At 43.2% G+C, this 72,089-nt stretch overlaps 3 protein-coding genes and 1 long non-coding RNA gene across 6 annotated transcripts in view; all 4 read left to right on the forward strand.

Annotated features, from left to right (window-relative positions):
• The first annotated feature begins 341 nt into the window (after positions 1–341).
• LOC116677326 (multiple epidermal growth factor-like domains protein 10) lies at positions 342–44,503 on the forward strand. Its single transcript, XM_032507887.1, is given in 26 exon segments — positions 342–457; positions 666–700; positions 703–766; positions 3,111–3,211; positions 6,083–6,175; positions 19,344–19,590; positions 20,577–20,697; positions 21,918–22,054; positions 24,788–25,000; positions 26,267–26,441; positions 28,301–28,421; positions 29,207–29,370; positions 30,195–30,297; positions 30,770–30,916; positions 31,517–31,651; positions 32,767–32,895; positions 33,086–33,214; positions 33,712–33,840; positions 35,896–36,024; positions 38,522–38,746; positions 40,255–40,370; positions 40,576–40,723; positions 41,751–41,798; positions 42,509–42,715; positions 43,462–43,586; positions 43,588–44,503. Coding segments are annotated over 26 exon segments (3,393 nt in total). The 3' UTR covers positions 43,624–44,503.
• Positions 44,504–48,832: 4,329 nt separating this feature from the next.
• LOC116677320 (very long-chain acyl-CoA synthetase) lies at positions 48,833–59,140 on the forward strand. Its single transcript, XM_032507881.1, has 10 exons — positions 48,833–49,399; positions 51,045–51,248; positions 51,815–51,973; positions 52,290–52,414; positions 54,408–54,602; positions 55,508–55,598; positions 55,805–56,003; positions 57,045–57,142; positions 57,648–57,778; positions 57,863–59,140. Exons 1-10 carry the CDS (start codon positions 48,922–48,924, stop codon positions 58,037–58,039), a joined length of 1,857 nt encoding a protein of 618 aa, XP_032363772.1. The 5' UTR covers positions 48,833–48,921; the 3' UTR covers positions 58,040–59,140.
• A 5,024-nt stretch (positions 59,141–64,164) lies between these two features.
• Positions 64,165–65,730, forward strand: LOC116677324 (uncharacterized). Its single transcript, XR_004328967.1, has 3 exons — positions 64,165–64,291; positions 65,169–65,324; positions 65,436–65,730. It is a non-coding gene; the product is annotated as an uncharacterized LOC116677324 (long non-coding RNA).
• Positions 65,731–68,097: 2,367 nt separating this feature from the next.
• The window catches only part of LOC116677322 (protein PRRC1), a 7,144-nt gene continuing 3,152 nt past the window's right edge, over positions 68,098–72,089 (forward strand). Inside the window, exons 1-6 of one of the 3 annotated variants that reach the window (XR_004328965.1) lie at positions 68,098–68,200; positions 69,595–69,730; positions 70,216–70,608; positions 71,196–71,341; positions 71,468–71,570; positions 71,651–71,811. Coding sequence is in view for 2 of the 3 variants with exons in the window: in XM_032507884.1 (XP_032363775.1) it covers positions 69,634–69,730; positions 70,216–70,608; positions 71,196–71,341; positions 71,468–71,570; positions 71,651–71,811 (900 nt within the window). In the remaining variant the exon portion in view is untranslated. Of the gene's footprint in view, positions 68,201–69,594; positions 69,731–69,926; positions 69,959–70,215; positions 70,609–71,195; positions 71,342–71,467; positions 71,571–71,650; positions 71,812–72,089 lie in introns of those variants that run through there. The other 2 variants (XM_032507884.1, XM_032507885.1) reach the window with 2 other exon arrangements.

Genomic DNA, 72,089 nt, shown 5'->3' on the forward strand with positions numbered 1-72,089 from the left:
ACACAGAGTACAGAGCATGGTGGAGAAAGGGGGGGCTGCTGATAATCCTGCCCTGGCGCACACACACACACACACACACACCACACCACAAACACACACTACATCTCCACTGCTAGGATTTTGTTTTTAAAATTATATCTTTTGCTACTGCAGTGTTTTCAAGCCCCTAACACGGAAACTTCTGGAATCCCTCCAAACCCGTGAGATACGGACGTATGGCCTGGCTGTCCGCATTAGCTGATGCAAAATGCGTCCAACAGCGTGTGTTTAGAACGCAGCAGGAAGCGGCAGCTACACGCCGTTTGAAGATGATGTAGCACTACTTGGCCTTTTTGCATTACATGGTACCTGCTCGGCTCGGCTCGCCTCGGCCCGGCTCGGCTCAACTCGGCCTGGGTCGACTTGACTCGGCTCGGCTCCCCCGCGGTGCCCCGTCCTCTTTTTCCATTGCAGACTAGTACTAGACTAGACGCCTCATGCGTGAGGTGAGCCTTGGCTGGTCGTCAAAGCAGGAAACTGCTGTGATCTAATGCAACACACACGCGTACCCACCTACCGACACACACACACAACACACACACCACATACATAAACACACACACACACACACACACACACACACACACACACACCACACTGATATCTGTCTCTTCCTGTGCTTGCAGTTATTTGGTGACAGTGCAGGAGTCCTACGCTCATCCCTTGATCAGATTTATTACACCAGCTGCACCGACATCCTCAACTGGTTCAAGTGCACCAGACACAGGTAAGACAGTGTGTGTTGTGTGTGTGTTGTGTGTGTGTGTGTTGTGGTGTGTGTGGAGAGAGCGGTCCTTAATTACAGGACCACTCTATTGTTTTTGCATGCTACTGCCTATGTACTGTACAGTATACAGTGTATTTAACTTCATCTGCCAACCATTTTCCAAATCCCCAACCATAGTGCAGGGCTGTAGTACTCGTCGTCCGAGTCTGGACTCTAGACTTTATTCTATTGTGTCGGACTCGTCTTGGACTCATTTGAATCTGGACTAGACTTGTCTCTGACTTGGCCATTGGACTCTGTAAATTCTCTTGGTCTCTACCGAGTCCAGCACTATACACTTTGTTCTAAAGTAACTTCCTCCTTCAAAACCAAATATAAAATAAATAATATAGCCTAATTTCAACCTACAGTGTTGTTACTTTTTGATCATTACAGTAATGATCAAAAAGTAACAAAAGGATCATCTTGAAATGTCTCTCACATCACATAACTATGAAACATAAGTAAGTGGATTCTTTTTTTTTGTCTGTCCTGGTCTGGACTTGGTCTCGACTAGTCCTGGTCTTAGACTTTGTTTTGGACTAGACCAAGGTGGACTTGACTACAGCCCTGCCACACCTCGCTCGGCCCTGCTCCCAGACTCAAACAATCCTCAAAGAGATCTTGTTGTCTTTTATTCTTGTCAAACATATGTTAATGTGGCATGGCAATGCTGTATAAAAAAATCTATATGCGTCAGCAACAACATGACCACACAATCAGAAGAGTCAAAATGAAAGCAGACTGTTTTTTGTAAACTTAGACATTGCGTTCCTTACTTAATGATATTTGATGAAAATATGAAATGTTCCTGCAGCGCTTTCCAATGTTGCTGTTAACTCTGTGGTGTTGTAGTTCTTTCTCCCGCTAATCCAATATAATTTGCTGTATTGCAACTACAACTGAGACCAGCATGCTGCAGCTGATCTACACACCAGTCCTATAAGGCCAGTGTCTCCAGACTTTGACATGTGACTTTGTTTTTTTGAAGTAGGTCTTCAATCCATTCATTAAAAGGTCTTTTAGGTTCTAAATTTGACTTGGAAGAAACCTGAAGAAACCACCCTGTATACAGCAGGGCCACAAGCTTATTCTGTTTGATTTTCAAGGTCTAGACCACTCTATAATTTACAGATAGAGCAGATCTAGACCACTCTATAATTTACAGATAGAGCAGATCTAGACCACTCTATAATTTAAAGATAGAGTAGGTCTAGACCTCTCTATAATTTACAGATAGAGCATGTCTAGACCACTCTATAATTTACAGATAGAGCAGATCTAGACCACTCTATAATTTACAGATAGAGTAGGTCTAGACCACATTCTATAATTTACAGATAGAGCAGGTCTAGACCACTCTATAATTTACAGATAGAGCAGGTCTACCCCACTCTATAATTTACAGATAGAGCAGGTCTAGACCACTCTATAATTTACAGATAGAGCAGATCTAGACCACTCTATAATTTACAGATAGAGCAGGTCTAGACCACTCTATAATCTACAGATAGAGCCGGTCTAGACCACTCTATAATTTACAGATAGAGCAGGTCTAGACCGCTCTATAATGTACAGATAGAGCAGGTCTAGACCACTCTATAATCTACAGATAGAGTATTTTATAATATAATATCTATAATTTACAAGGACCCAACAATTGTAGTAATTCCTCCAAGAGCAAGCAAGAAAAATTGCTATTTAACTTCCTGTCTCCATCCTCCTAACATTTATTAATAGCTAGATATGTTTGTCTTTAATGCATTTACTTCTGTTTTGCATTGAACACAGACTGGTTCTGGCCTCAGGGTCTTCATCAGGACTGAGTTTAATGATCACTTGCTCAATGTATAGACTCTCCACGCCACATTTGATATCACATGATAAAGTGATAAAGTGAGCACGGAGTCATCACCAGGATGACCGAGAGGTGTAGGCGTGTAGGCGTTGGACTTAAGGGCTGCAGCCCTCGTGGTCAGAGTTCAGTTATTGGCTGGCTGTGTCTCCACAAGGTCAAAATAGTCCTTGACAAATCATCCATGATGTCATTTTTTTGTGGACTGCATTTTTTAAGCCTTTTGTTTTTGAACATTGGTGTTGCCATCTTATTTTTGTGTGTCTGTGTGTGTGTGTGTGTATGTGCATGTGTGCGTGTGTGCTGGCCATAGCACTTTAAGTAGTCGTTAAAACTAGAATAGCGCAATAGAAAAGCAGTCCATTTAGACAATAACAACATCTTTCTAGTGGCATTTCCTTCACTGAGTGTCCGATCCTGTATGTGACCTCACTTCCTGTCTGTGTGCAGGGTGAGCTATCGGACAGCCTATCGCAGAGGAGAGAAGACCATGTACCGGAGAAAGTCCCAGTGCTGCCCAGGCTTCTACGAGAATGGAGAGATCTGTTCTGGTGAGTATCACGCGCACACACACACACACACACACACACACACACACACACACACACACACTTGATGGCTTTGAGCCAGCTGGATATATAACTGTAAACCAGTATTATATGTATTATGTTCTGCATAGATGGCTGGGCGCCGTCATTAAGGTTTTTTAAAACCAACATTATGAAAAAATTTCTGTTTGTTATCATGGCAAACACAAGGTGCGCTTGTGTACCAATATATTTGGTGTAGAAGCATTAGGGTCAGGGCTGACCTGGCTCTCTGTTCTTCATGACCGTGACAATGCCATCTGGGTTGATAAGGTAAAAGGGAGCATCAGAACACTGGGGGGGGTAACTTGAGCTTGGTAAAGGACTCTTAGATCAGGAAGATCAGAGAGCCCAGGAATCTGGGTTTTAATAGGTAAAAAGGTAAGGTACAGGGCACAGGGTGAGCTCAGCACTCAAGAAACTGGGAACCAATGGCTGTGGCAAATCAGAAAAACAGAAGCTTTGTCTTCTACATGTGCTTCCCCCCCCCCCCCCTAAACAGGTGTGAAGCCACAGTGGCAAAAACAACAACTGTTGTCCAGCAGCGACAGTGAGAGAACTCATTCTGTTAACAGGCAGGCTGCTGTTCCGATGCTGGGAGTAGCCATAATATCTGTGTGCTGTGGTGGAGACCACAGTTCGATTCATGCAGAAGCCGTGATAATGCACCCCGGGACATCAGAGGGGGAATTTATTCTGGAGTGAAAAGGCTCTCTTCTATAAACTATCACATGTTGCTCCTCAACAAAACACTGCAGGAAAGAGGATTCGTCAGTTCCTCCAGGCAACATGGCATTACTAGATGGGATTAAGATAGGAAAGAAATTCAGATTGCTTATAGGCTCAATTTAGTACATGTTTTTGGATAGAGTCAGTGTGCTTGCTATAATTTAGAAATAGAAAAAAAAATACTTTGAAGCCTCAATGAAAATGTGATGGTTTTGGGAGAGATTTAGCAACACAAAGCTACAAATGTCTGCAGATGACAGAGAGAGCTTCTTCTTCTTCCTATTCCTCGTTAGGGTTAAAAAAACAAGAAATGTCAAACTTGTCAATCAGGAGCAACTTCTTTAGCATTAACAATTATTTATTTGCATGTACACAATAAAAATGATAAACGGCCTGTTGTTTGACCTTATCAAATTCCCTCCGTGAAGTCATAATATTTTAAAGGGGGCTGAGAAACTGTGAATGTGTAGGCAGATGTTGGATAGAATGCAGCATTTAGCAGCTCGAGACAGATATTTCCCTTAGGAGCTGGTGGAGACCAAAACAGAACTTAATGAACAGTGAATATTGAATATTCATCATGTGGATCCAAACACATCTTAAAGCGTTTTTTGCAAGGGTTGATTCTGGGTCCAGTCCTTTATTGCTTATACATAAATGATATTACTTTTGCGATAAAACCAACCGTTGCTGCAGAGCAGCTATTATTATGTTTCAAGGCAATTATTGTTGATATGCATCCAAATGCATTTTATTACAATGAAACACTAACTCAAATCTATAGACTCAAAGTCTTATTGCCCGTGGATAACAGTTATCTGTTTAGTGTTTGATGTTTGTCTTGATGTTATCACTTAGCCAATGGTAGCAGTGAAAATGATGTATGCCCTGGATGAGTCATGTCTCTTATGATTGCTTGTGCAATCTTTTCTATATTAAGTGTAGTATATCACATCCAAGTCTGAATGTAAAATCAGTGCCTTATGGCGTTTTCTGAGTGTAGTGGCTCAGAACAATTCTGCTACAACATGGACCTCATTTGAAATGAGTGTGTCCTTGCATCAGAAGCAGAACTTTGGATGCATGTGGACATGAAAGCTGGTTAAAAAATCTTTGAAAAAAGTCTTTGAGAACAATCGTTTTTTTCCCTGTGAAAAACGTTCACAGCCGAGAGCTGATTATTTAATAACTGATCACCTTGAGCGACATCCTGTAAAAAAAAACTGATCCAATCTTATTTTGGCTTGAGTCAAGGGAAGTCTGCTTGTTTCACAAGAGAGTCTGGTTAGAGTGGCCACTACTAATGTACTAATACAAGTCTTAATTCTACAGCAGGGGGAATGAGAGGGGGAACATCAGAGCAGGGGGAATGAGAGGGGGAACACCAGAGCAGGGGGAATGAGAGGGGGAAACACCAGAGCAGGGGGAATGAGAGGGGGAAACACCAGAGCAGGGGGAATGAGAGGGGGAAACACCAGAGCAGGGGGAATGAGAGGGGGGAAACACCAGAGCAGGGGGAATGAGAGGGGGGAAACACCAGAGCAGGGGGAATGAGAGGGGGAAACGCCAGAGCAGGGGGAATGAGAGGGGGGAACGCCAGAGCAGGGGGAATGAGAGGGGGGAAACACCAGAGCAGGGGAATGAGAGGGGAACGCCAGAGCAGGGGGAATGAGAGGGGGAAACACCAGAGCAGGGGGAATGAGAGGGGGAAACGCCAGAGCAGGGGGTATGAGAGGGGGAAAAACCCCTAACCCAGAGACATCAGGAACTCCTTCAGACCCGTGTTGGTTATGAATCTGCGGGTTATGTTTCAGTCTCAACGGCCAATCGGAGACATTTGGCAACCCCAACACTGATGCTGCCTCCTGTTTCTGTCCAGTAAACCAGGATGTTGATGCGACATGAGGTCTGAGCGTGATAGTTTAAACAGAACTAAAACACTTGTGTGCACGGAGATCACCTTTGGCTCAAAGCTCAAAGCTTAAAAACCAAAACACAGCGATGAAGATGTAGCCTTTTATTTCTTCAGCCCTTTGTGCCTAATTGTAATGCCGATCTGTTTGTGAGGGTCCTGATCCCTGTCTTCCTGTCTCCTCCATGTCTCAGCTCATTGTGCAGAGAGCTGTGTCCACGGCCGCTGCATGGCCCCCAACACCTGCCAGTGTGAGCCGGGCTGGGGGGGCTCCAACTGCTCCAGTGGTAAGTCCTCCAGCTGTTGCTGTCTGTGAGCACTCCTTTCTTTGCGAGTGGGACTCTGGTTTTCCTGTGAAAGCACTCTGAACTCACGAGAAAAACAGACGCTGGTGTCGTCTTACCGCGCTCTGCTTCTCCGGGAGTCTCAGGGTCTGAGGGCTCCGCCTGTTCTCTGGTTGTAACAAATGTTTAATCATTATCCAGAAGTACAAAATGATAATATAATATATGTTATTATATACTATGTGTAATTAACAAGTCTGTGTTGCCAGATTGGTCTGTTTTCCGCCCAGAGATTTGGGCGGTTTTGCGTATGATTGGCTTGAAAATGTAATCTTTATCTGGCAACAGTGCATGTAGTACTAATCCTACATTTCCCATGAACACCATGGTGTGATGTGTCATACAGGCGTTGGCTACTGGAACAGAGAAGATGAACGGAATGCCGTAATGTAAATTAAAAGTTAGTAAGGAAACAACAAACATGTGGCGAGTGGAGAATCTGATTGGCTGGTAGCTTTAAAGACCTACTAGCCATGTTGGCTGCTGATCATAAAGTTCATTTAAAGCCTTGATACTGTACACAAAAAAAATCTAAACACATCTGTAATTTAACTTTGAGTTATGGTTCAACATTTTGGAAAATGTTGTTTTGGTAGAAAATGTTGGTAGATTGCAGAATGCAGTACATTTTTGGAATTCTTCTTCCACCACTGTGTGTCAATAAAATGACATGGCATATATATTATATTCTTCATATGGGGCTGTGTCAGATTCAGAAAGCTCTTGGCAGAAAATCATCTTAGACTTGGCTTAACATTCAGTGCAAAAAAAAAACTAGGACAGTAAACATACAATAACTTATACAAATAATTTACACTGAATACAAATTATAATGTAAATGTGCAGAGTGGCATAGTGTGGGTGTGTGGGTCATTACGTTTTTAGGAGTATTTGTTTAGATGCCCTGGGGTCCAAATATGCTGTTGTTGGTCAGTCCATTTTGGTTTGGAGGTATTTTTTTCTACTTACCTTGCTCTGAAGCTGGATTCTCATGATAGCACAAGATCCCGCGAGAATCACATAGCACACGGAAGTCCATCTACTCAGGCTTTGTGTAGTCTCTACCGTCCTCTGTCTCTGTGCTGGCGTTCTAACCTCTGGTGGATTTCCGGGGACTATGGTTACCTGGTCTTCAGATCTCATCGACAAGGAAATAATCATTAGTTGCTGCCCTACCCCTGAACATTAGTCCCAGTGATAACCACCTGATCACCATTTAACCACAGTTTCTTCTTTTGGATTGTTTGTGCTTCCTTCCCTGTGGTCTGGCTAAGCTCAACAGGCCCTCACTTGAAGCTGATATTATTTTTCAATTGAAATAGTTTGCACAGTAGCTACATTATAGTTCTGCTTTTCACTTAGAGCTCCACGATACACACACACACACACACACACAGTCTCTGTAGCTTCATCCATCAGCTGCCATTTTTCAGTTTGGGCCAGCTGCGAGTAGCTCCCCCATTTCCGTTGCAGCATTGGGTCATGGGTTTACAGTACATGTGTTTTTCAAACATGGGTAGATGAAGGATCTTATCTTAAGGCCTGGCTCATCTCCTCTGAGCTCATGTCACTCTATAGCTCAGTGATGGTTACCAGCTCAGTTGGTCTGTCCAGTGTGTGTGTGTGTAGTGCCATTTTGCACATGTCCTGTCCAAAATATCCCCTGGGGACAAAAAGCAGACCTTTTCATGTGGTACCCAGAAACTTTGCTCTTGCCAAGTAGTTTTTATGGGAGAAAGAAAGTAGTTCCTACATGACCCGTCACCCGGTCTGTGGCTAATCTCGAGTAACCGGGTCATGATTTTTGGAAAGAGACGTTGCTGTTGATGTTTTGGCGCTTTGAGCACCACACACTGAGTGCCATCTAGTTTCATTATATAAAAGAAAAGGCAGACATCTCCAACACTGGCCAACTCACACCAAAACTACCTAGACTCATAAAGACTACAGGTGAGAGGAAAGAGATGTAGTTTTAATATTGGGGGTGAATGGTCAGCTAGGCATGGATAGTACTCAACCTGTGTTGTATAATGTTTTTTTCAGAAAATACTCCCTGATGATGTCATAGTGATGTCATGATGTTTATCTTTACTTTGGCGTCACAATTTCACATTTATAACAGAAAGGGTTGTAGGGTTGTAGGTAGGGTTGTGGGGGCGGGGCTTTAAATATTAATAGCTGATTACAGACGTTGTAGGCTAAAACACACAAGAAGCCTAGGTGTCTTTTACTATAGTCTAGCTAGCTGTCTGGATTTACCCTGCAGAGATCTGAGGACCAGGTAACCATCGTCCTCAGATTGGACAGATAGTCTAGCTAGCTGTCTGGATTTACCCTGCAGAGATCTGAGGACCAGGTAACCATAGTCCTCAGATTGGACAGATAGTCTAGCTAGCTGTCTGGATTTACCCTGCAGAGATCTGAGGACCAGGTAACCATCGTCCTCAGATTGGACAGATAGTCTAGCTAGCTGTCTGGATTTACCCTGCAGAGATCTGAGGACCAGGTAACCATAGTCCTCAGATTGGACAGATAGTCTAGCTAGCTGTCTGGATTTACCCTGCAGAGACCTGAGGACCAGGTAACCATAGTCCTCAGATTGGACGGATAGTCTAGCTAGCTGTCTGGATTTACCCTGCAGAGATCTGAGGACCAGGTAACCATAGTCCTCAGATTGGACAGATAGTCTAGCTAGCTGTCTGGATTTACCCTGCAGAGATCTGAGGACCAGGTAACCATCGTCCTCAGATTGGACAGATAGTCTAGCTAGCTGTCTGGATTTACCCTGCAGAGATCTGAGGACCAGGTAACCATAGTCCTCAGATTGGACAGATAGTCTAGCTAGCTGTCTGGATTTACCCTGCAGAGATCTGAGGACCAGGTAACCATCGTCCTCAGATTGGACAGATAGTCTAGCTAGCTGTCTGGATTTACCCTGCAGAGATCTGAGGACCAGGTAACCATAGTCCTCAGATTGGACAGATAGTCTAGCTAGCTGTCTGGATTTACCCTGCAGAGATCTGAGGACCAGGTAACCATAGTCCTCAGATTGGACAGATAGTCTAGCTAGCTGTCTGGATTTACCCTGCAGAGACCTGAGGACCAGGTAACCATAGTCCTCAGATTGGACGGATAGTCTAGCTAGCTGTCTGGATTTACCCTGCAGAGATCTGAGGACCAGGTAACCATCGTCCTCAGATTGGACAGATAGTCTAGCTAGCTGTCTGGATTTACCCTGCAGAGATCTGAGGACCAGGTAACCATAGTCCTCAGATTGGACAGATAGTCTAGCTAGCTGTCTGGATTTACCCTGCAGAGATCTGAGGACCAGGTAACCATCGTCCTCAGATTGGACAGATAGTCTAGCTAGCTGTCTGGATTTACCCTGCAGAGATCTGAGGACCAGGTAACCATAGTCCTCAGATTGGACAGATAGTCTAGCTAGCTGTCTGGATTTACCCTGCAGAGATCTGAGGACCAGGTAACCATAGTCCTCAGATTGGACAGATAGTCTAGCTAGCTGTCTGGATTTACCCTGCAGAGACCTGAGGACCAGGTAACCATAGTCCTCAGATTGGACGGATAGTCTAGCTAGCTGTCTGGATTTACCCTGCAGAGATCTGAGGACCAGGTAACCATAGTCCTCAGATTGGACAGATAGTCTAGCTAGCTGTCTGGATTTACCCTGCAGAGACCTGAGGACCAGGTAACCATAGTCCTCAGATTGGACAGATAGTCTAGCTAGCTGTCTGGATTTACCCTGCAGAGATCTGAGGACCAGGTAACCATAGTCCTCAGATTGGACAGATAGTCTAGCTAGCTGTCTGGATTTACCCTGCAGAGATCTGAGGACCAGGTAACCATAGTCCTCAGATTGGACAGATAGTCTAGCTAGCTGTCTGGATTTACCCTGCAGAGATCTGAGGACCAGGTAACCATAGTCCTCAGATTGGACAGATAGTCTAGCTAGCTGTCTGGATTTACCCTGCAGAGACCTGAGGACCAGGTAACCATAGTCCTCAGATTGGACAGATAGTCTAGCTAGCTGTCTGGATTTACCCGCAGAGATCTGAGGACCAGGTAACCATAGTCCTCAGATTGGACAGATAGTCTAGCTAGCTGTCTGGATTTACCCTGCAGAGATCTGAGGACCAGGTAACCATAGTCCTCAGATTGGACAGATAGTCTAGCTAGCTGTCTGGATTTACCCTACAGAGACCTGAGGACCAGGTAACCGTAGTCCTCAGATTGGACAGATAGTCTAGCTAGCTGTCTGGATTTACCCTGCAGAGATCTGAGGACCAGGTAACCATAGTCCTCAGATTGGACAGATAGTCTAGCTAGCTGTCTGGATTTACCCTGCAGAGACCTGAGGACCAGGTAACCATAGTCCTCAGATTGGACAGATAGTCTAGCTAGCTGTCTGGATTTACCCTGCAGAGATCTGAGGACCAGGTAACCACAGTCCTCAGATTGGACAGATAGTCTAGCTAGCTGTCTGGATTTACCCTGCAGAGACCTGAGGACCAGGTAACCATAGTCCTCAGATTGGACAGATAGTCTAGCTAGCTGTCTGGATTTACCCTGCAGAGATCTGAGGACCAGGTAACCATAGTCCTCAGAAATCCACCAGTGGTTAGAACGCCAACACAAAGACAGAGGACGGGGACAGACATCCGGTCTAAAAAGAGACAATTTCTGGCGACACTGCAACAATCCCGGAAATGCAACATCGTCGATATAGACCAGGGTAGCATGGGAGCTTGCAGACTGGGTCCACTCAGCGTGTGTGGGAGGGGATTTTGGTGTCTGCCTATGTGTCTCTATGTATACTGATAGGCAGAGGAGCCCACAGGGTGTGCCCCTGCTGTCCTCACTTTCAGCCTGTAATAAAGGAGCGTATTGTTGTGTCTGGGCCCCGGGACTCCCCTGGGCCCCACTAGGCCTGGCCTGATTGTCTGCTCTCTCTCTCTCTCTCTCTCTCTCTCTCTCTCTCTCTCTCTCTCTTTCATTCTCACTCACACACACACACACACACACACACACACACACACACACACACACACACACACTGTAAATTCAAACTTGATGTAAGTATGAATGAGTTGGAGATTTGATGCCTAATCACAAAAATGGGAAGTGTGGTTTGGGAACCATGAGGTCATGAGTGTGTGTGCATTTTGCTTTAGTTTGAATGTTTTTCATGTATTTCTTAAGCACTAAGCAAAGGTTGGAACTTATCATCCTATTGTACAATAATAAAAGTCAGCATAAATAAAATATTTAAATTAGTGGGTTGACGCGGAAAAGAAGGAAGAGTGAAAGGAAGGAAAAACATGGCGGTCAGATTACTGTAGTGAAGTAGACTGGTCTGAATACTCCAGTTAAGACATACAGTAGAGTCTTTATTCATATTCTTTGGTCATCATACCTTGGTTACTCAAGTTTAAAAATGTAGGTTTTCTGAAGCACCACACGTTTCCTGGGTTTAGTGTCTCTTCTTTCTGATCTTAATCCCTTCCTCCCCAGTGGCCGATGGTCTGTGTCTCTGGGACAATAACAGACTAATGCCAGGCTGAAGCACAGACAGACCACCTGGGCTGAGGGCTGTCAATGTGTGATAGACAATCTGCTCATTCTCCCACTCACTGATGTTTTCTTCCTGTTCTCATCAACCCTCCATACATATCGCAATGAAAAGAAAAACACTGTTATCCATATGCATTCCACGTACAGTATGTATTACTGTATGCACCACAGTGACTGCTGATGTACAGTATAAGGCCACGCTTTACCATGGCTTTCAAGTGGGGGAGTGGAGATCATGTCCCGGAAGACGTTAAGGAGAAAACACCAGACTTTCACCTGGAAACAGGTGTTCATGTCCTGGAGAAGTTAAGGGGAAAACACAAGACTTTCTCCAGGAACAGGTGTTCATGTCCTGGAGAAGTTAAGGGGAAAACACAAGACTTTCACCAGGAAACAGGTGTTCATGTCCTGGAGAAGTTAAGGAGAAAACACAAGACTTTCACCAGGAAACAGGTGTTCATGTCCTGGAGAAGTTAAGGAGAAAACACAAGACTTTCACCAGGAAACAGGTGTTCATGTCCTGGAGAAGTTAAGGAAAAAACACCAGACTTTCACCTGGAAACAGGTGTTCATGTCCTGGAGAAGTTAAGGAGAAAACACAAGACTTTCACCTGGAAACAGGTGTTCATGGCCTGGAGAAGTTAAGGAGAAAACACAAGACTTTCACCAGGAAACAGGTGTTCATGTCCTGGAGAAGTTAAGGAGAAAACACAAGACTTTCACCAGGAAACAGGTGTTCATGTCCTGGAGAAGTTAAGGAGAAAACACAAGACTTTCACCAGGAAACAGGTGTTCATGTCCTGGAGAAGTTAAGGAGAAAACACAAGACTTTCACCTGGAAACAGGTGTTCATGTCCTGGAGAAGTTAAGGAGAAAACACAAGACTTTCACCAGGAAACAGGTGTTCATGTCCTGGAGAAGTTAAGGAGAAAACACAAGACTTTCACCTGGAAACAGGTGTTCATGGCCTGGAGAAGTTAAGGAGAAAACACAAGACTTTCACCAGGAAACAGGTGTTCATGTCCTGGAGAAGTTAAGGAAAAAACACAAGACTTTCACCTGGAAACAGGTGTTCATGTCCTGGAGAAGTTAAGGAGAAAACACAAGACTTTCACCTGGAAACAGGTGTTCATGTCCTGGAGAAGTTAAGGAAAAAACACAAGACTTTCACCAGGAAACAGGTGTTCATGTCCTGGAGAAGTTAAGGAGTACTACTTCTGGGAACTGCTGTTTTGATTCAAACCACAATCTGTCTTTCAACATTAACTAGTCGTTCTGTCGGCTAAACTCAACTGTCATGTGAACGGTCGCCACGGGCCCGTAATTTCATAGGATATCACACAAATTGGTGTGCATAACTTTTCACGCTTTCACGAGAATGCGTTGGTGGGAGAGACCTGGGGGTGGAGGTTTCTTAGTCGGTCATGAGAGAACAGGCTCAATGGCACTGAACTTGTAAACATTCAATATTTTGGATGGATAAAATATTTTCTTGCTTTAGGAGAAAAGAATACATCTATACCAATACAGTACCTTAGCAGTGCTCTAATCTACATGGTTTTACTTGAAATGCTGGATCAGAGGGACACTGGTTTCTGGGTGTATCTGTAGATGTGTTCCTTTGAAACAGCAGCAGTTGTAGTTATTGGGTCGGCCACTCTGTTCTATCTTCGTCCCTTCAGTAACACGTCTTTAATTTCCTCAAGAGCCAGCGAAGACTCGCATGCATTGACTGTGTTTTACAGGTCAGCGGGCATCAACAATATGTCTGAGGATCAATTCGGGGGCCAAGAACAGGAAATGGGGGATGGCGTGTGTTCAGGGGGAGCAGGAATAATAGCAGGAGAACAGGAGAACACTACGTGGTAGGAAATGACCTGAGGCGCTGGAGCATGTGATGTAGTACACATGATGACAACACAAGACGACACGAGTACAGCTGTGAGAATATAGCACAACCAACATGTACACGTACTGTACATCTCACAGTGTCTCTGTCTAAGCTCCTCTTTTCTGTTTGTGACCTAATTTCAACGTTTTTTGTGATTTCATTCAACATTGGCACACATCTTCTCCAATATACCATGATTAATTCCTAGACAGTTTTCAGCATTCTGGTCTTCATCAAGCTGGTCTTATATAGATCCCCCGATAGCAGGCCCATTATTAGCAGTAAAAGGTTTTCTGATGTGTCAAAAATTTAAGTATAACCTTTAAAAAATTATTAGTCCGAAATGTCGGATTAGTGAAATGTCCGTGTGAACACTTTGCGAAATATATTGCTAAAATTCAGAAAAATGGTTGGTAAATTAGTTATAATATCCAAGAAGTATCATGCAAAAATTGGTAAAATCTCCAAAATATATGTACGTTAAAAATGCCCCAAAATTATAGGAAAATGTCATAAAAGTAGCTTATTAATATACTGTCGAAAACATTACTCGTGAAGAAGTGGGAAATGTCTGAAAAGGATATCCGTTAACTTTAAGTAATGTGTTTGAAAAATATTTGTAAAATGGCCTAAAATGTTTCCCAAGAAATATATTAATTTTTTCTCCAAACAAATAATGCATTTTTGAGAGACTATTCTAAAATGGGTGTCAATATGGCACGTTTATATACATGTTGTAATTGATTTAATTGAATTGGAATGAAGCTCACACTGATGTGCACCGTGGTGTGTGCAGGGCCGTACCATTCAACAACCATTCACCTGTGTGTGTAAATGGGAAACTGTGCCTTTAAACGAGCCTTCAGGACTTCCTGTATGTGTGATGTCACAACTGTACTGTAGAAAGTGCTGCTACAGTGCAGTTACAGTCATTCCCCGGCTGCAGAGACCTTTAAAGTGCAGAGTCTCTGCACTTTGAGAATTTGAAACCAATCACAGCGGACTGGGCTTTTTCACCAGGGGGGGTTAAAGGCTAACTACCTAAAAACCTGGTTGTTGTCAGGCACTTAGAATTTTTAGTCTTTAAGCGGCAAAACTTGTTTCAGCTTGGCCATGCAAAACCATGGGAAAATATGGTCCAGGTTAAAAAAAAAGACAGTATGAGAATTATAATGGTTTTAGCATGTATATGTAATATTAGAAACCCAAAATACAAGTATGAACCTGAAAATTAAAAATACCTTAGTGACACCCACAAGGACCTTTTGCCGTCGGGAACTAAAAACTAAACCAGGACCAACAGATTATTTGTTGTGTTGGTTCTTTGTTTGACACTGCCTAATGGGGAGATGAGTTTTATTGTATAATGACAATAAAACTGGGGAGGAGGACACACATTCTAACTCAGCATGGAAAACATGGGGGAATGCTACAGATGTCTCTTCTCACTGGGAATCCTCCGTATCAGTGTGAAAGGTGATTTCTCTTCCCATGAGTGCACCATGCCTGGTAGACTGGGTAATCACTAAAGAGATGGAAAAACATCCCCGTCCCTCCCCAGTGTGCACAGTCAGAGCTGAGCCAACTCTCAACAACTGGCAGCTCAAGTTACTGGCCCAAGACTTTTTCTCAACTTGACGGACTCTTTTTTTGTTTTTGTGTTTTACATTTTTATGACTTGTTGTGTCTGCATGGATACAAAAGTAGATGCATGTACATGTGTATCTAGTTTGGTTCCCTGCAGTAGATAAGGACAAATGAACTCTGGAAAACATGATGAGGTCTTACAGCGAGCCTTGTGACCAAACCCTGGCACGGTGCACTCTTTTTTTTTGTTCACTGCCATCTTGAATGGGCCGATGAAAGAGAACAGTCTGTTCTTCAGCAAGCAGATGAGGAGCCCCCGAGCTCCTGGAGTTTGGCCTTTCTTCAAACTAGGTCAGGTTTCACAAAGGTACCAGGATGGCAGATTTGAATGCAGGAGGGTTTTACATGTGCATCTTATTTCCTCTAATCTCCTCCTCCTCTTTGTCCCCCAACCCTCCCCCCGCCGTCCTCGCCCCTGTTTGTCACACAGGGCCAGACCGCCTGAGGAAAAGGAAGTTTTTATCAGGTCAGAGTGAAGCAGGCTAATGCAGGAGGAAGAAAAGGAGCCTGTTAATCACTTGAACAACTTCAGAGTTGTGGAATGGTTGGAGATGGTTGTTACTCTGCATGCTGGGCACATAATCCCCAGGTTGTGTTTATGCACTGGAGGAGAGGCCCTAAGCGCAAAGGAAATATATAGTGTTATTTAAATCAAAATATCTTCTTTATGACACTGTTTTGAAAGAATAATTAAGTGAGCGAACCCTCCTGAAATAGGAAAAAAAAATATATTTACCCTAATGTTTGTATTAGCAAAACTTGTACACTGTATTTATCAACGGAATTTGAAGAGTTTTTATCGGTTTTACTGCTTTTTATATTTGTATTTTTCACTGTAATCTTCTTATTGTTGTTTTTTCGGGGGACGATTTTAAGATCTGTCCAGGGACAACGGATGAAAAATAGCCTTTTGGCTATTTCTGGTGCATTTACAGCAATGTTAATTAATGTACAAAAAATTAAATTAAATCTTTCTGGAGTTTACAACCTAATCTCCTGGACAGCAGATATAACACATATACTATAAAACCAAGAAAAGACAGTACGTATGCCTTGAGGCCAGATGATTACCAACCTGCTGGAAGCAGACCCGGGTCTGGACGTTCAGACTAAATCAAATGTATTTAATATTATAATACGTTTAAAGTCTTGGCAGCGAAAGTTAGATCACGTGAACGTTGTCAACAACCAATGGGTGTGCTCCCTCCAGCAACAAACAGGAAGCAGCAAACGGCTAGAGCCAGTGGTGTTTATGGTTGCTATGGATCCTTGCTAAGCAAAACCTGGGACAGTTTAGAACCGAGACACCCCAACACTGATTAGGTTCCTGGATCAGTGTTACGTGGGCTCCCCCACGGCCACGCCTCTTTAGGAGACTAGCAGCAGGTCCGAGTGTGTTCCAATGAGAGAAGTGAACGTGAACACAGATTATTATTATGCAATCCTTTTGCTCAATAGTCACCAAAGTAAATATTGGACCCATTGGTCACACGCCCCATATCTCCAGGACATTCTGATACTAAAATGGCATTTTTTAGGCAGAAACATCAGGAGAAAATGAACTTTGGTTGAGACCTGTTTCTGTCTCAGGACCAAACTCTTAGGTAGGTTGAAAAAGACTTCAGTGAGTCCCTTGAGCCCCTCTCTGCTGCTGTTGCTCCTGGAGCATCTGCCTTCTGCACCGAGAACCATAATCCAGGAAGAAAGTCCCATCTGTCCATAAACCACGAGGACACGTCACTGCAGTCCCTTAGCTCTACTGCAGCTGCCCTGTGTATATTCTAGTTGAAGCAGTAAAACCACAATCAGCTGCAGAGGTCCGACCCAGCCGGCAGGAGCCCACACTACACATGGGAAGGCCTTTTTATCATGGAGCAGGCCCGCTGTGCTATTAGCTCTGGGAATCTAAAGCCAGATGTTGGTTGGGGATTGAGATGAAGTTATCAAGTTATGTTTGGACTAAGGATGGACAGGTGAGCAAAATACGGGCAACTGGTTCACATCTTGGAGACAAATCAATAAGTAATATTCTCATATTATCTGCTGTGAGTGAGTGTAATGTATTCTTGACATGGGAAACAGGAGCCTAAGAAGAAACTCAACTCCAGCTCCACTGACTCGCTTTTCCCGATGCTTTCAATCCTCTCACTGTCTTCATCAGTGGCTGACGTTTGCTCAGACGTTTGTTGTCCACAGAAATTAAAAATGATCCTTTAAATGGAGTTTTCTCATCTACCATGAGGTCCGCCTGCCCAAGATCGGTGCTGAGATCTTTGGGACATCACTAAAAGAAATGTGATGGATCCAAAACATGAGCCGTCAGACAGGCTTGTAGGAACAAACCCCCTGATTGGTTCAGTGGAAGACCAAACAAAATACAGGGCTTTGGTTTCTAAACCAGGGAAATGTAACATATACCATATATAATATACAACCTTTTACTATTCTCCTCCTGAGTATCTACTGATGCAACCATACTTTCAGTGTGTCTGAAACCTTATTTGGTCATTCCCTATATAGTTCTCTATTTAATAAACACTATATAGGAAACAGTGATTGAGGGAATGAGGGAACAGTTTCCAACACAGCTGATGTTATCATAACCCATACACATGCTGGCCAAAATTATGAGAAAAGACTTTTTTTAATCAGGCTAATGAGCTGCTTAGCAGTCGGCTGACGACAGCGCTACAGTAAAATACACAGTGTAAGTTATAAAGTCCTTATCTAAACCTTCAATTTTTGGCTTTTTTTCCAGTGAAAACTCTCACTTTCCCCTGAACTTAATATAGACTTCCATGACGCAGAGTCCCATAATGAAAGGCCAGGCCGCTACTGTAAACCTTTTGACTCCCTCCTGTTCTGCCCCCAGTCATTGGCGGAGGCAGTATGTGACGTGACATGATGAAAGACATCTAGAACTCAACAGCCCCTCTCAGGGTAACCAGTTTCTGTGGCTACACATGGCGAAGCTTCCAGTGTGAGTGGTGATGGGAAGGCCAGACTCCTGGATATGAGGTGTGGTCTGATTAAGGCTGAGCTCCAACAGCCAGGGGTTAATGAGGTGGGTTCAGGCCACAGCCCGCCTTGCCACACACTGATTGGGAGTAATCAAGTATCGGCCTGCTTGTGCAATCAGCTGGTTTTCATGTCAGTCATGAGGAGCCAGCTTGGCTTTCAGCCTCAAGAGTATGAAGATTAATAGTCTCCCATTGCCAGACCTTCTTTGGAAAGATTTGAACTACCATGCTAAATAATCAGAACGACGCTAGCTTGAATGTGTAGATTTGGAACAAGATTTATGGATTCATAATTATCAATTTATTCTACAAAGACAATCAAACAGCTTCTGGATGGCCAACAATCACCTGGAAGACCTTGTTGAAACTGGGCATTTCTCTGCTTCTAAACAAGAAAGGTCTCTGCACGGTATTGATCTGGAGATATTGAACATAAACTAACAGGCAGAGGGAAACATACAGTTGTTTATCTTTTTAATAGACGGACAGGAAAGGGAAATTTTGAGAGATGGACTAACACATTGTTGGATTTGCCATTTTTATCAATACGGAAATAGCCCCTAAAACCTAGAAAAGCACCTATCACCCCTGTAAAATAAAGCATGTATAACAGCAGCCTCGTCCTTCCATCAGTATTCACAGTTGGATTAATTTGGAAGCATATCCAACAAGATGGTATCCTGGACCCACTTTGAGATCAGGGTTACACTTCCAGCATGGCTCACCAGTAGTCTTGAATGGCCAGACCTTCCTCCACAGCTCTGCTGAGGAAGGTCTGGCTAGTCCACACGGCATTTCTGGATGGGAGAAACACGTTCTCTGCTTCATTGGCATTTCTTTAAACCAATCAAACAAAAAAAAACCTTAATGGTTAATGTGGTCTTCTTGGTCTGGGGGTAGACTGACACAATGACGTGTGGAACAGCATACACTAAATCTTGATTATTTCCCTTCCTTCCCTCAGCTTGTGACAGCAGCCACTGGGGTCCCCACTGCAGTAACAGGTGTCAGTGCCAGAACGGCGCCCTGTGTAACCCCATCACCGGAGCCTGCATCTGCACTCCAGGGTACCGAGGATGGCGCTGCGAGGCCCAGTGTGAGGTGGGCACCTATGGGAACGGATGCCAGCAGAAATGCCAGTGCCAGAATGGAGCCGCCTGTCACCATGTGACCGGAGAATGCAAGTGCTCACCAGGATACACTGGAGCTTTGTAAGTCCGAGGACAGGATGTGTGAGAATCTGTTTCCTGTTTCTAATCCCAATATTGACATTAAAGTAAAAGCTCAGTGCATACTGAGAAGCACATTTTATGTTTAGGTAGCAGTCAGTTTTGAATTCTGTGTTGCTGGATATGTCAATATGAATGACATGTCTTTCCAAAGACAGGATTTTCTAGAGCATGGGTCTTTCATGTTTTTTTAAGCCAAGGACCCCATAACTGAAAGAGAGATGAGGAGAGACCCCCTACAATATCTATTTTATAAAATGAAGTTGCATAATCAACTGGGCCTACACTAATGTGTACGGCAGCCTAAAGCGTTTAAGCATACCTTTTTTTGCATAGAATACTAAGATATTAAAATATCCAAATAATTGTCTGCATGATTTTATACATCATGTTATAATGTTAAACTATGTTTTTCTATGGGTCGACCCAGAACCAAGATTCTAAAGACAGCAGGTCAGACTGCTTAAAGAAGACTCAATGACTATGTTTTCCTGCACATAGTATTCCAGTATTCCCCTTTATTCTGAAATAGACAATATTCCATCCAAGCTGTTGAAATGGATAATGAAAAGTAATATTCCACTAATATTCCGGTATACATGCAGCCGTGCAAAATAGGACTTTGTGGCCTAATTGGAAACATACTAAATTCGGATAAGGCTTTATTCGGAACGGAATACACTGTTAACATGACCTGTATCAAATTCAGAATTTATTCTTATTCAGAATAATAGTGGACGTGCATGTAACCCAGTGCCTCATGGGATCAGGGTGGGTTCCATAGATGCTAATGGATATCTGGTGTCACTCTCATTCAGTAACCCGTCCTCTTCAACCGGTCCTTTGCTAGTCCAATTCACTGTAAGAAATGTTGTCTATGGCCCCATTTGCACCCTGGCTCTGTTAGGTTTTGTGACTGTTGGTTAAATGGGAAACATGTTAATGGCATGCTGTTCTTTTCCTCCTAGCTGTGAAGCCCTGTGTCCTCCAGGTAAACATGGACAGCAGTGTGAGGAGAGATGTCCGTGTCAGAACGGAGGAGTGTGTCACCATGTGACTGGAGAGTGCTCCTGTCCTGCAGGATGGATGGTATGCATTGTTAGCGTCACTCACACATTCCCAATGACAAATAGTGATATTACATGAGCCAAAGCACCTGAAAAGAACAAACCATATTCAGATTCAGAACACTTTCCCTGATTCCTTTTTACACTGTATCTGATCCATGTAATAAATAAGTACAAGAGTAACAACAGCAACAATCAGCATCCACATCAGCATGCCAGTGGTAACACTGTTCAGGAGCCGGATGGCTGAAGGAATGAAAGAATCTGCATACTGATTAGTTTTCCGTGCAGGAGCTTCCTAGCGCCGCCCTACTCGTTTACTCCACAAAGAGCTGAGGTCTTTCTGCTCCAGTGATCTTGGAGTAGACCTTCACCATAATAAACAGACCGTTGTCCCTCACAGACCCCCCATTACAACTGTTTCCAATCTTGCTAATAAACCATAAATCAGAGGTGCTAATTTAGCGGTTGTGTAGTCTCATGCCTTGTGTATATCGATGAAACATCTCTTTGGCTCCAACAAGCTGTTTATTTCCTGGTAAGTAACGCAGGATAACGGTTCCAGTAGGTCTCCACAGGTCGTCATAGCCAGGCTCACAAGGAATGCATGGAGACGCCACACACAGACCGGTAATTAAATCAATTTTGCAAGTCTGCCACCCCCGATACACACAACCAGGTCTCCATGGCTTTTAACTTCCAAAATAAATACCGGGAAAAATAAACTTTAAAACAACATAAAAAAAGCAGTATAAAACAAACAGTTAGATAAAACAGATAATAAATCCTATTAAAGGCTAATTGAATGAATACACAGTGACAGTGACATCCCACTGAGGGCCTAACACAATGGAGCAGCAGACTGGGCCTGACACAAGCAGAATGAAGACGGTGTTCAGGACCAGGCTCTGATAACATGTCAGGACGAGTTGAACTAGAAGGGAGGAGAGTCGGGGAACGAGCAGCTCATATCACACATGTGATAAAGTTAAAAGAGTCCCAGAGATTCAAGAAAGGCGCCATGCATATCAACGTCTCCTACAATCAGTACCTTGAGGTCATAACGTGGAAGGAGTTCTGAATTATTGTCAGGAAGAGTTTGTCTTTGAAGTCATAAACTACACTAGAGAACAGGGAGCTGTGTCCAGGATGAGGAACATCGGTTCGTAGAAACCATTAAAGCGTCACATGGTGAACAGCATGCTGGAGACACTGTGTGTAAGTTGTGGCTACTGTGTGCAGGGGACAGTGTGTGGACAGCCATGTCCAGAGGGGAGATTTGGACAGAACTGTTCCCAGGAATGTCAGTGTCACAACAACGGCTTCTGTGTGCTGTCCACTGGACAGTGTCTCTGCAGCCCTGGGTACACGGGAGAACGGTAGGAACAACCTTGGTTCTAGTTTTGCATCATTTACAGATGTTGAAATATGTGTGCATGGTTCTCCTGCACTTGAGGATTAAGTTGTGTGTGTGTGTGTGTGTGTGTGTGTGTGTGTGTGTGTGTGTGTGTGTGTGTGTGTTTGTGTTTGTATGTGTGCGCGTGTGTGTATTTTTCCCCTAAAAATAGAATACCCAAAATATAGATGTTTGAGGTAACATTAATTTCCCAAATAAACCCAAATCCATCTTCATCTGCTCACTATTTACACTATTACTTGCCATAAAAAACAGATGTTAAAGTCTTCTCAGTTGTGCTTTTTTCAGGATTCTGTAAAAACAAAGTGCTTGTTGAGTTTAAAAAGAAATTAAAAAAAAATGATTGCCATGTTTGTATTAAACAAGTTAAATAGGCACCACTGAAAAAAAAGAATGAGTTACAGTTATCGTACGTTATGAAGTGCAGTTTTCTGCTGATATTTTTTTTCAGCTAACTCAACGCATTCACAATGTGTCCCAGCTCATATGGGGACATAATGTGTCTCCCTTAGACATAGGCTGAAAAAAAGGGGTTGAACAAATGCATGATGAAATGAAAAATGTCTTCTCTTTAAAGGTGCTTAAACATATCGACTGATAATCATGCTGACATTTAATTTCCACCTGAATTGGAAACTGTATCTAATTGACTGTGTCTAGAACTCTGGGAGAGCAGAGCCCTAAAGGTGCGTACGAACTTGCACTCGGGCCGCCGTAGATGGTCCCCCTTACATTCGTTCTCTCTTGTAGGGGGAGGGGCTTAGGAGACAGTTTGGGCTTTAGCAGAAAGGGGGAGAGGGACTGAGAAGTTGTCAATGTTTAAATTATTTGGCTAAGTCCTGGATCTTCACAATCCTCCATACGGCACTTTTAAGGTCTGCACATGAAGAATCCTCCAGATGTTTGTACAGATGAACCAGGTCTTCTCTGCCCGTGCAGTGGGGTGCAGGGGGTGCACGACCACGCACCGCGACAGCTTGGGGGGTGACGTCCCTTTATGTTGCGAGCCCCTCGACCCCATGACCTCGTTGTCCCCTCTGGACCTGATAATGACATCCTGTGGAGTAAAACAAACCGACCACCAACCAAATCACATGTGTCTGCTTAAATCTCCCACATCCTCCAGAGAGAAGAGCAAAAACAAAACCAGGAAGCCCAGTCAGTGTTTTCACAGACAAATCCCAGCGCCATGCAGGGCTTTGGCCCGTATAATTAGCAATATCAAAGAGCACACGCTATATACTTTAGCAGACCAGTGACGAGACAGGAATAGTCCTTCTGAGTGGCTTTCATGAATGCTTAAGGGAAGCCAAACGTCACAATATAGCACTGCTTAAAACTGGGCTGGCCACGCCACGCCCGAACCCAATATCTGTCCTCGGAAGAAGGACACCACTGCTGCTTGGCAGGGGTGGGAAGTACATCTACTCCAGTACTGTACTGTTGAGGTACTTGTACTTTACTTGAGTCATTACATTCATCTGACAGCTTTAAATACTAGTTCCTTTAGTTCCTAGTTCCTTTAGTAACTAGTTCCTTTAGTAACTAGTTCCTTTAGTTCCTAGTTCCTTTAGGTCCTAGTTCCTTTAGTTCCTAGTTCCTTTCCACATTAAGATTCCTGCCCACTAACCACATGTAGTTTCTATAATCTGATGTCTTATTATAAAGTAACCTAGCAACAATATAAGGGCTCCAGGTCCAGCTGAGATGATGAGACCATGAAACACACAGCTGCTTGGATCCTTCACTCTTTCTAACATCTTCTAATACTTTAACTACATTCTCCGGATGATACTTACTTTACTTAAGTATTATTTTCAAAGAAAGCAATACGCCTTTTCAACCAAACACTTTCAACGCAGGACTTTTGCATGTAGATGATAAGATTTGGTGTAGTAGTATCAGAGACAACAACAACAACTTTAACTGGCAAGTGCAGCTCCTGTAAAATCTTTTAAACACACACAGCATCCTATTTGTCCTTTTTCTTCTCCTTGCCTGCTCTAAATGGTGGGATGGAGGAGGGCATTTCAATTTTTAGCTTGATTTGGTGGTTGGACTGGTAACTGTTTGCACTGTAACTATGGACGAGCTAATGAGGACCAAACTGTTTGCAGACGGTGTGTTTAGCTTAGCTTAACCCCGTTAGCTGAAGCTCTGTGATTCAGTAAGCCATGGAACCACCGCAGAGCTTTTTTTACTGCAGTGTGTGCCGGGTCCAGCTAGTGGACAAACTCCATGACACAACACTTACTGGTGGACGTTGAATGATTATGTATTTTAGGCTACATTTACATTTCTAGGTTTTGGTTTTCAAGTTCCAGTAGAAGGACTAATCTCTGTTTAAACTATCACGCCCAAACCTCATATCTCATCAACATCCTGGTATACTGGGCAGAAACCGGAGGCAGCCTGGAGACTCAGACGCAGAGGACCACTTGTTTTGCAAAGAAATTAAAGTTACACAGTAATGTTTAGTGGTTATTATATCATAGCTATGAACCCTAGGGCTTTTTGTCCAATTGTAAATTTATGTAATTGTCTGGTTTTGCTTCTGTACAACGTAACACCAAAGAATTTCTAATAAGGGAAGAAGTTCCACTCTCTCGATACTTCCAGCTTCTGAACTGGTTGCAGCTCCACCAGAGTTCCACTAGAGGGCGCTCACTCTAAATGAGTCTCTTGCTGTGCACAGGTGCCAGGACGAGTGTCCTGTGGGAACGTACGGCGCTGGCTGTGCCAAGACGTGTCGCTGTAAGAACAACGGCCAGTGCTACCACACCAACGGGATGTGTCTGTGTGAGCCGGGCTACACGGGGGACATATGTGACGTCCGACTGTGTCCTGAAGGACGCTATGGCCTCCGCTGTGACAGGATGTGTCCCTGCTACGCCCAGAACACGCGCAGGTACGCAAACGTGGCCCCGCGTGTAGTCTCTGGGGTCAAGGGCGTAGCAGACATGGGGTACGGGGATGGGGGGGGGGACATGTCCCCCGCACTTTACATGTTGATGCCCTCTCTTCCCCACACTTATTTGAACGCATCATCAGTAGATGTGCATGTTACTCAGGTTGCACTTGTTGATTGATAGACTCATATACCATAGATATAGGAAATAATAAAATAATATACATTATAATAAAAATATATACTAAACATGCAGGAAGGACAACTCATTAAATGCAATAATTACGATCAGTATATATTATGGAATAGTGGCATTAGAATGTGCCACATAACCCCCTCCCTCTCACTTAATTGGAAGTTGCTTTGGATAAAATTGGCTACTAAATGACAGGTAATGTAGTTTTCAAATGTGTATCTTTTTAATCCAAGTGTTAGCAGGTGTCAGTAGGACGTTTGTGAGTGGGACTGTTGACCCTGCAGACAGCTGACTGCTGTGGGCCAGTTAGGCTGGCACAGCTGGGGGGGCATGTGTCTGCAGAGAACAGCTGTTCTGCTGCTCCTCTATGGGAGCGCTGTGTCAGGTGGGTCAGCTGTCAATCCAAATACAGGCAGCCCCCACCTGTGATACTGCAGATCATCTCCACCCTGTTCCCGTCCTAACCTACACACTCATTTAATGGTCACTTATTATGTTCATTTTCAGGTTGATACTTGTATTTCGGGTTACTATTAGAACATTTTTACATGTTTTAATGTTAAAAAAACACTTTATGTCTCTCATGCTGTCTGAATCTGTCTAAATATTCTTGTATTCCCCTCTGTCTAAAACACCCTGTTATACGTCTGTCTCTTTAAGCCCCCTACCTAAAAAAGCCCAGTCTGCTCTGATAGGTCAGTGTGTCTGGGTCTTTTGCACTTTCAGAGTCTCTGCATCATCATTGCAGCCGGGGAATGACTGTAACTGCACTGTAGCAGCACTTTCTACCTATGTAAAGTACAGTTGTGACATCACAACCGTTCAGTCTTGATGGCTTGTTTAAAGTCACAGTTACTGAATACATTTCTCTGTGTATTGAGTATTTTGATACTTACATTATTCATAAAGCAACTCCACCTGCTTTATAATCGAACAAGACCTGGATATCTCACTTTGTAAAATATTACAAGCAAAATAGACCAATAAAAGGCCGACAATATGATCAAAAACTAAGGAATTAAGAATGAAATGCGTTATGTAACTACAGTTTGTATTTCTTTTGTCACTAGCTGCCACCCAATGTCAGGGGAGTGCACTTGTCAGCCGGGTTGGTCCGGCCTCTACTGCAACGAGACGTGCACCCCGGGGTTTTACGGCGAGTCCTGCCAGCAGGTGTGCCAGTGCCAGAACGGTGCTGACTGCCACAGTGTGGGCGGAGAGTGTATCTGCGCTCCAGGGTTCACGGTAAACTCTTTTCCAACATGTTCCAATGGCAATGAATGCTTTAGGTCACATATGGTGTCAATCCATGAGGATTAGTGTGTGGATTAGGGCTGGGAACCCAGTTCAGGAGGTTTCAGGCAGCAACCGAATTTCCTCTCAAGTATTGAGTAAAATGTATCTAAAGTAAGAAAAATGACTAGTCATTCAATACCCAATTTCAACACCTAAGGAGTGAATCTCATCAGCGACAGTGCACCAATCAGCATGCAGCATGCTTCTACCAAGATCTTATGATGTCTGTGATTGGCTGTCTAATGTTACACGTCGTAGAGACACGTGGGATAAACTCTACGCTACACAGAGAACGATACCCAGCCCGATTGTGGATGTGGGCTCGTCACCTGGCTAAAGCCCTCGAGGCAAATTTACAATTATGATTATAGAAATAAAAATGACTTGACTCAGTTGCCTGAATCCCATCCGTGGACCCAGACCAGACAGTACTATGCTTGGAACTGGGATTATTCACAATGAAACTACTGAGAAAGCCTGTCCTGCAGTGCATAGGTCCACATGCTCACTCAGCATGAGTTCTCAGACATGGCCCACCACCACCTAGTGGCAGCTGGTAGAACTACATGTCACACACCACCCTGTGCCCAGTCCAGACGGGACACTAGGAACATCACATACAGAGGCATGGGGGAAAGCAGGGAAGCTCAGCTTTTAGTTACTAGTTACTTTAGTTACTAGTTACTTTAGTTACTCTTTTACATTCATCTGACAGCTTTAGTTCCTAGTTCCTTTAGTTCCTAGTTCCTTTCCACATTAAGATTCCTGCCCACTAACCACATGTAGTTTCTATAATCTGATGTCTTATTATAAAGTAACCTAGCAACAATATAAGGGCTCCAGGTCCAGCTGAGATGATGAGACCATGAAACACACAGCTGCTTGGATCCTTCACTCTTTCTAACATCTTCTAATACTTTAACTACATTCTCCGGATGATACTTACATACTTTTACCTAAGTATTATTGTCAAAGACAGAAATACGCCTTTTCATCCCAACAGTTTCAACGCAGGACTTTTGCTAGTATATAACATGGTATCTACAGGTATATAACATAGTGTATACAGGTATATAACATAGTGTATACAGGTATATAACATGGTGTATACAGGTTTATTACATGGTTTATATACAGGTATACAGTATAACATGGTATATTACATGGTATATATACAGGTACATAACATGGTATATATACAGGTATATAACATGGTATATATACAGGTATATAACATGGTATGTACAAGTATATAACATGGTATATATACAAGTATATAACATGGTGTATACAGGTATATATCATGGTATATATACAGGTTATTACATGGTTTATATACAAGTATATAACATGGTATCTACAGGTATATAACATGGTATCTACAGGTATATAACACGGTGTATACAGGTATATAACATGGTGTATACAGGTATATAACATTGTGTATACAGGTACATAACATGGTATATATACAGGTTTATTACATGGTTTATATACAAGTATATAACATGGTATGTACAAGTATATAACATGGTATGTATACAAGCATATAACATGGTATTTATACAGGTATATTACATGGTATACAGTATAACATGGTTTATTACATGGTATATATACAGGTATACAGTATAACATGGTATATTACATGGTATATATACAGGTATACAGTATAACATGGTATATAACATGGTATATATACAGGTATATAACATGGTATCTACAGGTATATAACATGGTATATGCAGTACATGCACTGCCAGTTCTAACTATCTGTCTGTGTTGACCCCCCCCCCCCCCCCCCCCAGGGTCCGAACTGTTCAGTCCTCTGCCCAGCCGGGACGCACGGGGCACACTGCTCCTCCAGCTGCACCTGCAAGAACAGAGCACAGTGCTCACCTGTGGACGGATCCTGCTCCTGTAAACCAGGTGAGAGGGAGGGAAAGAGGAGTGGAGAGATACAGAGAGGAAGGGAGGGACAGAGAGATGGAGGGAGAGAAGGGAGGGAGGGAGAAGAGAGGGAGAGTGGGAGGGAGGGAGGGAGCAAGGAGATAGACGAGAGGAGGGAAGGAGAAGGGACAGAAGGAGGCGAGAGAGAGAGCAAGGGAAGGAGGAGAGCGCAAGCGAGAGAGAGGTAGAGAGGAAGGAGGGAAGGAAGAGAGAGGGAGGAGAAAGTGAAGAGGAGAAAAGAAGAGTGGAGACCTGATGACTGGTCTGAAAGTGTCCTTTGATCATTTTTCCAGGGACCTAAAGAAGTAAAATGTTACTAACTCAAACCTCAACTAGAGAGATTAGTCGTAATAATTACTTCTGAACTTTAAAGGTGCAGTAATATTTAAACTCAACTGCCAAACAAATACAACCACCCCCCCCCCCCTTCAGATGCTCTACTGGCTGGTACTGGCTGCGTGTGTTTCAGGATCACACTGTGTACAGCTGAGCTGTAGCCATGGTAACCTTCCTAGCTACTGCACATGTGCCAATCCCAACAAAGATGGGATAGAAATGAGATGTCTCACTCTGGAGCTAAAACAGAGAGCTCAACACACAGGGTGAAAAGAGGAGCTGCAGCAATGTGCCGTACAACAAACATATGGTGTTTTCTGAAAATTAAACAACATAAACCTATTCTGGTACGACCTCTAAATCCAATAATGATTCTAAAACTGAGCGGAATATGAGGTCTTTAAGTGGTTCTGGCTTTGTGTGCCCAGGGTGGCACGGGGTGGACTGCTCCATCAACTGCCCCAGCGGGACCTGGGGGCTGGGCTGCAACCTCACCTGTCTGTGTGCGAACGGGGGGGCATGCAACGCCCTGGACGGCCTCTGCACCTGTGCTCCGGGCTGGAGGGGAGAGCGCTGTGAACTCCACTGCCAGGTGAGAGGACGTGGGGGAAAAAGCACAAATAAGGTTTTTTGTAATGTTTTACAACGTGAAAATGATTTGTGCTGGCAGGGCACTGAGGACCACAGCTCTACTTCACCTACAATTCACCATTTTAATGATTTCTTTAAAAGGTCCAAGTGATGCCTTGTATGGTTTAACACTACCAGAGTATGCTGCTTGTTGTAGATTTAATTTTGTATTCCCTATTATAATTGTCAAATTTACACAATTACAGAAAAATGTCAACATGTTATATTACTTTCTCCATCAATTGTTGCACTGACTCCTGGTCTAGAGCTGAGTATCATTCTAAAATATTTCATACCGGTTACAGATACCAATACTGGGACTTTGACACCGGTTCCTGAACTATACTTTTTGTGAATACCAATTACATAAAACAAAAAGAAATTTCAAAATTACACATCACGGCACAAATATTAGAGGTATTTGCTCGGGGCCTAAAAGTACTGAGTTGGGTACCCTGCCCCAGGTGTACAGCCCATAACAGGGCTTCAAATCACCTTCCAATCAATCCTCCTTTCCATATATTCTCTGAACCTGAGAAGAAGGATTCAGGATCCCAGCGCTGGAATGTAACGAAGTACATTTACTCTAGTACTGTACTCAGTCCAAATGTTGATGTACATGTACTTTACTTGAGTCTTTTCTTTCCATGCCACTTTCTACTTTAAATGGCTTAATTTGACCCGAGGCCAGCAGGAGGGTTAAAAGCATGGCCGGTGTCTCTCTGGAGACATGACCGCTGCGTGTTAATGAGGCCCGTCTCTGTGATGTCATGTCATGCTCCTCAGGACGGCACCTACGGGCTGGGCTGCAGAGAGCGCTGCGACTGCAGCCACGCTGATGGATGTCACCACGCCACTGGGCACTGCCGCTGTCTGGCCGGATGGACGGGTAACTCCTCGCAGCCATCTCTCCTGGCCCACTTTCCCTGCATAGTCTGATCTAGAGCTGCACAATATGAGGAAAATATGCAATATGCGATCATGATTTTGAATATTGCCATAAGGAAATTACTTGCAATCTGACTTTTGCAATGTGGATATTGCACCAGTTGTGTGTGTATATGTGTGTGTGTGTGTGTGTGTGTGGGAGGGGGGGCAATTGCTCTCTGTCCAAAGGGAGTTGGGTTGGGAGTATGGTGGTGAACTGGAATCTGGAGAGGTGCCAGTTCTCCTCCTGGGCCCTGCCAAGGTGCACTTGGGCAAGACACTGAACCCCTTACTCCCCAGGGTGCCTCACTCTGACGTCACTCCATTTGTGCATGTAAAAGACTGTGTTTAATGTGTTCTAACAACACAGTGAAGCGATTGTAATTTCCCCCCTGGGGATCAATACAAGCATAAATCCTTCTTGTTACGTGCAGGTATCCACTGTGACAGTGTGTGTGCCGAGGGCCGCTGGGGCCCAAACTGCTCCCTCCCCTGTAACTGTAAGAACGGAGCGTCGTGCTCTCCGGATGAGGGGACCTGCGAGTGTGCTCCGGGATACCGAGGCCCCACCTGCCAGAGGAGTGAGTCTGAGCACTTACACGATGAAGAAGGCATAAGAACACCGTACTCTGCAGGTTGATAGCTGAGTTCGGGGAACATGGGGACATCACTGAAGATAAGTGTGAAAAAACGAGCAGTCAGCCTATCAGACTGGTTGGGGACCGTATTTGGTCAAATAAAAGGGATTAATGAGACATTTGACTTTCAGTTTGAAACATCAGGATAAAGTGCCTGGTTGCCTGACTGCTTGTGCTTCTGATCCTTTAGATTTTACTGTGGTGATGTCCCCGTGCTCCAATGGAGCGCACATTAAAATGAAAGGCACATCCCAACCCCCACCCCATTCCATGCCCCCACCACATCCCAACCCCACCCCATTCCATGCCCCCACCACATCCCAACCCCCACCCCATCCCATGCCCCCACCACATCCCAACCCCCACCCCATCCATGCCCCCACCACATCCCAACCCCCACCCCATTCCATGCCCCCACCACATCCCAACCCCCACCCCATCCCATGCCACCCCATCCCTAAGAATATTAAGTTTAAATGGAGAATATTAAGATCTTAGGTTTGAAATGCTATGCAGATGAAATGATCTTGTCTTTGGCTGCAGTCTGCTCTCCAGGTTACTTTGGTCACCGCTGCAGTCAGACCTGTCCCCAGTGCGTCCATAGCAACGGGCCGTGTCACCACGTCACGGGACAGTGTGACTGCCTGCCGGGCTTCAAGGGGGCGCTGTGTAACGAGGGTGAGTTCTTTCTGCTGGCTTACAAAGGGTGTATGTTGGCTTGTCAAATGCTGATAGTGGCCACTAGGGCTGGGAAATATATAATGTATACTTTATAATGCATACTGGATATGAATATTATATTGACATTGATATACGAGGCAAGATATTGTCTTAGATTTGGGATATCTTAAGATTGTTAAATGTTAGAATGTCGTCTTTTCCTGGTTTTAAAGGTTTGTTCAGGTGCATTCTGGGTGTGCTGCTCTTACAGGGAGGTGTGTTCAGGTGCATTCTGGGCGTGATGCTCTTACAGCGAGGTGTGTTCAGGGGCATTCTGGGTGTGCTGGTCTTACAGGGAGGTGTGTTCAGGTGCATTCTGGGAGTATTGCTATCTTGAGGCAGCGAGAAGTGATCACACCATTGACCAACAAAAACCTCTAAAGTCAAAAATGCAGCATTTCATTGAATTTTAACAGCGCATTAGTAAAAAACACTATGCTTGTTACACACAAAGGGACGCGCAGCAGCACACACACATGCAGAAGATTAAAAATAAAACTATTCCAATGCGAAATAGTATTATAATATGATCTGCTCGCACACATGCACTTTATGCACGAGGAGGTCACCAGGAATCTCTCCTCCCTGTTCAGCAAATCCTCCGTCATAACAGCAAGGCTGCAAGGTCCAAGCTTCGTACACGCCCTAAACGCACCTGCGCCAGCCACTTCATGCCGCACGCTTAGATCGTTAAAATAGGGCAAAATAAGTCATTATATCTACATAATTAATGATTATGTATTTAAAATCTAATTGTAAAAGCACCAATCTTTGATGGGACATAATGACCCATACACACATTACATTTCACTACAACTATATTATACACCATAAATGTTTGAATCCAACCCGAATCAGAAAAGGATTTATTGCCAAGTACTGTAAGTACCACTTAAAAGGAGTTTGCCTTGGGAGGGATTGGCCAGAACCCTTCCATCCCGCTGCAGGGTCCCAACATTTGATGTTGCACACTACGCCACAAAATTGACCCATGAGGCCGGTATTAATACAAATGGCCAAATGAAGTGAGAGTACTGTGCTGGAGAAGGTGACCCGTGAGTGTTGGGTTGCAGTGTGTCCCAGCGGCCGCTTCGGGAAGGTCTGTGCGTGGAGCTGCAGCTGCACCAACAACGGCACCTGTAACCCCATCGACGGCTCCTGCCAGTGTTACCCCGGATGGATCGGCAGCGACTGCTCCCAGCGTGAGTTCACTCATTAAATTAACAGATAAGATGGCTGTGATGGCTTTTATAATGTTACTATCTGGTAAAGTACATATATATATAAACGACTTAACTTTGACCTTTTGAGCTTTTAGCGGTGACCCAGTATGACTACAGACTACAAGCACTTAGACTGTGTTGTGCTGTGCTGTGTTGTGTTGTGTTGCAGCATGTCCGCCGGGTCAGTGGGGGCCCAACTGCATCCACACGTGTAACTGTCACAACGGAGCTTACTGCAGCGCCTATGATGGAGAATGCAAGTGCACCCCCGGATGGACCGGCCTCTACTGCACACAGCGTCAGTAACACACACACCAGGCACGCACACACAGACAGATAACACTCACAACACATGCATACACAAGGACACGCACACACACACTACACACACACACCAGCCACGCACGCACAAGCACATACAACACTCACAACACATGCACACAAAACACACACACACACACAGATGCAGTTAAATACATAAAATCATGGGCCGTTGGCATGCAGCAGGTCTAACATATGAAGCATACCCCTCTGCTCATGGATCAATGTAACAGCATCTTTGTCATATATGTTTGCTGCTTATGATAGCAGACAGAGCACACACACACACACACACACACACATGAATACATGCACATATATTACAAATACTGTAGTAGATCCGCTCTATATGATCAAACTCAGATGTTTCATTGATTATAAAAAGTCCATCCTTTTGACCCATATACTGTACTCCCCCAGTCTTTGGTGTTTACAGTCTAGTATATCATGTGATGCATGACTACTCCCTTATAGGCTGTCCCTTAGGCTTCTATGGGAAGGACTGTTCTCAGACCTGCCAGTGTAGGAATGGAGCCGACTGTGATCACATCTCTGGACAGTGCACCTGCCGCACCGGATTCATGGGACGCCACTGTGAACAAAGTATGTTCCACCGTCTGTTCTTTCTTTCTTTCTTTCTTTCTTTCTTTCTTTCTTCTTTCTTTCTTTCTTTCTTTTAAACCAACTCCTCTTAGTGCGTACAAGTTAAGTGTCTACAGCTCAACTGACTTTCACTAGAGATGGTCCCATACCATTTTTTTGCTCCCGATACTGATTCTGAGACCTGAACTTGTGTATCGGCCAATACCGTGTACTGATCTGATACCAGTGTGTCATATATTTTATTATGTCTAACAGCTGTATACTAAAATCTCTGTATAATGATATGATGTCTAACAGCTGTATACTACTATCTCTGTATGATGATATGATGTCTAACAGCTGTATACTACTATCTCTGTATGATGATATGATGTCTAACAGCTGTATACTACTATCTCTGTATGATGATATGATGATCTCTAACAGCTGTATACTACTATCTCTGTATGATGATATGATGTCTAACAGCTGTATACTACTATCTCTGTATGATGATATGATGATCTCTAACAGCTGTATACTACTATCTCTGTATGATGATATGATGTCTAACAGCTGTATACTACTATCTCTGTATGATGATATGATGTCTAACAGCTGTATACTACTATCTCTGTATGATGATATGATATCTAACAGCTGTATACTACTATCTCTGTATGATGATATGATGTCTAACAGCTGTATACTACTATCTCTGTATGATGATATGATGTCTAACAGCTGTATACTACTATCTCTGTATGATGATATGATGTCTAACAGCTGTATACTACTATCTCTGTATGATGATATGATGTCTAACAGCTGTATACTACTATCTCTGTATGATGATATGATGTCTAACAGCTGTATAGTACTATCTCTGTATGATATGATGTCTAACAGCTGTATACTACTATCTCTGTATGATGATATGATGTCTAACAGCTGTATACTACTATCTCTGTATGATGATATGATGTCTAACAGCTGTATACTACTATCTCTGTATGATGATATGATGATGTCTAACAGCTGTATACTACTATCTCTGTATGATGATATGATGTCTAACAGCTGTATACTACTATCTCTGTATGATGATATGATGTCTAACAGCTGTATACTACTATATCTGTATGATGATATGACATCTAACAGCTGTATACTACTATCTCTGTATGATGATATGATATCTAACAGCTGTATACTACTATCTCTGTATGATGATATGATGATCTCTAACAGTTGTATACTACTATCTCTGTATGCTGATATGATATCTAACAGTTGTATACTACTATCTCTGTATGATGATATGATGTCTAACAGCTGTATACTACTATCTCTGTATGATGATATGATCTGTAACAGCTGTATACTACTATCTCTGTATGATTATATGATATCTAACAGCTGTATACTACTATCTCTGTATGATGATATGATATCTAACAGCTGTATACTACTATCTCTGTATGATGATATGATGATGTCTAACAGCTGTATACTACTATCTCTGTATGATGATATGATGTCTAACAGCTGTATACTACTATCTCTGTATGATGATATGATGTCTAACAGCTGTATACTACTATCTCTGTATGATGATATGATGTCTAACAGCTGTATACTACTATCTCTGTATGATGATATGATGTCTAACAGCTGTATACTACTATCTCTGTATGATGATATGATGTCTAACAGCTGTATACTACTATCTCTGTATGATGATATGATGATCTCTAACAGCTGTATACTACTATCTCTGTATGATGATATGATATCTAACAGCTGTATACTACTATCTCTGTATGATGATATGATGTCTAACAGCTGTATACTACTATCTCTGTATGATGATATGATGTCTAACAGCTGTATACTACTATCTCTGTATGATGATATGATGTCTAACAGCTGTATACTACTATCTCTGTATGATGATATGATGTCTAACAGCTGTATACTACTATCTCTGTATGATGATATGATGTCTAACAGCTGTATAGTATTGTCCCCACTTCAACTTCAGAACTTAAATACTGTATCTTTTCTTATTTCCAGAGTGTCCACCTGGTTCCTATGGTTACGGCTGCCGTCAGGTCTGTGACTGTCTAAATAACTCCACGTGTGATCACATGACTGGTACATGTTACTGCAGCCCGGGCTGGAAGGGAGCTCGCTGTGACCAAGGTGAGGACACACTGCGATAAAAAATGGAATCAGTCCATGTTGCATCATGTTCATAAAGGAAGAAATGCATCCTCGAATCTGTTTTTTGATAATAGTTGCAGTATTCAGATTACCTGGCTTGTCCAATCATTAGCCTCTTTCACACAGCCTGTTTAAGGCGGGAATGCTGCACCTTTATTCAGTTGTTTTTCCACGTTACCGCTCTGTTTAAAAGTATGAGGACCTCCTTTACGGCAGCAATGCCCAATTTCTCTGTAAAAGAGGCTTTTGACAGTCATCTCCTCTTTTAAAAAAACTACTTTGTCAATTTTTCTTTGTTTTAAATAGACTAAAATCATTTAGACTAGGGGTGTCAAACACAGTAAAGTTAATGTGCCACGTCTCCCATATCCAGTGGGCCGGACCAGTAAATCCTCTCCAGACGGATCAGAAACTATTATATATATATATATATATATATATATACATATGTATATATATATATATATATATATATATATATATATATATATACAGTGGGTACGGAAAGTATTCAGACCCCTTTAAATTTTCACTCTTTGTTTCATTGCAGCCATTTTCCAAAAATCAAAAAGTTCATTTTATTTCTCAGTAATGTACACTCAGCACCCCATCTTGGACAGAAAAAAACAGAAATGTAGAAATTTTTGCAAATTTATAAAAAAGAAAAACTGAAATATCACATGGTCATAAGTATCAGACCCTTTGCCGTGACCCTCATATGTAACTCAGGTGCTGTCTATTTCTTCTGATCATCCTTGAGATGGTTCTACACCTTCATTGGAGTCCAGCTGTGTTTGATTATACTGATTGGACTTGATTAGGAAAGCCACACACCTGTCTATATAAGACCTTACAGCTCACAGTGCATGTCAGAGCAAATGACAATCATGAGGTCAAAGGAACTGCCTGAAGAGCTCAGAGACAGAATTGTGGCAAGGCACAGATCTGGTCAAGGTTACAAAAAAATTTCTGCTGCACTTAAGGTTCCTAAGAGCACAGTGGCCTCCATAATCCTCAAATGGAAGACGTTTGGGACGACCAGAACCCTTCCTAGAGCTGGCCGTCCGGCCAAACTGAGCTATCGGGGGAGAAGAGCCTTGGTGAGAGAGGCAAAGAAGAACCCAATGGTCACTGTGGCTGAGCTCCAGAGATGCAGTCGGGAGATGGGAGAAAGTTGTAGTAAGTCAACCATCACTGCAGCAATCCACCAGTCGGGGCTTTATGGCAGAGTGGCCCGACGGAAGCCTCTCCTCAGTGCAAGACACATGAAAGCCCGCATGGAGTTTGCTAAAAAACAGCTGAAGGACTCCAAGATGGTGATAAATAAAATCCTCTGGTCTGATGAGACCAAGATAGAACTTTTTGGCCTTAATTCTAAGCGGTATGTGTGGAGAAAACCAGGCACTGCTCATCACCTGTCCAATACAGTCTCAACAGTGAAGCATGGTGGTGGCAGCATCATGCTGTGGGGGTGTTTTTCAGCTGCAGGGACAGGACGACTGGTTGCAATCGAGGGAAAGATGAATGCGGCCAAGTACAGGGATATCCTGGACGAAAACCTTTTCCAGAGTGCTCTGGACCTCAGACTGGGCCGAAGGTTTACCTTCCAACAAGACAATGACCCTAAGCACACCGCTAAAATAACGAAGGAGTGGCTTCACAACAACTCCGTGGCTGTTCTTGAATGGCCCAGCCAGAGCCCTGACTTAAACCCAATTGAGCATCTCTGGAGAGACCTGAAAATGACTGTCCACCAACGTTTACCATCCAACCTGACAGAACTGGAGAGGATCTGCAAGGAGGAATGGCAGAGGATACCCAAATCCAGATGTGAAAAACTTGTTGCATCTTTCCCAAAACGACTCATGGCTGTATTAGATCAAAAGGGTGCTTCTACTAAATACTGAACAAAGGGTCTGAATACTTATGACCATGTGATATTTCAGTTTTTGTTTTTTAATAAATATGCAAAAATTTCTACATTTCTGTTTTTTTCTGTCAAGATGGGTTGCTGAGTGTACATTACTGAGAAATAAAATGAACTTTTTTGATTTTTGGAAAAAGGCTGCAATGAAACAAAGAGTGAAAAATTTAAAGGGGTCTGAATACTTTCCGTACCCACTGTATATAGTCAGCTTGATGTTGGCTAACACAAGTTGCTTCTGCTATGACAGCATTCTAAGGCCATTGTAGGGGGAAAAATCCTGTTGTGGACCCGGGAGGGAGGGGGAATATTTTGAGAAAAAACTCTGAATTTCTAAGATTGATGGAAAAATTTTGGATATTCTCTGTGATTAAAGTGGTACATTTGGATTTGGAATGAATTCCTTCTCTGTAATTTTCACAATTTGCAAAGTCCTCCAGTGGGCCTGATTGGACCCTTTGGCTGGCTGGTTCTGGCCCACGGGCCGTATGTTTGGCACCCCTGGTTTAGTCAGAACAGACTCTAAGGCCTCTAACGTCCTGGTGTGTGCAGCGGGTGTGGTGGTGGGCAGCCTCAACAGTTTGACCAGCGCAGCCATGCACGTGGACACGTACCAGATCGGAGCCATCGCGGGGATCATCGTCCTGGTGCTGCTGGTGCTCTTCCTCCTGCTCCTCTTCATCGTCTACAGGAAGAAACAGAAGGGCAAGGAGCCGAGCATGCCCGCTGTGAGCTACACCCCGGCTCTGAGGGTCCCTGCTGACTACAGCATCGCAGGTACGTCACCGGCTCAAACTGCACTCAGATCAGTCCCGTGTACCGTCCCACTGCAGCTGGAACACTTTCAAATGTTTTTCAAATGTCACTTTGACATGAAACTTTAGAGCCAGGGATCAAACCACCAACCTTCGAGGCAGTCACTCTTACCAGCTGAGAAACAGCCGTTATAGATCACTGCCATGTAGTGATGGTCAGATGAAACAAGCTGACTTTCCTTTAACCGTTTTCTTTGAACAGAGAGTGCCATCTAGTGGGCTCGGAAATTAAAGACAGTGGTCTGCGAATCACTACTGCCATGTGACCCAGATAATATAACAACAAGAATACACAGCCTACGAAGTAAACCACACATCTTTATTAGCATAAAACATGTTTCCTAACTGTTCCCCTCCTTGTCATTTTTGTTTCTATGAACGTGTATAAGCTCAAATGCCAACAACTAACAACTGAAATAATAATAAAAATATATAATCAGACCAATAATCGGACCATCAGTCCTTTCTCCTTGATTGTCGTATGGCTTTTAAATGGTCTCTTAGATAGATAAGCTAAGATCGACTTGAGGGACACTGAGGAAAGTCTCTAATCACAGCAGCTCCAAAAACAGTCCCACATCAGAATCAGACAAATACACATTAAATAGAGGAAAAACTATTCAAAACGTATTATGAGAAATAGAATAGGAGTTATAATAATATTAATAGTAATAATATGTACACTATAAATACCCTAATAATAAAGAGACAGGTAAAATAAATACAGATGTACAGATGAGTTAGGTGCCGATGAATAGAAAATTTCATTTTGCATTATTATGCACAGTGTAGAATATTGTCAAGTGAAATAGAATATAATTGCTGCCTCAGCTAGCAGTGCTACTATGTCTCAGGATTGCAGTACAATGAAAGTATTCACGCTAAATGACTCATAGTCCTGTTTACCAATTCCAGAATAATGCTATGAATGCTACTTTTCCTATAACAGCACTCAACACAAGAGGCTGCTGATCTCTGACAAAAACATAGTTTCACAGTAAGCCAGGCATTATAGGGGGAGTTTAAATTAAAAATAAATGATGAAAACATACTTATGCCGTATGCATGGGTGGCTAGGCTCTGACGTTAAACTGCAGCAAACATGCATCTCCTCAAAATGTAACAGCGGGCCGGCCTCGCCTGGAGAATCCCTAAAGTATATCTTCAGACTGGGAAACACATGGTCTGTTGTGTGTTTCCCTCCAACATTTAATATCGATAGAGATCACTGATAGTAAAGACAGCATGAAGCAAGTTGGCAAAAGGCTTAGCCATCTCCTCCTTCTCAGTAACACACATTGAAACAGAGCCTCTGATCACTGCTGTCTCTCTATCACAGGGAATGAAATTATGTAAATATGGCCACCACACATGATATTCCCATAATCAGTAAATTAAAGACTGCACCCACAGTCTCTGTAACCTGATGAACTTCTTGGTAAGAATACTTGTCTCCTTGTTATTTTTCAGATGCTCACGCTCCGGCATGCGAGGCCCTCCCCAGCAACTACTTCTCCAACCCCAGCTACCATACTCTGACCCAGTGCATCGGGGCCCCGCATCTTAACAATGGCCCATATGGAAAGGTAGGGTGGTGGACTTTGAGACCGTATGGAAACAAGCCTTTTAGATGGAGAGTAGTCCCAGGCCAGGTTGGAGATATAATCTCTCCAACTAGTCCTGGGTCTTCCCTGAGGCCTCCTCCCAGCTGGAGACGGGGCATCCTTACCAGATGCCCGAAATATGTATTAATTCATATTCCATGTGATGTTTGTCCCTTTAATGTTGCAGGCCAAGAGCAGCCAGCTGTTTGTGAATATGAAGAATGTAGATCAGAGGAAGAGGGCGACTCTAGCGGAGCACACTGGCACGCTGCCGGCAGACTGGAAACAAGAAGACTGCTTCAATGAACTGGGGAGACATTAACATTACCGCCACTGTCCCACTATACATCATCACTCTTTGATGTTTAGTGGATTCCAAAGAAATAGCCCATGGAATTTTTTCAGGGGAAATTAATAACTGCTGAACATGCCTGAATTCATGAGTTGACCAACCATAGCACAGAAAAGGCACAACATCACAAGTTTCAAACTCAACTTCTCTAAAGGCCACAATGGAAAATGAGAATGCAGGTTTCCCACAGCCTGAATATGAAAAGCTTCTGAGGGAATTTCTGAGTCTAAAAAAAACAGAAATCAGCTTTGAGTGTTGAGTAACTACAGTCTGAAAACCAGTTTCCTGTCTTTTTGGCAAAATGTATTCTGAAACTAACGGGCCCTAGAGTATTAAAGCTGTAAATGGGGCGGCTGTGGCTCAGCGGTAGAGTGGTTGCCTGCCAATCAGAAGGTTGGTGGTTTGATCCCTGGCCCTGCAGTCCCATGTCAAAGTGTCATTGGGCAAGACTGAACCCCGAGTTGCTGCGCGTCGGAGTGTGAATGTGTGTGAGTGTGTATCTGATGAGCAGGTGGCACCTTGTACGGCAGCCACAGTGTATGAATGTGTGTGAATGGTGAATGTTTCCTGTAGATGTAAAAGCGCTTTGAGCAGTTTTTAAGACTGGAAAAGATATATAAATACAGCACATTTAAATGTAAAGGATGTTGATGTCATTCTCACAGATGAGTTTAATCTATAGCTCTCTGGTGTAGTGATGTAGTGGCCCCTTACTGTAAAAATATTATTATTTTTTCTCCTCTGGATTGCCTTAAAAAAATCAATAATAGTAGACGACACTTTCAACCCGCAGAAACTTGCAGTCAGTAGTCCACGGATGGAGATGTGTAGTAATCACCTTACTGGCAAATCAGTTGTATTTGCATTTAAATTAGCGCAGATGGGAAACCTTTGCCCTATTATAACCACAGTTCTTAATTTAGACTGATGTGAAGAACACTTTCTTTAGAATCCCAGCCTGCGCTCTTCCATACCTTAACATGACCTTTTCCATTTGGTTTTCATACCAGGAGCCTACGGAGTAGACAGGAGATACATGGGAGATCGCTACGAGGTAGGTCCTGCACCTGGAAGTTGCAGAGAAACTCCTGCACACTGTCTAACTTGCAGAAATATATAAAGTTGGCAACGGTGTTGATGGGGGGTGCTCTTTTTTTAAAAACATGGATGCTTCTTATTTTGGAGTTGTTGTCGCCTTTTTTTCGAAGGCTTTCTTTGGACAATTTTTCATTGGGTTTTAGACGCTTTTCCCGACATTTGTCAGCTTGGGATATTTTTGTCAAATATTTTCACATTATGTAATTTATTTCTAGATGAGGCTATGCTAGTGCTCTGGTATGATATATATGGATGGATGTCGATCTCTGCATAATGATTGCACACAAAAATATATAGAGAGCATTTGTGGACTAGCGTATTTCCAAAACCTACTGATGACTTATCCAATAATAAAGAAAAGAATATCACAATAAACACAACAAGAGTCCTCACAAGAAAATCAAAGGGCAATAACGTCATACTTTACATTACTGTTTGTGTTAAATAACACTAAAATGTGTAAGAAAATAGAAAATGTCAACATCATTTATATTACTTTATGACTCCACACTACTATACAAGCCCATGTGATACCGTGTGGGATGGGCCACTTAGGGCATGACACGTAAATAAAAAATTAAAAAGTCTTATCATATACAAATACATCTTGAAGTGCTTATGTGATTCCTGGAATTGAGCTCTGACTGTTTCCTGTGCCCGTGCCATCCAGATCTGAAGGGCACGCCGTATCACTCCAGCTCCTGTTCCCTTGAAAGCTCTGAAAACCCTTACGCCACGATAAAGGACCCTCCCCTGCTGACAGCCAAAAACATAGAGTGTGGCTACGTGGAAATGAAGTCCCCGGCCAGACGGGACTCACCTTACGCCGAGATCAGCAACAGCAGCCCGACCAACAAGAGGAATGTGTACGAAGTTGGTAAGGAGCTAGTCTATATCGACAACCTTTTATTTCCGGGTGCTGAATTATACGTATACGATGTATTTCAGGTGCTGAACAACCCGGCTGATTTCTGAGGACTATGGTTACCTGGTCCTCAGATCTCTGCAGGGTAAATCCAGACAGCTAGCTAGACTATCTGTCCAATCAGAGGACTATGGTTACCTGGTCCTCAGATCTCTGCAGGGTAAATCCAGACAGCTAGCTAGACTATCTGTCCACTCTGAGGACTATGGTTACCTGGTCCTCAGATCTCTGCAGGGTAAATCCAGACAGCTAGCTAGACCATCTGTCCAATCTGAGGACTATGGTTACCTGGTCCTCAGATCTCTGCAGGGTAAATCCGACAGCTAGCTAGACTATCTGTCCTATCTGAGGACTATGGTTACCTGGTCCTCAGATCTCTGCAGGGTAAATCCAGACAGCTAGCTAGACTATCTGTCCAATCTGTGGACTATGGTTACCTGGTCCTCAGGTCTGCAGGGTAAATCCAGACAGCTAGCTAGACTATCTGTCCAATCTGAGGACTATGGTTACCTGGTCCTCAGATCTCTGCAGGGTAAATCCAGACAGCTAGCTAGACTATCTGTCCAATCTGAGGACTATGGTTACCTGGTCCTCAAGTCTCTGCAGGGTAAATCCAGACAGCTAGCTAGACTATCTGTCCAATCTGAGGACTATGGTTACCCGGTCCTGGTTAACTGCCAACCTGTCTTTGATTTCAGAGCCGACTGTGAATGCCATCCAGCTGACTGGAGACAGCAACGGCCGGTTTGGTCAAGATCCGTACGACCTACCGAAGAACAGCCACATCCCCTGTCACTATGACCTCCTGCCAGCCAGGGAGAGCCCCCCCCCCACAGGACAAGGAGCTGGACAGTGAATGACGGCACAGAGACTCAGCACAGAGACCAGGTCTCACCTCCAGTCTGCAGCTCCGGCAGCAACAGGCACACTATACACCCACAACATGCTTTCACTTGTTTTCTCGCTGTTATACGACTGTATCATGTACCATGACTTCTTACTGAACAAAGTGGGTATACAAGAGTTTGAAGGTTAATTTGTGTGGGAGCTACGGTCTGAGTCTGCTTTGAACAAAGACGGTTATCTGACCACTGCTAACAGCAACTCTTCCAGATGGCCCCACTCAGCGGGGGGTTAGAAACAGCCTGCTGTCCTAGACTCTGCCCGCCGGCCTCTCTGGTCTCTCTCCAACAACTCGCAGCCTCGACACGACAACTGCTACTAACGGGGAAGCAAGTGCAAAGCATTTCTGGGTTTTATCACTTGGTTGTATATATGGATGAAAAGTGACCTTTCCACACCACCGCACACCTCGCACGCAGAAGTGGACGTGATTGTTGGATGTATCGGAAGGTCACTGGTTGCGTCAGAATTCGCATGCTAAGCACTACGTACCCAATGGACGCACCAAAGCTGTCATTTTCAACGTCACTTCCTGAGGGCCTCCTTGTCGTTGAAGACGAGTAACCATGGTAACTGCCGCCAGATAACACTTAAATTACTTAAAAAGGAAATCAACTAGAGCCACAGTCGCAGAGGAAAAAATCACAATCATGTGTAAAAAGTAAATGAAGCTCATTGGCCGCTGCCTATGAGCGTTATGAACGTTGTTGTTACTACCGCATTGCATTGTGGGATACTGATGCTGGCGTAGTGTCCAGTGTTTGCATACTGTAACGTTTCACTGGAAATAGTATGCAATTCACAGACTATTGGTTTCATACTAAGATTTTGGACGTACGTAAATCTCACATACCGTTTTAGCTTAGGCTGCTAGATGTGTTAGTGTGGAAGTTTGGACCCAATCAAGGCCTTGGTCTCAGACGCTGTTAACTGATCTGAGTGCTTTGTTTCACGCATACTAAAGCCTTTGTGTAAAAGATTCAATACCATCCAATCTCTATTTTTGTAACAACTGTATTTGAAACATGGCTAATTGGACTGAATATTAGCAATTGTATCAAATATTAGATGTTTGTTAAAGTTCCATTAAGTAGAGTATTAGAGGCAAGTTGCTGACCGTCAGTGCTGGGTTGGTATTTAAGTTAACCAAAGGTACAAGTTCCATTAAAATACTTTTTTTATCAGCATAGTTCAAAGATCTGCAAGTTGTTTAAAGGCACTGTGATCAGATCTTAGCCAGGTATAATGTCTGCTGTGTGACCCCCGCTTAAAGAAAGTCTCCCAACAAGGTCCCTACAGTAGCCTAACGTTAGCCTAGTTAGCAAGTCTGCAGACGCTTTCATGTGTCATGTGACCCTCCAAACCAATCAAGATAACACAAGAAGCACTGGGATGTTACTCAGTAACGACACTGAACACACTTTATTTTTAAAGCTTCAAATTGGTATTGGTAAAATGGGTCAATGACTGAAGTGAGGCTACAGTCCTCATCAGTTTCCCTTTATCCAGAGTTGAATGCAATGTTTTGCTCATTGTGTTGCTGTACTGACTAACTTTGTTGTATGCATGTATGCGTGGTATTGAAAACATTATTTAAAGTTCTATGTAAAAGGAGACGGAGCATGCAGCATGGTGAACATGTCTACCACTAGGTGGAGGCAGTTGTAGGAATCAACCAATGAGTGGATGATTCCAGTTCTGTTACCAAAACTGGGGCTATACATCAGTAGTTCCCAACCCTGTTCACCCGAAGTACCCCTTAACAGACACAAGTTAGACCACGGACGGACCCCTTTTTGATTTTCCTTTTTGATTTTATATTTTTTATTTGTTTTATTTCAGAAAGTTTATGAAACCCATTAAGACCCAAACAGTCATTCATAATACAATGACTGGGGGTGTGGCCTTGACCAACTGCCACTTTGCTCGTTTGAAAGCCATGATGTCTCTCTCTTATGGGTGGGCAAACATTGCCCCTTATGACCTCATAAGGAGAAAATTCCAGATTGGCCCATTTCAGCTTTCCTTTTCAGAGCACGATACCCAGGACATCACCAGGCTGGAGGAACGCATATGATAGTTAAAAACGTCATAAAGTGACATTTTCATGCCATGGGACCTTTAATAATGGGCGACAGACAACAAGAGGCCATCTTCCACTGCAAGAACTTGACCCATTACCTTCTTGACCATAAGCTCCTTCTATTTTAAACTTCTAAGAACCTTGTAAGGTACCTAAGTACGAGGCTCTTCATGAATATGCGTTGTTGGGACATTTCATATGTACACTTAAAAGAACAGAAGTAAGCAAATTTAGGGACATACAACAATGGACCGCTGATACTGTATTTGACTCTTATTTGTGTAAAGATGTTTACTCGGATAATGAGTCTAAGGCAGTGCTAGGAGAAGTGAGCCCAGATAGCGCATGGAAGTACTTCATAGTTGGTTTGATTTTGCTCCTCTGTGCTCATATTATCTTAGTTTTATTATTTAAATGTTGCCCTGCATGCTGAGCTGTGTGAGTCTGGTTTCTAACTGAGAAGCTCTCCTAAAAACACATCCTTTACCACATATTAATGAGGGCCTGGGCATGCTGGTTGGTTTTTCCTCTTTTGGGTTGTCCAGCTCCATGATGTAGTACTGTGGGGGTTACCACACTAGTTCTCGACTTAACAGCGCTGCTGATAACCCCAGAAAGTTCCTGATCCTAGTGTCCAGATTCGTTCCCTAAGCAACAATCTTAAAATGATGTATAGTTTCTGCAGTGGGAAAGGGTTAATATTAACGTTCTCTGCCCCCCCCAGCTCCCTCTCTCTCCTCATATACTGATGAGGTTCTGCACATGTTGGCATTGGGTGTTCTGGTACCGAGTACACTTATGAACCACCCTATGCTCGGACGTGGTGTTGTTTTACCAGATCCATGACCAGCACAGGAGTCCAATACCAAAGCACCACTGGATCAGATCAGGCCCCCTCTAGGTTTCTCCATAGCAGAACTAGGGTCCAGTCTGTCTCTCAGGCCTTCTTAGGGTGAACTCACACATAGCCCAGTTTCCTCAAACCATGCCAGAGCCCAATTGTCCCCCCCCCCCCCCCCCCCCACCACAAACTCCCCTGCTGGCCTGCACTCACACTGCAATCAGACACAGGGACATTTAGCGATCCCACTGATGCGTACCATGCCCGAGTCCAACTGAACCGTTCCCTGGCCCACACAAATACATACGTATATGCTGCATCCAAAATGCATGTCATAAAACAAAATACAACAACACACACCTGGTTTTTGGGAGGTGCCTGGCTGAGCCCGTGTGAGCTCCCTCCCGGGTCTCGCTCCCGGAGGGGCCCTGGCGATCAGTCTGGTTCATGTAGGGTTAGTCCTACATGCATGTTTGCATGTCCTGGGGCCGGGGTCCCAGGGACATGCAACCCCCTCCAACATGTTAGAAGGCGAGTCTAGGAGGGAATTATTCTGTTTGTTTTTTGTGTCTTCTTTATTCAGAATTGGCTAAAATAGCAAACAGTCTTAAGCTATTCTGAGCTCATTTGAAATGTTTGTAAAATAATGTATATAGTTATGACAGTTCTGTTAAAAATATTTACATCACCCAGCGTCTTATGTCCAAAATGTTAAAAATACTGGAACAAACGTGGCATTTGGTTTAGCACTGAATGATTATGAAAACTGGGAAACTCGTCCTACGTATACTGCAGTTCTTGTGTAATCTTTCTCTTTCTAGTCTGCCAGAGGACTGTGTCTTTATATGACCACTAATGCTCGGGATGTCCCCGAGATTAACAAATACCTTCAAATTCTTGACTCTTCATCGTCTCTTTAATCCTCCAGTTCCAGAAGAGGAACCATTTCCACTCCAGCTGTCACTGCCCACCTAAGGTGCCAGTGATGTAGCCCCCACCACCGTGGGATTCTAGTATGCTTTTTGGTTTTTTATTATAGTGCTGTTTGTGCAAATGCTTTGGAATAAAATGACATAATATGATGAAAACGTTTGGCGTCTTGTAATATTTTATGAGCAGATTTTGATTCTGTTCAGCACGACAGTTTCCAGCTGTTTCCTGCAGCCGTCAGGCTGAACAGGAAGTCACAGAAACACTCACATCCTGTTAGCTCTGATTCTGATGTATCAAATGTTATCAGACCCGTATATCAGCTTGTTACATTCTCCAAGGGTTTTTATTATGACAGATTAGCTGTTAAAATGCAATGTGCATTACAATGTACATTATGCAACATTATGCAATGTGTTACTGATGTTAATAATATAACAGACTGGAGATGATCTGTTACTGATGTAATAACAGACTGGAGATGATCTGTTACTGATGTTTAATAATAACAGCTGGAGATGATCTGTTACTGATGTTAATAATAACAGACTGAGATGATCTGTTACTGATGTTAAATAATAATGGAGATGACGTTACTGATGTTAATAATAACAGACTGGAGATGATCTGTTACTGATGTTAATAATAACAGACTGGAGATGATCTGTTACTGATGTTAATAATAACAGACTGGAGATGATCTGTTACTGATGTTAATAAATAACTGGAGATGATCTGTTACTGATGTTAATAATAACAGACAGGAGGATCTGTTATAATAATAATAACAGACTGGAGATGATCTGTTACTGATGTTAATAATAATAACAGACTGGAGATGATCTGTTACTGATGTTAATAATAATGGAATGAACTGATGTTAATACTGGAGATGATCTGTTACTGATGTTAATAATAATAACAGACTGGATATGATCTGTTACTGATGTTATAATAATAATAACAGACTGGAGATGATCTGTTACTGATGTTATAATAATAACAGACTGGAGATGATCTGTTACTGATGTTAATAATAATAACAGACTGGAGATGATCTGTTACTGATGTTAAATAATAACAGACTGGAGATGATCTGTTACTGATGTAATAATAACAGACTGAGATGATATGTAAACACCAGAACAGCCTATGAATCATATAAGTTTCTGATGTGTCTGGAGTGGTTTACTGGTCTGGCCCACTTGAGATGTGTCCCATTAACTAAAATGTGTTGGGGGGGGGCTTGTGCCCCCTTGCAGCCTTCTAGCCCCGCCCCTGGGTTGCCAGTGAGGCTGGCTGCTGAGAGATTGCATAATGCCCGTCCCATCCGCTTGCCTGCGGGTTTCCTGAAGCCAGCAGCGGCTGAAGTCCGCCCGGCTGTCCCAGCGAGGGGTCACCATGTTAGCCGCGGCGGTAAGCAGCGTGTTGGCCGGGCTGCTGGCCCTCGCCGTCTGCCTGAGGCTGGCTCTCCCCTTCTTCTGGCTGGACCTCATGTACTACTGGAAACTTCGGAGGTGCGGGAAGAAGTTGGCGGCTCGTATGCAGCGAGGAATCCTCACGTATCTCGACTGTTTTCTGGACCAGGCGAGACAGACGCCGAACAAAGCCTTCATCATCTTCGGAGAGCAGACCCTGACGTACCGGGACGTGGACCGGAGAAGCAGTCGGTTCGCGAGCGCGTTCAGGACGGAGGGCTCCGTGAAACAGGGAGACATTGTTGCGCTGTTGATGTCCAACGAGCCGGACTTCGTCTGTGTGTGGCTGGGACTGTGTAAGCTGGGCTGCGAAGTGGCCTTTCTCAACGGGAACGTTAAAGCCAGGTCCCTGGTGAACTCCGTCCGCAGCTGCGGGGCCGCGGCGCTGGTCGTCGGCGCAGGTAACCTTACTGCTCGGTCCGAGAACTCTGGTAGTCTGGAGCAAGTATTCACATCCTTTACTTCAGTTAAAGTACTAATACCACACCGTGGAAATACTCTGTTACAAGTTGAAGTCCCGTATTGAAAATGTTACTTAAAAGTCTGTTAGTTTGGGCCATCATTAGGGAAATGTAGTCCAAGCAAGGGCGTAACTTGGTGTTCAACATGGGGGGGGGAGGTCCCAACACATGTCTGCATGGGTTGAGAAAAGTGACAAAAGTGCCATAACTATTGTAGGAAAAAAACTTGATTTGACAAGAAAAGGTGACAAGAACTCCTTTAAGATTGTATAAAAAATCTGGAAAAAGAGACAAAAACATTAAATAAAACGTCAAGAAAAAAGTGTGTCAGAAGAATTCAAACCTCCTTAAAGACAACACAAATTCAAAAAAAAGAGACATAAACATTTAAAAAAAAACTTCGGTAAAAGCAACAAAAAGTTCGGAAAAAAGCCCCGGGGTCCCATTTATTAAACTGTGTGTAGGATCCTTATTAAAAGTGGACGTGTACACGCCCAGAAGCAAAAAATGGCATACGCCCCCAAAAAAACTCAGATTCATAAAACCACAAGTAGGCCCATCTGTAAGCAATGTTCCCTTCATAAATCCAGATTACCCACTAGTTATGGTTAACATGTCCAGGGTGGGTTAAGAGGCTGATCAGCCTCTTAACCCACCCTGGACATGTTAACCATAACTAGTCAATGCAAAGCATCATGAATGCTTGTTACTGACCCTGGTGGTTGTTCAGAGATCTCTCTTACTACTGGACCAATGTTCCTGTCACTCACTTAGACACACAACATGGTAAAGTAGGGTCCACGTTGGAAGGAGCAGAAGTGGCTTTGAGCTGCATTCATTGGAAAGAGTGGAAAATAGATTTACATATGGAGTTAACAAGATGGAATTGTAATGGAGTAATTTACCAAGAATGATTTCCAGATGAACACCAACCAACGAGCTTTTCGCTTCATCTCAAGAGATGGCCAAATGATATTGACTTTATGATCATGGATGATGTTATGTTGACCACAACCTCACACGGCCAATCAGGTGTGTGTATGGTTGGAAAAAAATACATATACTGTGCAATTAATGAAATCAAGCATTATGTTTTAACTCTTATTTGTCTTGTGTTGTGAATGAAGAAAAAAGTTCAAACAAGAATGATATGAAGGGAAATTTAACGAGATATGGCTGGGCAAGATATGGATATTATATCACCATCGATATATGAGGCTAGATATCGTCTTCAATTTTGGATATTGTAATATGATATGACCCAAGTGTTGTCTTTCCTTGGTTTTAAAGGCTGTTAATATTTTGTGAAAGCACCAATAGTCAACCCAACAATATCGCCACAACATATTGATGTATTTGGTCATAAATATCATGATATTTGATTTTTTTCCGTATCGTTCAAGGTTGTTTCACTGTTGATTTGTTTAACTGTTTCACAGTTTTTTAATCGTGATTTTAATATTGACTTAAATAATCAGGATGTTGGTTTTATCCATAGTGGAGCAGCCCTGCTCTAACATGAGCAGGGAGCGTGTGCACGTTTATTATATTATAAAGTGACATATCTTTGTGTGTGTTTGTCCAGATTTGGTGGCTTTGGTGGAGGAGGTGCTACCTGATCTGGAGCAGGACAACATGGCGCTGTGGCTGGTGGATCACACGGCACCGTCAGACCAGTTCACCACTCTGCTGGATAAGGCGGAACACATGTCTGGAGAAACCTTACGGGACCTTCCTAAAGTTGACCTCATGTCCAACTTTCTCTTCATTTTTACTTCAGGCACCACAGGTAATACATGAGCTGGGATCCCTTAGTCATAACACAGCCATAAGGCCCATGGAAACCGCTCCAGTAGAGATATTATTGTCGTTATAGGAAACGCTGCTTCAGTATCTGCCAGTGGCTTCACCTTATCTTTCTCACTAGTTGGAGTTTGCTCCGTTGTCGTGGAGTTCTAAATGTTCAGATAAGACTTCTTAAGTGTAGGCCTGGAACAATAATTACGTAATTGTCAATAAATGATTATTGGTCAGACTATAAATATACACGTTCATGGCAACAAATGGGGGGGAGGGGGGTTCAGTTAGAAAACATGTTATGATAATAGAGAGGCGTTGTTTACTTCATTGGCGTGTAATTGTGTAATTACATCATCTGGGTCACATGACAGTGATGTAACAAAAAGATGTATGATTCATATGAAACCTTAATTTAAAAAGTAATAACAAAACGTGTGTATATATTTATATGACATAAATATAGCAATTGGAAGTCGCTATTGATAAAAGTGTCAGCTAAATGACATGTCATGCATGTGGAGCGTTTCTTGAGTAAGCGGAGCCGTTCTCTTCCAGGTCTCTCCAAAGCAGCTCGGGTGGGTCATCTCAAAGCCATCATCAGCATGACCTTCTTTCAGATGTGTGGAGCCACATCTGATGACATCATCTACATCACCCTTCCTCTCTACCACATGTCTGCTTCCCTGTTAGGGATCGGGGGATGCATACACCTTGGTAAGAACAGCATGACAAACATACGTCGTTCCTTTACATTCAGCTCGTAAAGAGGTCCAGGACAACGCTGGACGGCACACACGGGACGGCGGATGTGCTTTTTATTGGCCTTGAAGGAATTCTCACTTCCTCACATAGCAGGGAGGAAGTGAGGGGTTCCATAGCTGGAACAAAGCCGAGGAAATGTCTCACTACCGCTCATTCATAGATTGTGTTGTTGACTTGTAGAATGCATTGAAAATCTGACTTTTTAGCACAATATTGTCTAACGCTGTTTGCTTTCCGTCTTCGCTGTGTCTTCTCCTTTGGACCACAGGCGCGACGTGTGTGTTAAAAAAGAAGTTTTCTGCCAGTCAGTTTTGGTCGGACTGTGTGAAACACAACGTGACGGTGGTGCAGTACATAGGAGAGCTCTGCCGGTACCTGTGCAACCATCCCACGGTAAGACCGCCAACAGCCAACATATGGATTTAGGCTCACCATAGATTAAGGCCCGCCTCATTGTTTTTCAAACTGCAAATATGCAACTCTCAATTTGGCAGATTCAGCAACTTTGATAGCGGTGTTTTCATATTCAGCCTGCTTTTAACCCTTGCGTTGTCTTCCCGTCAAAATTGAAAATCAACACAAAAAATTTCATTTTTTGATGTTTTCAACACTACGTAACACTAACTTATTAACTTTAGTTTACAGGTATTTTTGAATTCATGGTCTATAAACCTCATTTATAGGTTATTATCCCTAATGTTTGAGTTAGAAAAGCAGAAAATAAGAATTATTTAGACTAAAATTAAAGGAATGGATGTTGATGATAATCACAGACTGGAATATGTCAACTTTTACTCAATACTATTTCAAAACCACTTCAATTGGTTTTCAAATGCTATAAAATTGAATAAGACGCCGCAAAATTAATGAAAGTAGAGATTTGTACTTGGTAAAGAGCATTGTGTGGAATCAATCATGTTATTTTGGGGAATTAAAAAGAACATTGATGTAGGAAAACGGGGCAATTTAACCTGAGGACATTAGGGTTAAAAATGTATCAGTGTTTTTCATGATTTGCTAAATTCTATGATTGCTAAGTAACTTTTTTACTGCTTTATGTCGACCAAACTGTAAGTTTGAAGGCTGCGTATATGAAACATGCAACAACAAAGTCAAAGATATTTGACTTTTTCGATGATATAACGGCATGTCCCTATCTCATGTCTGGCCTCTTGATGAGATACTCATTTTCCAGCGTGGCCCCTAGAGAAGTTGAGTTTGACTGTCCGCCCCAGAGACTGGAGCGTTGGGGTTATTAGTGATGGGTGGATGGAGCCTAATGAAGCTCTGAGGCTGTCTTCCTTTTTTGCCAAAATAAAACATGTTCAGTGCTCCCAAAAAAATACTATTATCATATTAAACTGGGCCTACAATTACATGTGTAAGCCTTTTTAGTGCATGAAATACTCAGCTATTGAAAAAGCCTAATCATAGTTGGTATGATTTTATAAATCATCTTTTAAAGAGACTGTAGGTAGGACTGTTAAGATCCAGGACTTAGCTAAAGAATTTGAAAATCGAAAACTTCTTAAATAACCTGCTTCATGTAGTACTCAAATATGGGGTAAGTTTCAGCAAATATGACAGAAAGTTAGTTTTATGTTAGTTTTGTAAGTCATATATATATATATATATATATATATATATATATGCAGTCTATATATTGATAAGTCTACTGCATCTTTAATGTTAAATATACATGTGGTATTGTGTGTATCTGTGGATGGCTACCTTGATGACTACCTTAACAATAGGCCAGTAGACCTATCATCAGTGGGGATTTATATTTGCCAAGACATTATAATTTTAGATTTTTTTTTTAAATTAACAATATTTTGGAGGCCCCCCTGCATTGACTCTGAGGAACTCCTTGGGGTCCAGCATAGTTTCCTAAAGGGTAGGACTGTTGTTTCAGAGGTAGAACATTGTTTTCTTAGTCTACATATTCCACGTCAGGAATTGCTGCGTGGCCGCCGGATTTCACTCTTTTTGTCCGGATGTCCGTCCTCGTCCTCTGTCTCTGTGTTGGCGCTCTAACCTGTGGCTGATTTCTGAGGACTATGGTTACCCGGTCCTCAGATCTCTGCAGGGTAAATCCAGACAGCTAGCTAGACTATCTGTCCAATCTGAGGACTATGGTTACCTGGTCCTCAGTCTAGCTAGCTGTCTGGATTTACCCTGCAGAGATCTATCTGTCCAACGTAAACATGTTCCACCAAAACAACTTCCTTTCCCACTTAGCCAAAGATTATTGTGATTGGTTTAAAGAAATAAACCAGAGCAGGTTTTCTCCCATCCCAGAAGGATGTGTGGACTAGTCAGACCTTCCTCCACAGCGCTGTGGAGGAAGGTCTGGCAGTTTGAGACTAGTGTTTTCTTAATCCAGGTTCCTGAGGAGCGAGCTCACCGTGTCCGGCTGGCAGCAGGAAGCGGCCTCAGGTCAGATGTTTGGAAGGAGTTTGTCAAACGATTTGGAAAGATCCAGATCAGAGAGGGCTACGGCCTGACCGAGGCCAGCGTCGGCTTCCTCAACTACACCGATGAGGTCGGACCAATCGGGAGGGCCAGCTATTTCAACAAGGTCAGGAATTAAAGGGTTAGAAATGGTTCCCCTGGACCTGGACCCTGCCACACTGGATCATAGCTTGTGTTTTGGTAAACTGCTTTGTCATATTGGCAACATCTGTACCAACTTTTATTTAATTACTTATGGCCAAGTCTCATCCCCCCCGTCAGAAATTAGATTAGATTAGATTAGATTAGTTCAGGGGTCTTCAACGTTTTTTGAGCCAAGGACCCCTCAGCTGAAATAGAGACGGAGCAGGGACCCCCTAATACATGTAGACCAGAAGATGTCTGTTAAATGGGCCAGAGGTGTCTAATAATCTATTATAAGTGTCTAATAATCTAATAATCCCAAATGGGATGGGCCAAATGTTTAGCATGACACAGAAACTCAAATCCCAATTCCAATGAAGTTGTCGTGTAAAACGTAAAGAAAAGCAGAACACAATGAATGGGAAATCCTTTTCTATATATATTCTAATGAATACACTACAAAAGACAAAATCTTTAATGTTCAAACTTTTTTTTTTTTTTTTTAATATTCACTCATTTTGAATTTGATGCCTGCAGCACGTTCCAAAATATTCTGCAATATATTGCAATTTATTACTTTTTTCCAACATGAAATGTTTCCTTATTTCAAATGATGTCCCCCAAAGAAAAACTTTGTGAACATCTGTTTTATCTAAAATGTTGTTTGTTTATCTCACTTCAATGGTATTGCTGCAAAATGGGACAAACTGACCAACACACACAGCATATAATAAAAGATCCATACAGTATTGCCACAGAAAATATCGCGATACTATGCATTGTCTATCCCCCCCACCCGTGGTATGTTCTGGACGCCGGAGGTTTCTACCCGTAGGTTATTGATAAGAGAGCCTGGGATTGGCTAACTCTTGTCTTCTTCTCTTTCAGCTGTCTATGCCCTTTGAGCTGCTGAGATATGACCCACAATCCTTTGAGCCAGTCCGGACCGACTCTGGAAGATGCATACGAGCACAAATCGGTAACATGAACGTCTTTAGTGCAGAGATCTTCATCAGGGGTCCTCAGAGTTAATTACCGTTAACTTAAAAAAAAAAGAAAAGTATACAATATGTAGTAGGGGGTCCGTGCTCGGTCTCTCTTTCAGCCCCCTGCCATGGTGGATTGCTGTATGTACAGAGGAAGAGCTCACGTGTCCACTTAATGTACTTCCTGTTTCATGCACAGGAGAGGCAGGGCTCCTGGTCGCCCCTCTGACAGCTATGAACCAGTTCCTGGGCTACGCTGGGAACCAGGTCCAGTCTGAGAAGAAGTTGCTCCGGGACGTCTTCAAAGCTGGGGATGTCTATTTCAACACGGGAGACCTCCTGGTCCACGATCACAGGGACTTCCTTCACTTCCATGACCGCATCGGAGACACCTTCAGGTACCGGTACTGCCTGTGGCGATCACACTGTGCTGATGCAACCTTGTTTTCCTTTGGACAGTTTGTTGAGAAGGCTGTTACACACTTCAGATGTTTTGTAGGTGTCCTATTGTATTGAAACCCTGATTAGGCATTTGACATATAGAATATTTAGCAATCAGTAGAACAGTAGCATAAATATTTTCAGGAAATGTTTGAGTTCACTTCTGTAGATTCAGTCCGTAGTGTGGTTGTGGGGGAACTTCCAGTTTGTGAACTCATGCTGTGTAAGTAGAGACAGTAGTACCCAGGTCTCATTCAGGTCAGCGTCCAACAGAACCTCATAACCTTTCCAGGCAGAGGGGTACGTCCCCTCTGTGTCTCCATGGAAGACGGGGGGCATAGCAGCTGCATGATCTCTGGACTGTCTCTCCTTTTGGAGGTCAGTGGGCCTGCCACACTCTAGCATACCTCCCACAGAGAGAGAGACAGAGAGACAGAGAGACAGAGAGACAGAGAGAGAGAGAGACAGAGAGAGAGAGAGAGAGAGAGAGAGAGAGAGAGACAGAGAGAGAGAGAGAGGCTGAACTAGGCTTTAGTATCTGATACTTCCCAGAGAGAGAGAGAGAGAGCTGGAAATTAAAAGAGCGTGAGTTTAAATCTACCTTGAGAGGACGGGACCTTCAGGGACCTAGGATGCCCCCCATTCTTTACTGTGTAATGGTAAATGAGTTGTGCTGCTGAGTTTTTCCTCAAAGCTATAGTACGTAGTTTCTGTCTCCCCGTGAAGAAAAGTAATGAGAACAGGACTGTTAGGGTGTCCACATGATCCAGGACTACAGAACATGCTGATTGGTTCACTGTCTCTAGTCTCTAGGTATTTAAATTGGGTTTTGAATGACGAGGCATTTTTCGATCCTTAATACTTTAGAGGTAATGTGTATTGTATTATAAAAGTATTGAGTTGAATGGCCAGCCCTAGTAATACTATAACAGAGCTGGATCAGGACTTGTCCCCAAGTGGTCACAAGAATCAGTTCTATCTAAGTCTGTGTCCTACAGGTGGAAAGGAGAGAACGTGTCCACCACAGAGGTGTCGGAGGTCTTCGGTCTTCTGGATTTTATCCAGGAGGCCAACATCTACGGAGTCACCATACCAGGTCTGTGAAATCTCCGTGTTCCACGGTGATTTCTAATGCTGCAGAATCTACAGAATCAGAATTGGCTTGAATGGCCAAGTATGTAATCAATTCAATTTTATTCAAGGTGTCAAATCATGTTAAACCATGTCATCCAACCTGTCCCATATCCATATTGTAAGGTTGACATTTTGTGCTTTCACAAAATGTTTTAACAATTAGATTTTTGATATATAATTATCAGTAATGTGGATTTAATGACTATGTGGGTAAAGGCAAATAATAGACAGATACAGCAGTCTGGTAAGTTTACAAAATGACACCACTTTACTGTAATGCAGCCTTTAAAACCAGAAAAGACAACACTTTATTACAATATCCAAAATCTAAGACGATATCCATTCTCATATCATGATATCGATATAATAGTGATATATTGCCCAGCCCTACCTGCTTTGCATGTCTGAGTTTGCTCTTTATGCAGAATGACTTCTTCTTTGTGACTTTTTCCAATGTGTGTATGCAGGATATGAAGGTCGCGCAGGCATGGCTGCTATCGTCTTAAAACAGGATCACAAATTAAACGGAACCAAACTCTACAACCATTTAGTAGAAACACTTCCTCCATACGCCTGGCCGCGCTTTCTCCGAATCCAGGTAATCCATGCAGCTGTTGATTACCTTATGTATTTCTAAGTGTAAAGTCCTCCTGTTCATTTGGATCCCTGCTTGTGTCTCCAGACCTCTCTGGACGTGACGGAGACCTTCAAGCAGCAGAAGGGGAAGCTGGTCCAGGAGGGTTTCAACCCGGACGTCACCCAGGATCCTCTGTACTTCTTAGACGTCTCCCAGAAGGACTATGTTCTCCTGACTGGACGTCTGTATCAGGACGTTGTGTCTGGGAAGACCAAATTATAGACGTGTTGGGACAGGTTCATGCAGGAGTACAGCGAAAGATAAGCCACATTTCCACTTGACTAGACTTAAAACCCTGCCTCCTAGCCCCTTTAAACAAACATGTAGCAACCATTTTCACAGTTTGCATCAGGGATGTATAATATTATCCGAAATTGAGTCTGTTGAGTTCAATGGAGTTGCTCTCTTGGCGCATACCCCCCAAACGTTTCTAAGCGTCCGGGTTTAATTTTGGGAAAATGTGACCCACTGAATCTGTGCAGTAGTATTTCTCCGCTGACCCACCAACTTTACATAGTGCTGATGTCACAGGTTTTTTCTCAGCTCGAGGGAAGGTTATCAGATATGAAAAGTGTATGGATTGAAAGGAGTCATGTTGGCGATGAAGAGCTACAGGATAGTGTAGGTATAGAGTAACATCCTCTCTGGCTGCAGGGGGATTTCTCCACGCAGTGGCCACTGGAAAGAATTTGGCTGCAAGGCTGAGTTCCCTTCCTGGACACCTGGTTTGAATACGTCAACGTTATTTTCTTCTTTTTTTTTACTAATAATTCAGCCATGGCTTTAAGCACCTGCTCTTCAGAAATGGTCAAGACAAGTGGCTGCTTTTTATTTATTATTGGACCTCAGCACTACCAGCACATGTTTCACATTAAAGAGCAATATTCTATAGTTTAGTTTAGTGTAAATGTTCATACCAGGGTTTCTGCTGGGTCTTAAAAAGTCTAAAATGAATTTATAAAAAAAAATTTAGGCCCTAAAAAGTCTTAAAGTCCTAAGTAACTTTCAACTGGTCTTAATTATCTTATGTCAATGTAACGCTGCCTCTAAAGAAATGTTCCTGCAGCGCTTTCCAATGTCTCTGTTTAATTCTGTGGTGTTGTAGTCCAAATAAAACTCGCTGTATTGTGACTACAAATGAGAGCAGCATGCTGCAGCCGATCCAGACCCCAGTCCTATAATGCCAAAGAGGGAACTGTTTCAGACAATACTTCTGGACTAGGACGTGTGACTATGATGTCGTGATGGTCTTAAGTGTCATTCATAATGGACTTAAAAAGGTCTCAAAAAGTCTTAAAGTTGACTTGATGACACGTGCAGAAACGTTGTTGTAATGTCTGGACTGTCCTCTTTAATTAACTGCACAGAAACAGGAGCAACCTTAGCCTCTACGGCTAATGTCTGGCTGCAGGCCCCGGCCATCTGGTTGGTTCATGTGTGCAGTTATACAGCGGTGGAAAGTTCATCTACTCCAGTACTGTACTCAGTCCAAAGGTTGAGGTACTTGTACTTCACTTGAGTCTGTTCTTTTCATGCCACTTTCTACTTCTACTCCGCTACATTTCAGAGAGAAATACTCTACTTTTTACTCCTCTACATTCATCAGACAGCTTTAGTTCCTAGTTCCTTTTGGTTCTAGTTCCTAGTCCCTGTAGTTCCTAGTTCCTTTAGTTCCTAGTTCCTTTAGTTCCAAGTTCCTTTAGTTCCTAGTTCCTTTAGTTCCTAGTTCCTTTAGTTCCTAGTTCCTTTATTTCCTAGTTCCTTTAGTTTCTAGTCCCTGTAGTTCCTGGTTCCTTTAGTTCCTAGTTCCTTTAGTTCCTAGTTCCTTTAGTTCCTAGTCCCTGTAGTTTCTAGTCCCTGTAGTTCCTAGTTCTTTTAGTTCCTAGTTCCTTTAGTTCCTAGTTCCTTTAGGTCCTAGTTCCTAGTCCCTGTAGTTCCAAGTTCCTTTAGGTCCTAGTTCCTTTAGTTCCTAGTTCCTTTAGTTCCTAGTTCCTTTAGTTCCTAGTTCCTTTAGGTCCTAGTTCCTAGTCCCTGTAGTTCCAAGTTCCTTTAGGTCCTAGTTCCTTTAGTTCCTAGTTCCTTTAGTTCCTAGTTCCTTTAGTTCCTAGTTCCTTTAGTTCCTAGTTCCTTTCCACATTAAGATTCCTGCACACTAACCCTGTGTAGTTTCTATAATCTGATGTCTTATTATAAAGTAACCTAGCAACAATATAAGGGCTCCAGGTCCAGCTGAGATGATGAGACCATGAAACACACAGCTGCTTGGATCCTTCACTCTTTCTAACATCTTCTAATGCTTTAACTACATTCTCCGGATGTTACACAGACTTTTACTGCAGTAACATAATTAATGCTGGGGGGTTGCATGATGGAACTTTACAGTGAACACTCATTTTGGCCATTTAAATTACTTTTTTTATTTGTATGCAGACTTTTATTTGAAAATGTATGCTTTTACCTTTTCTATTTCGGGACCAAATTGGGTTTTCAAAAAGAAATGTGATGGATGTGTTTATACTTTTTAAATGTCTAATATTGTGAAAAGTGAGATTTCCATGTCTTTTTTTACTATAAAGCAGGTGGAGGTGCTGCATAAACACTGTGAAAGTATCAAATGCTGAGTCCACGGAGAGAAACACACATCCCTTACTGAGAAACTGAGCCCTTAAACCAGGCCAAGACTTCCTGTACGGTTTAATTCAATTCAATTTACACTCACCGGCCACTTTATTAGGTACCCCATGCTAGTAACGGGTTGGACCCCCTTTTGCCTTTAGAACTGCCTCAATTCTTCGTGGCAGAGATTCAACAAGGTGCTGGAAGCATTCCTCAGGGAGTTTGGTCCATATTGACATGATGGCATCACACAGTTGCCGCAGATTTGTCGGCTGCACATCCATGATGCGAATCTCCCGTTCCACCACATCCCAAAGATGCTCTATTGGATTGAGATCTGGTGACTGTGGAGGCCATTTGAGTACAGCCAACTCATTGTCATGTTCAAGAAACCTGTCTGTGATGATTCCAGCTTTATGACATGGCGCATTATCCTGCTGAAAGTAGCCATCAGAAGTTGGGTACATTATGGTCATAAAGGGATGGACATGGTCAGCAACAATACTCAGCTAGGCTGTGGCGTTGCAACGATGCTCAATTGGTACCAAGGGGCCCAAAGAGTGCCAAGAAAATATTCCCCACACCATGACACCACCACCACCAGCCTGAACCGTTGATACAAGGCAGGATGGATCCATGCTTTCATGTTGTAGACGCCAAATTCTGACCCTACCATCCGACTGTCGCAGCTGAAATCGAGACTCATCAGACCAGGCAACGTTTTTCCAATCTTCTATTGTCCAATTTCGATGAGCTTGTGCAAATTGTAGTCTCAGTTTCCTGTTCTTAGCTGAAAGGAGTGGCACCCGATGTGGTCTTCTGCTGCTGTAGCCCATCTGCCTCAAAGTTCGACGTACTGTGCGTTCAGAGATGCTCTTCTGCCCACCTTGGTTGTAACGGGTGGTTATTTGAGTCACTGTTGCCCTTCTATCAGCTCGAACCAGTCTGGCCATTCTCCTCTGACCTCTGGCATCAACAAGGCATTTCCGCCCACAGAACTGCCGCTCACTGGATGTTTTTTCTTTTTCGGACCATTCTCTGTAAACCCTAGAGATGGTTGTGCGTGAAAATCCCAGTAGATTAGCAGTTTCTGAAATACTCAGACCAGCCCTTCTGGCACCAACAATCATGCCACGTTCAAAGTCACTCAAATCCCCTTTCTTCCCCATACTGATGCTCGGTTTGAACTGCAGGAGATTCTCTTGACCATGTCTACATGCCTAAATGCACTGAGTTGCCGCCATGTGATTGGCTGCTTAGAAATTAAGTGTTAACGAGCAGTTGGACAGGTGTACCTAATAAAGTGGCCGGTGAGTGTATAGTATCAATTCATAACAAGAGTTATCTCGAGACACTTTACAGATAGAGTTGTGATGTCACAACTGTACTATACATAGGTAGACAGTGACGCTACAGTGCCGTTACAGTAATTCCCCGGCTGCAATGACGGTGCAGAGACTCTGAAAGATCAGATGCTGGAGACCCAGAAACACTGACCAATCAGAGCTGACTGGTTTATTAAATTTGTTGGGATTACCCATTACAGGGTTTCCGGGTTTCCATGACAGACAGAATTCCTGAATAAAAATAAAAAATATTTTTTTTTCAGTTTTGAAATTCATGTCACCCCGGGGCCTGTTGCACGAAAGTAGGATAAAGACATCCAGGATAAGTGAAAAACCGCAGCTTGACTTAGTGAGACCTGCTCATCCCAGCTTAATCGGTTGCACGTTACCAAGCCAGGATGAACAGGTGGAGCTATGTCCAGCCAGGTGGAGATAACCAGGATGAACAGGTGGAACTATGTCCAGCCAGGTGGAGATAACCAGGATGAACAGGTGGAGCTATGTCCAGCCAGGTGGAGATAACCAGGATGAACAGGTGGAGCTATGTCCAGCCGGGTGGAGATAACCAGGATGAACAGGTGGAGCTATGTCCAGCCAGGTGGAGATAGCCAGGATGAACAGGTGGAGCTATGTCCAGCCAGGTGGAGATAGCCAGGATAAGTGCACGTTCACGGCTTTCTCAGATAGACCACGTTATCGATCCCAGATTTACTGATGCAGAGATGAGAAGACGCATGCGCCAAATGTTTCACCCAATGAGCAGCAGCTTCTAATGGACAGTAACGAGGAGGGGAAGAATATGGAAAAAGGGAAATACGGCTCTAAGGGAGAAAAAAAGCCCGACATAGCGGACCCCACTGAATGTGTGGGGGTGTAAAAATATCTACTTTGCCTCAAAAGTGAGCAGAGGGATAATGTTCCTCGGGAAATGGACCCTACGGACTCTAGGCTTAATGTCAAACCTTTATTCACAACGTGAGAACATGTTTTACAACCATGCACACATCTCTATAAGCTATATCTAATTCTTTATACAATTAATGTTCATACAGAACAATCAGAAAGGGACAACAACTAGAAAAAATAGTGTCTTCAATACACGCTGTGAGCATATGTAAAACAATATTCATGTTTTATTATTCTTCTGACAAGTGACCGCACCAAAATAAAAAGATGAAGAAGCATTGTGGTGTTCCCAGTGAGATGAATGATAACTCCACTACATACGTGCTGTATATCGACCACGTTATTATACCGGTGATGTGAGACTTATTAGGAAGGTTATGAAACCAATGTAAGGTATATCAAAAAACAATAGGCCCACTTATTAAGGAGTAACACAAACTACCCTTTACTAGAGAAGGACAAGCAACAAGAAAATGAATCATGAATGTATTGGTCTCTGACCAGTCTGCCATTATTATCATCTGGAATATCGCTACATTAATATCGTCACACTTAATCTCCGGAGCGTCCTGTAGAAACCTGAAGCTGAGACCACGGACGCTGTGCTGCTCATCTCTACTTTTACAGAGAGAGTGGACACTGACGCGACTCGCAAGTCTGCTGGCAGGCAATAGCCACTGGCCACCGGGCACCGAGCAGCAGCCACCGGGCACCGGGCACCGGGCAGCGGCGGCCACCGGCCACCCGCCAAGCAGCCTCGACATAGTAGGCCTACCGTCCCACCGGGAAAAGTCCCACTCTGCATCAGGGTGCCAGTGCAACCATTTCTACCATCTAAACAGCTGTAGTCGGGTTTAAATCAAACTCACGACAATAGTGACAAGTAGGCTAATGCATGTTAATAAAAATAAAGCAGAACACATGCAGAAGACAACGGATAACTGTTAAACACGTTTATTTAGGATCAGAGCCGCAGCTGATTGAGAACATGAGACTCCAGGATTAATCTTAGCCCGGATGTTAGACTGCTCTGGACCAGGCTACCCCACTAACACAGAACGTTTAGGGAACGTTAGGGAACGTTAGTTTTTGGTTCTCTAAAGGTTCGTTCGAACCAAACCAAAAGCTAACGTTTAGGGAACGTTCCCTCCTGGTTATAACGTTCTCTAAACGTTAAGAGAACCAACCAACGGTAACGTTCCCTGCGGTTGCGCCGTACCTTCAAACAACGTTCCCGTTTGGTTGTTTTTGGTTGTTCGAAATTAGAAGTAGCATGGTTTGTCACTTGATTTATTCACTCAAAAATGATTTGACTTATAAAATTTAAGAAAGCATAACATTTATTTTAAGGCTGATATCAATTTAGCTTAAAATAGTACTTTGTGCTTGACTTCGGTTTTTTAACTGTCTTCGTGAAACAACTTAAAAGAGGAATCTATCAATGGGACGATTTTCACAACTAAGATAATTCACTTCTTTATTCAGTTTGAAAACCTAACCGTTACAACCCCACACCAGTAGGGGGCCGCTGCTCTGAGCAGACCGATTCCCCCGTTAGAAGAAGAGAAAGCCACAGGACGGACCACGCGGCCCAGCTCACGGAGAGGTAAGCGAAATACTTTGCAGTTTAATGATGTTGTTGTGGGTGTAATGGGAGGGTTTGTGGTTTAACATTAAACTCTTTCCCTCGTATGGGTTTGTTATATTCCGGTTCTTGTTAGGTTGACCAAAAATAAAAGTTTGGCTGAAGTAAACAACTAACTTTAGTTAGTTTTTCAACGTCGTCCGCCATTGTGCTATGCTAGTCATGCAGTGAGCTGCTCCAAGTCTTTTCTGTTTAGTAAACTATTTGTGCACAAACCATGTTCTCAATGCTGAGTTTATGTGTTGAGCCCCCAGGTGAGACTTGGAGTAAAGTTTCATGTTGTGTCGAGCCTTCTTAGTGTTTTAAAAATGTTGATTTTGATGCTATCATAGAAGGGCCCGTAGTAGCACTCCCATTCAAAAGGGCGAGGCCAGAGTTGGGCTTTAAATGGATTGCTTAAATCTTTCCCTTTGTTTGCTGCTGTGCACGACGTTTCTGCTTTGTTGCATTGTAAGTTTTGTGTAATCATGTTAAAATGCTTTTGTTTATGTTACAAATAAGATATCCGTTTTCGGTCTTTTTTTAATTAGTGTAGTACAGTACATAAATAAAGCCAAAATAATCAAAATCCTTAGTCCAGGTAGATAGGCAGCCATCTTGCAACGCACTTTAGCCAGTTATCGTCAAGCTGAGTGAAGGATACAGCAAGGGACGTAATGTGTTGCTACACAGCTGCAGTACTGGCTTTACACTATGCATTTCTGTGGATGCTGTGTCTCCCCATTACAAAGTATCTGGGGTACAATGCAGAAATCTTGTCACGTTCAATGTTTACACTGACTGTATACATTTTAAATATTTTTGCAATCAGTACAAATTGTATGATCTGTTATTTCAGATGAATCCGGATGGAGACATTTGAGGAGAAGATGGATTATCTGCTCATGCTCTACAGGAGCTCCATGTCACCTCGCTCTGCTCCAAATCACAGCGTGCCATTTGCCCAACAGCAGCTGGGCCAAATATCCAGTTAAAAAAATATGGCTGTGTACAGGTAACCTATTGCTGCTATACTATATGTAAATAAATAATTTTCTCTGTATGGAACTGCTTTTCTTTCTTCTTTTTTTTGCACTACTGGATCACAAATGTTCTCTTAACATAGATTCCTACGCCAAAGCTGTGGACCGGTGTCGGCGGCTGAGGGACACCAGCATCCAGACAGAAGATGAAGCAAGTGTCCAAAAAAGGCAGCGCCGACGCCCAAGGAGGTTCATGACAGATTCTTCAAGTGATGGTAAGACCTTTATTATAGACTACATTTTTTCACATATTTCAAATCACAGATTTTGCAATGGGTACACGCTATATGGTCTCTGTATTACAGATGAATCTGTTGCACGACCAGATAAACTGTCCAGGACGGAGCGTGCGTCTGGAAGCCCTGTCTGGAAGTTAAAATTTATGTATGCATTTATATAAAACAGTCATATTTCTTAACATGGAACCAATGACAGTCAACATGGTGCATATCATGGGATTGTTCTAATGTTTGTCTCTTCCTGTCTTTTTTCAGCTCAGCAGATAACACTTCCTCCACCACCTGCATGTAAGTTGTTTTAATATATATTTTGTCTGATATAAAAGAATAGGTTCATATTTTGTAATGGCATGTGCAGGCAACCTATCAACTTCATCTTATAAAAAAATCATATAATTTATTTTTATATGTATCAACGCCATGCAGGAAACCAGCTGGTTGCCCAGAGCAGGATGAGTCTTTAGTGACCCTACCACGGACTGCCACTTCATCTTGGGACACAGTTGAAGGTACAGTTGCTTTGATTTTTGTATTTGCAAAGAAGTACAATTTAATGGCAAGGATCACTAGAGTAACACAACATTTTTGTTGTTTTAAACAGAAGAACTCACACAGAGGGAGGTGGCTCAGACATGGAGATCAAAATGAGAGGTAAGACTCAGGTTGCTCACGTGTTTGTATGTATGTATGGATGTATGTATGTGTGTATGGAGAGGAGGAACAATATGGAAATTAAGTGGCCATAGTTCTGCCCTAAGACAAACACTATATAATGCATAAAATCTAATATCTTAACTGAACTGACTTCTCTTACAAAATGAGATTGTACAAGCTCTACACTGTATGCATAATCTGTTACTATATGTTTTACAGCAATTTTTCCGGTCAACCTTCGGTGGTTGTACTGGAGGTGATGCCGTCCGCCGCATGCTGCTGATACAGTACAGCCTGCGGGGAAGAAAGACAAAGAAAGCCTTCCAGGACCTGGCTGTATGCAGGGTTATAACAGGCAGGTTTTATTTTATTCTTCACATTAGTATTATGCTTAGCTTGGCTGACAAGAGGTTTTAATTTGACCTATAACTTTGCTTCATTTTGACTTCTACTCTAGCGGCCTGCCAGAAAAACTTCCCTGCGCTGACTGCTGCAGAAGCGGAGGATTTGATTGGGCAAGTTCTGAAGTTTGCCCCACACACACGGTAAATTTAAGTTCTTCTGCATTATGTTCATAAGAAAGTTCATCAAAAAAAATGTGTTGTGTTCATTCTTAGTATTACATGTCTAACTTTTGTTTATTTCTTTATAGGCCAGCTGAGAAGGACTGAGCCATGGAGCCCCTTTTTAACTTTTTTATTAATATATTGTTTTAGTGACTTATTTTGCACACACTTTACAAACCCATCTTTATGCATCTTGCACTACATTTACACTACATCCTTATCTTTGTTTCTTTTTCAGTTGTTTGAATATTAAAGTTTTGAAATGCCATCAAGTTTGCCTGTTCATTCCTTCCTACTAATATAACTTTTGTATGTATGTACGTGTGTATTTACAGTACATACATACACACATAGAGTATGGGTGTTGTTTAAAGGTTAGGGGAATAAGCTTTTCTTAACGTTCTGGGAACGTTCCCTGAAGGTTTGTTTTGGTTGTAGTTTGGTTGTCTGCTGGTTAATTGGAAGGTTTTCTTAACGTTCTGGGAACGTTCGTTTTTGGTTACAGCGAACGTTCCCCTAACGTTAAGAGACCGTTCCGTAACGTTCGCTGAGGGTTGCAACGCTAAGGGAACGTTCCCCTAACGTTCGCTAAAGGTTGCAACGTTAAGGGAACGTTCCCCTAACGTTCGCTAAAGGTTGCAACGTTTTCGGAACGTTCGCCTAACGTTCTCTAAAGGTTGTAACTTTTAGAGAACGTTAGGAGAACGTTCCGAGAACGTTCGCGATAACCAAAAACGAACGTTCCCGGAACGTTAAGAAAACCTTCCAATTAACCAGCAGACAACCAAACTACAACCAAAACAAACCTTCAGGGAACGTTCCCACAACCAAAAACGAACGTTCCCAGAACGTTCTGGGAACCAAAAATTGTTAGCTGGGTAGCCGCAAAGAATAAATCTCCATGGTAACTGGGCTGGGTTTAATTCAATCTGGTTTCGTGCAACCGAGTCCAAGCTAAATTCATCCAGGATAACTTGGATATCCCGGCTTAATCCCTTATCCTGGTTTCGTGCAACAGGCCCCCGGTCTCTTCCCATCCTGAATATGACCCACCCTAATCTGATTCCTGTCCTCCCACCGCCTCCAAATACATAAACATAAACATCATACACTGTCATAGTATGACTCTACAGATTTCCATACAACAACAACAACAGATCACATACAAAAAACTAAACAAAGAGTAAAACTGATCAGGGTTTTCAGGCGGTGTGTGGACCCGATCATGTTTATCAACCACACAGCCCGTGGCCTTCATGCGCGCGTCCGCCACGGTGTCCGGGCGCTCCCGGTAGTGGGAGGAGTCACGCTCGAGCAGACGTGGCAACACGTGACGCCATCAAAGAGGGTCGCTGGTTCATGGGAGCGGTACGCTAGTCCAGCTAGCAGGTGAGGTGAGTAGTCGAGCTGCTTGTCCTGGGACTTCGTACATGAGGTTTACTGACTCTAGTAGCTGGAGAATTAGAAGACGGACATGGCACTGTACGGACCGTGTTGTCCGCTCGAGCCGAGCGGGGTCGGAGCCTACACGGTTAACGGGACGGCTGAGCACCGTGGAGCTAACGCTGAGTTACTTCAGACCGCAGGCTGAATGATAAAGAGGTTCTAACGTCGCTTATAGAAACTAACGTTAAATTAGTTCTCTTCTCTCCATTAGACAGCCCCCCCGCTGCGTTTACACGGGGGGGGGGGCATTAACCCGGTACAGCCTTCACCGGGCAAAACGGGCTGGAGCTGGGGAGTCTGGGGAAGTCCGTTCCATTGTAACCAGTGACGGTAGTGGGCCCATAGACCGGTAATATTAATGAATTAATCAATATATATATATATACATATATACAGTCTATGAGTGGGCCAAATAGAAGTGACATGGAAGATGATGGAAGGACAGTACTTCCTTCTCACTAGGGCTGTGCTCGAATAAAGAAAGTCTGGTCGACTATCAGTTGACAGATCGGAACATTTGAGTTTCTCCAAAGAATCCTGCAAACCCTGTGTTGTCCTCCCGGGTCTAAAACCAGACATAAATGTGACTTTTTTGTCCCTTTTTCAGACCACCACTACTTTTACACTACTTTTTGAAATCCATGGTAAATAACCCTCATTTATATAGAATTATATCTAATATTTGAGTTTATATTTAATTATAAATTATTTTGACTAATAATTCAGAGGAATCAGAGGAATGAAAGTGATCAATGTATTTGCATAGAGCATTGGAAGGAATCCAATCCATTTTTTGTGGTAATTTGTTTAAAAGAAACCCATATTTCAGATATAGAAATTTTTTAAAGGGTCAAATTTGTCCCGAAGACAACAGGAGGGTTAATCCTTGTGTTTACCACAGATGTGCTCATACGTTTCTTGGAAATAAGTCATTCAGCATGGAGAAGCATAAAAAATGACTATTGGACTGAAGGAAATTTAGTCGACTAAACAAAGACGAGAAGGTAGCCCTAGTGTGTGTGCTCTCTGTTCATTTGTGAGCTTCTGGATAAGGAATATAATATTTTTCTCCAATTTATAATCTGTAGCTCACTGTATGGAACTAATTGCAATCAAGGTAACATGATAGCAGGGATTACATATAAACACATTTATGCTGAATGAGTCATATCAACACATTTAATCTAAATGAGTCCTTGTTTGCCATCTGTGTTCAATACCTAATATCTGTTCACTCGGTCAAATAGAATGGGGCATCCTCAGTGTTTGGATGCAGACGTTAGGATTGATTGGCTTAACAGGATGAACACATGCTGATCAGTCACATCTTCCTACAGCTATATTCTGGGCTGAAGTGAAGGTTTAAGGTCAAGAAGATGATGGAAGAGAGTGGAATCGAGACTACGCCTCCTGCCAGCCCTACACCTCCTCTGACTGTGGCTGCCACAGTCAGCGCCCCGCCGATCACCATAGGTAAGACATGATCTGTCATAGCCCGCCGATCACCATAGGTAAGACATGATCTGTCATAGCACGCCAATCACCATGGGTAAGACATGATCTGTCATAGCACGCCAATCACCATAGGTAAGACATGATCTGTCATAGCACGCCAATCACCATAGGTAAGACATGATCTGTCATAGCCCGCCAATCACCATAGGTAAGACATGATCTGTCATAGCCCGCCGATCACCATAGGTAAGACATGATCTGTCATAGCACGCCAATCACCATAGGTAAGACATGATCTGTCATAGCCCGCCAATCACCATAGGTAAGACATGATCTGTCATAGCCCGCCAATCACCATAGGTAAGACATGATCTGTCATAGCCCGCCGATTATCATAGGTAAGACATGATCTGTCATTTGTGCAGCTGGTTGAAGCTAACAGTCTGCATAAGTTACGCGCTCAATGAAGCCAAAGCATAAGATGTAATATTCTTGTGTTTCAGGTCTGTCCAGCCCTCTGTCCCTCCCTGGCACCAGCTCCATCGGTTCACCCGCAGTCTCCACCGCTTTCTCCCCTGTTCCCTCCATCCCTGCTTTCAGCAGCCCTCTGGCCACACACCCCTCCCTGTCCTCCCCGTTCCCCCCTCCCTCCACGCTCGCCTCCCCGTTCAGCAGCGGCTCTCCGTTTCCGCCTCCCACCTCAGGCTCTTTTCCCCCTCTGGCCTCTCCCATGGGGCCACCTCCCCTTTCAGCTCCCGGCATGTCGGCCCCTCCCACAGGCCCGCCCGTATCCAGCTTCTCCATGAGTGCAGGATATGACATCACACGGGGTCATGCCGGTCGTACTCCGCAGACACCTCTGATGCCGACGTTCTCCAGTCCTGCCGCCGTGCCAGGTAAGAGCCACGCTGGTCTTCTCCTGTACACACACACGGGCAGATTCCCAGGTGTGTGTATTTCTCAGTATGGCTCTGTTCATAAGAATGTGTCAACCGCAGACTTTCTACTCACTCTTCTGAAGGGTCTGTTGTGTTTCTTTTAATCCTCCTTGTCTACTGTGTGGAGGAGGGGGTGGTGTATGATCACCGAAGGCTTGAATCATGTGGACGCTCCGACAGTGTTGTTGTCATTCATTAGAATTCCTCATGGGGGAGACAAAAACTACGTACTATAGCTTTAACATTAACCTTGTATAAGAACAAGGAGAGATGCATTGCACTGGGTTGTAGCACAATGGCTTTGTTTCGCCTGTAATCAACAAATAATCAAGATTCAAAAACTTTTTTTTCTGATATGTTGCCATGTTATTCAATGCAAGTGTAGTACAAAAAATCAAAATATACAGTTATACAATATATATAATGAGGTTGAGATAGATCTATAAATCAACCTCATCTTTATTCATCATGCAATTAATTGATTTATTGACTGTCACGCCAAGCTTTGTCACGTGGCTTTAAAAATGGTCAATGATACTTTCCAGGTGTGGGACCAAACCCCATGGTTCAGCAGCCAGCCATGACAGGAGGATTAGATGCTGGATCTCCCATCACTTTCCCAGAGGAGCAGGACGATCCCAGAGGACCTGGACACACCAACGCTGGTGGAGGCATCTGGGGCTTTTTTAAGGTAACACCGCTCTAATCAAATGAGCCTTGACGACATTTTAACACCCTTTCCTGATCATGCTTTAGCAGTCGAGCCCTGCCCAGTGATCTGACCTCCATGTCGTTTGTTATGTGTGCGTGTCTTCAGGGAGTAGCAGGTAACACTGTAGTAAAGACAGTCCTGGACAGAACCAAGCACTCTGTGGAGTCCATGATCACCACTCTGGATCCTGGCATGGCTCCATACATCAGTAAGTGGCCCCGCTGCCTGTCACTACATCAGCCCATCCTGATAGCAGCTGTCCTCCATTAATGTTCTTCTGCTCTCCAGAGTCTGGCGGGGACATTGACATCGTGGTGACTTCAGATGAGATGAACGTGGAGGCTGTCAGAGACGCCTTCCAGGAGGTTTTCGGGATGGCCATGGTCACTGGAGAACCCGGTCAGTCCAACATCGCCCCGCAGCCGGTGGGCTACGCAGCCGGAGTCAAGGTCAGTCCACTGCTGTTTCTCCAAACGGTTCTGTGTCAAAGTAGTCTCTCATAGCCAGACCTGCTGAGCAATCACGGAATTAACAGCAGACTATGGTGCAGGTGGATTATTTTCTGAAATATACTGACTTCATTCTTGTAATAACCAATTATAACTTTATTTTTCACAAAATATCATGACTCTACCAAACCTCAGAGAACACAGATATATTTTAAATGTGTGAATATTTTGAAATATTACTGTCCAGGGGTTTATTAATACATTAAAATGAATTAATG

This window comes from Etheostoma spectabile, unplaced genomic scaffold (assembly GCF_008692095.1).
Source record: "Etheostoma spectabile isolate EspeVRDwgs_2016 unplaced genomic scaffold, UIUC_Espe_1.0 scaffold00004876, whole genome shotgun sequence".
NCBI lineage: Eukaryota > Metazoa > Chordata > Actinopteri > Perciformes > Percidae > Etheostoma > Etheostoma spectabile.

What these genes read in the sequence shown, in the direction of transcription:
- LOC116677320 (XM_032507881.1), top strand. Translation starts at nt 48,922, where the DNA reads ATGTTAGCCGCGGCGGTAAGCAGCGTGTTGGCCGGGCTGCTGGCCCTC. An exon ending in CGGGGGATGCATACACCTTG is followed by an intron (nt 51,974 to 52,289) that starts GTAAGAACAGCA and finishes TTTGGACCACAG; the next exon opens with GCGCGACGTGTGTGTTAAAA. An exon ending in ATGCATACGAGCACAAATCG is followed by an intron (nt 55,599 to 55,804) that starts GTAACATGAACG and finishes TTTCATGCACAG; the next exon opens with GAGAGGCAGGGCTCCTGGTC.